This window comes from Populus trichocarpa, chromosome 7 (assembly GCF_000002775.5).
Source record: "Populus trichocarpa isolate Nisqually-1 chromosome 7, P.trichocarpa_v4.1, whole genome shotgun sequence".
NCBI lineage: Eukaryota > Viridiplantae > Streptophyta > Magnoliopsida > Malpighiales > Salicaceae > Populus > Populus trichocarpa.
The window spans coordinates 1671710-1732657 of NC_037291.2; the positions used below are offsets into that span (position 1 = coordinate 1671710).

The 60948-nt window shown below is 35.1% G+C and overlaps 9 protein-coding genes and 1 non-coding gene across 14 annotated transcripts; 4 read left to right on the forward strand and 6 right to left on the reverse strand.

Moving 5' to 3' along the window:
• Positions 1 to 1434: 1434 nt before the first annotated feature.
• LOC7495492 (lipid phosphate phosphatase epsilon 2, chloroplastic) lies at positions 1435 to 4263 on the forward strand. Its single transcript, XM_002310782.4, has 4 exons — positions 1435 to 1990; positions 2756 to 2981; positions 3509 to 3582; positions 3995 to 4263. Exons 1-4 carry the CDS (start codon positions 1676 to 1678, stop codon positions 4217 to 4219), a joined length of 840 nt encoding a protein of 279 aa, XP_002310818.3. The 5' UTR covers positions 1435 to 1675; the 3' UTR covers positions 4220 to 4263.
• A 1062-nt stretch (positions 4264 to 5325) lies between these two features.
• LOC7495491 (putative pentatricopeptide repeat-containing protein At3g47840) lies at positions 5326 to 8493 on the reverse strand. The gene has a single exon (XM_002310222.4). The coding sequence runs from the start codon at positions 8413 to 8415 to the stop codon at positions 6274 to 6276; it is 2142 nt and encodes a 713-aa protein (XP_002310258.4). The 5' UTR covers positions 8416 to 8493; the 3' UTR covers positions 5326 to 6273.
• Positions 8494 to 9089: 596 nt separating this feature from the next.
• LOC7480138 (DEAD-box ATP-dependent RNA helicase 16) lies at positions 9090 to 15943 on the reverse strand. The gene is made up of 14 exons (XM_006380707.3): positions 15611 to 15943; positions 15279 to 15530; positions 15069 to 15197; positions 14650 to 14750; positions 14329 to 14443; positions 13291 to 13422; positions 12426 to 12491; positions 12083 to 12262; positions 11039 to 11134; positions 10686 to 10823; positions 9987 to 10069; positions 9815 to 9852; positions 9505 to 9719; positions 9090 to 9401 (listed from the first exon to the last, which is right to left on the reverse strand). The coding sequence occupies exons 1-14, from the start codon at positions 15833 to 15835 to the stop codon at positions 9312 to 9314; spliced, it is 1860 nt and encodes a 619-aa protein (XP_006380769.1). The 5' UTR covers positions 15836 to 15943; the 3' UTR covers positions 9090 to 9311.
• A 770-nt stretch (positions 15944 to 16713) lies between these two features.
• On the forward strand, positions 16714 to 21036 carry LOC7480137 (GTPase ERA-like, chloroplastic). Its single transcript, XM_002310781.4, has 9 exons — positions 16714 to 17232; positions 17319 to 17464; positions 18192 to 18332; positions 18407 to 18520; positions 19071 to 19196; positions 19706 to 19804; positions 19915 to 20016; positions 20276 to 20356; positions 20679 to 21036. The coding sequence occupies exons 1-9, from the start codon at positions 16884 to 16886 to the stop codon at positions 20763 to 20765; spliced, it is 1245 nt and encodes a 414-aa protein (XP_002310817.1). The 5' UTR covers positions 16714 to 16883; the 3' UTR covers positions 20766 to 21036.
• Positions 21037 to 25312: 4276 nt separating this feature from the next.
• Positions 25313 to 28010, forward strand: LOC7495490 (mannan endo-1,4-beta-mannosidase 7). The gene is made up of 5 exons (XM_002310780.4): positions 25313 to 25987; positions 26084 to 26278; positions 26622 to 26744; positions 26885 to 27087; positions 27364 to 28010. The coding sequence occupies exons 1-5, from the start codon at positions 25664 to 25666 to the stop codon at positions 27824 to 27826; spliced, it is 1308 nt and encodes a 435-aa protein (XP_002310816.3). The 5' UTR covers positions 25313 to 25663; the 3' UTR covers positions 27827 to 28010.
• A 343-nt stretch (positions 28011 to 28353) lies between these two features.
• LOC7495489 (uncharacterized) lies at positions 28354 to 32138 on the reverse strand. Of its 2 annotated transcripts, none has more exons than XM_024605561.2 (4): positions 31837 to 32138; positions 30440 to 31275; positions 29480 to 29923; positions 28354 to 28742 (listed from the first exon to the last, which is right to left on the reverse strand). In XM_024605561.2, the coding sequence occupies exons 2-4, from the start codon at positions 31269 to 31271 to the stop codon at positions 28564 to 28566; spliced, it is 1455 nt and encodes a 484-aa protein (XP_024461329.2). In that variant the 5' UTR covers positions 31272 to 31275; positions 31837 to 32138; the 3' UTR covers positions 28354 to 28563. The 2 variants fall into 2 exon arrangements, with proteins under 2 accessions (XP_024461329.2, XP_024461330.2); XM_024605562.2 differs by having other exon boundaries at positions 30440 to 31280.
• Positions 32139 to 38110: 5972 nt separating this feature from the next.
• On the reverse strand, positions 38111 to 38506 carry LOC7495488 (uncharacterized). Its single transcript, XM_002310219.1, has one exon. It carries the CDS (start codon positions 38504 to 38506, stop codon positions 38111 to 38113), a length of 396 nt encoding a protein of 131 aa, XP_002310255.1.
• Positions 38507 to 42565: 4059 nt separating this feature from the next.
• On the reverse strand, positions 42566 to 60143 carry LOC7495483 (auxilin-like protein 1). 3 transcript variants are annotated; one of them, XM_024605559.2, is made up of 8 exons: positions 59619 to 60143; positions 57838 to 58879; positions 55296 to 57774; positions 55090 to 55187; positions 54940 to 55005; positions 54753 to 54842; positions 54224 to 54400; positions 53525 to 53763 (listed from the first exon to the last, which is right to left on the reverse strand). In XM_024605559.2, the coding sequence occupies exons 1-8, from the start codon at positions 60002 to 60004 to the stop codon at positions 53728 to 53730; spliced, it is 4374 nt and encodes a 1457-aa protein (XP_024461327.2). In that variant the 5' UTR covers positions 60005 to 60143; the 3' UTR covers positions 53525 to 53727. The 3 variants fall into 3 exon arrangements, with proteins under 3 accessions (XP_024461326.2, XP_024461327.2, XP_002310250.4); XM_024605558.2 differs by lacking the exon at positions 53525 to 53763 and adding an exon at positions 42566 to 42803 and having other exon boundaries at positions 55296 to 58879; XM_002310214.4 differs by having other exon boundaries at positions 55296 to 58879.
• LOC7495485 (pentatricopeptide repeat-containing protein At5g66500, mitochondrial) lies at positions 43342 to 51129 on the reverse strand. 2 transcript variants are annotated; one of them, XM_052454776.1, is made up of 3 exons: positions 48728 to 51129; positions 46275 to 47606; positions 43342 to 43621 (listed from the first exon to the last, which is right to left on the reverse strand). In XM_052454776.1, exon 1 carries the CDS (start codon positions 50826 to 50828, stop codon positions 49206 to 49208), a length of 1623 nt encoding a protein of 540 aa, XP_052310736.1. In that variant the 5' UTR covers positions 50829 to 51129; the 3' UTR covers positions 43342 to 43621; positions 46275 to 47606; positions 48728 to 49205. The 2 variants fall into 2 exon arrangements, with proteins under 2 accessions (XP_052310736.1, XP_002310252.3); XM_002310216.4 differs by lacking the exon at positions 43342 to 43621 and having other exon boundaries at positions 45995 to 47606.
• On the forward strand, positions 52637 to 52720 carry TRNAL-CAA (transfer RNA leucine (anticodon CAA)). Its single transcript has one exon. It is a non-coding gene; the product is annotated as a tRNA-Leu (tRNA).
• Positions 60144 to 60948: the final 805 nt, after the last annotated feature.

Here is a 60948-nt window from a genome sequence, read left to right on the forward strand (position 1 = left end):
TATAAATAAAGAACAACACAAATATTGTTTTAATAAAAAAAGTATTTGAGTTAATTTAGAAGTTGTTTGAAGTTGCGTTTCAAAAATAATTAAATTTTATTTTTTTAAAATTATTTTTTTATATTTTTTAATTATTTTAATGTGTTAATGATAAAAATTATTTTAAAAAATAACTGTAAATATACTTTTAAACACTCCTTTTAACAACCTCATAACCCATGTTTTTTAAACCATGTAAAATAATAGTGGCCCCCAGTCAAGATTATCACACGTTGTCAACCCCACCAACGTACATGATAACACAACATATACTGTATATTGTACACACGATATCTTTAGCATCATACACAATACTCTTTAATCTAAGGATAGATTATAAAAAAGAAAAAAAAAAGATATATATTTTAATTTATTATTTTTAAAAAGATAAAAAAAAATTAATTTATTATTTATTAAAAATAAAATAGTAGCCATCAAGATAAAAAAAAATTAAATATAAATTCAACAAAAATTAATTTGATTTGCATCTGCAATATATCTCATTTTTAACAAAGTTATATTTTTCATTTTTAACAACATTTATCAATTGTTATCTGCAACCATAGTTTTAAAATCCGACTCGGCCCGGTCTTGGGGCTGGAACTGGACCGGGTAAAAAAAAAATAGAAAAAGAAAAAAATCGGTGTGAGCCGGCGACTCGGTTGACCCAGTCAAAAACCCGATTGCAATCCATTGACTTTTGTTTTTTTTATTAAAACGACATCATTTTGATTTTTTGTAAAAAAAATGACCCGGTGTCTCGATCAAAACCCGGTGACTGTCAAAACCCGGAATCCAGATCTTGGACCGGACCGGGTCTAAAAACTATGATCATAACACATTGTTTTGATATTTTAAAATTGAAAAGGTCCAATAAAAAACATTAGTGTCTTAATTTTTTAAATAAAAAAGCCTTATTCTCATTATTTGTGAAGATATTTTTTAATAAAAAAGTCTTATTTTCATTTTCTATGAAGATGTTTTTCTATAAAAACATAGTTATTTTTCACATTTGATAACGATCTTAAATTCATTTAATACAAAATAATTGCATGGCTCTCTCATCATATATATATATATATATATATATATATATAAAATGGAATTCAATGGTAAAAGATCGTTTGAGAAGAGATTTAGCTTTAATTACTCCGTTAACTAATATGAAAATACATTTTAAATAAATAAAAAAATCCACATAATGTATTTATTTAAAAAAAAAATTTAAACTTATAAAAATATTGATTTGGTATTTATTTTTTAAAGTTTTTAAATGATTTTAATATAGTGATCTTAAAAATAAATAAAAAAGAAGAAAAATCACTAATTAATTTAATCTTCGCAAAAACACATACTAATTAGAGTAGTAAATTAAAAAAAAAAAAAAAGGCATTCCAATCCCTTGTTGGAAAATCCATGGCTACAAATCCTCTTTGGATGCAGAACCTGACAATTCATGGCCGAAAACAGATACCCAAACCAACAACTCTATGTATTAACAACCAGTAGATCTTAAATTCCACAGGTACACTACTTGCTTGGTCCTGCACTATAAAATTCCAAGAAATGGTCCTCTCTACTTCCACGACTGCGTTTGCTTCCAAACTCTGGTTCTCTGCCATTATCTCTCACAAAAATGATGTCAACTCCTGCTATTCTCCACAAACCCACTTTCAAATCCTTGCTTTTTAGTCCTTTTAAGCTTAATCAAGCGAAACCCATCTCGTTCCATCGGTTTCCTGCTTCAAAATCTGATTTTTTTAGTTCAAAGAATAAAGCTTTGTCAAAGAACATGACTGAATTGGTCAGAATGTCTGCCTTTAGAGGTGGTAATGGTAGTGACAGTGAAGAAAGTACAGGGTTGTTTCAGCAAGAAGCTGTTGTTGATGGGCTTAACGAGTTTCAAAGTGGGCTGTTGGCTGATGGACTTGAAGCCACTCTCAACCGCCTGGTTTGTGTTTTTCTCTTTGTTTTAGTTGCCTATTTTTAGTGCTTTTATTCTTTGTAATCTAAGTTGTGTTTTTTTCTTCTTCTTGATGTTACGGGTCTTTTTTATAATAACAATGATTTAACATGTCGACTAATTGGAAATGAAAGCATCAAATTTAGTTACTTTCAACAGCATTTGACGTAAGGCTATTACAATCAAAGATCAATCTGCTTGTCTTTCTAATTTCAGTTACTGTCTGTCTGCATTTCCTTCTTTATTGGTCAAGACTTGTGAAAATGGACACAAATTGCACTTCCTTTTTGTCTGGTTTGAAGTGAGACTTGTGCCCAAAACAGCTGAAATTGTGGAATTAATTGAGGTTGCAATTGAAAGATGAGACTAATTCAAGGAAGATTGGTTCCTATTCCTAATTCTCTACTGGAGCATTTGCACTGAGAACGCAATTTTTTGGCAATCATGGCATGAAGTTATTACAAAATCTTCTTGGCTGGATGGTGTTTAGCACTAGGAATCCTCTATAGCTGCTGTATACCAGATTTATGTTACTTCATATCTTTGTTATATTTTTATGAGGTTCAATTCAAGGAAGTGGCTATTTTTATAATGTCAAGCATCTAGCACCACATTTGACTACCACTACCACTGCCATTCCAATTTGTTTTGTTATTGTCATATTCTGCAATATTCCTCTGTCAGTATTTCAATTTTGGCATTCGAATGAAACAAATCCTCATAATGTTAGTCGTACATTTGTTGTTGGTACAGAGCAAATGGCTTGTAGCTGCTCTATTCGGTGCTGTCATTCTTTGGAGGCATGATGCAGAAGCCATGTGGGCTGTTTTGGGGTCAATTGTAAACTCAATCCTCTCTGTAATCCTTAAACGAATATTCAACCAAGAGAGACCCGATTCCACATTGAGGTCTGACCCTGGGATGCCATCTTCACATGGACAATCCATCTTCTTCACTGTGGTGTTTGCTATTCTGTCAGGTAAGGTCCCCTCTTTACTTGACATGTTTGCTATTTATCATGCAACTGACTAGCAATTGCAAAATCTAACTGAAGAAGCTTCATGATAACTCCATCAATGATGATGGCATGCAGTGTCGTATTTTTGTTCTCCTCAAATGCAAAGGATGATCTAGGTTAGTTCACCTCAGTTTTAGATAACACCAGGAAGCCATGTAGAATGCGCTTGTATAGATATTTGGATAATTAATGATTGATTGGTTAACAAGTCTTTTCTCTTAGGACATAGAATAGATCTATGTAGTTGTGACAAGGGAAGTAAATGAAATGATATCTTATCTCCCCATCAACGTGAGCCTAATCTCATCTCTTACAAAATGGAGCGACTTTCAGTAATCTGTATATTTTCTCTTCTTACGATGTGGCTACTTACTGTTACAGATGCTTTTTGCATGCCTGTTTTTGATCTTAATGAATGCTCCTTGGTGAATTGTCAATGTACTGACTTCATTGCTGACATGCATTGCTTGTTCTGTGTGCTGTTGCAGTTGTGGAATGGCTAGGAGTGAATGGATTTTCACTGATCCTCGGTGCACTTATCCTGGCATTTGGCACATATCTTGTAAGTATCATGTTACCCCCCTCATAATACAGTCAAATTCAGCATGTGACAAAAATTTGGTCTCACTTTCGAGTTTATAAAAAACAACCAACAATGTAGAAACCTAGTGGCTTGCAAATTAGGAAAATCACTGCTGATTATGTGAAGCCTGTGAACTAGTGCAAGGTACTTAGTATGCTTTCCAAAGCCATTCCAAGACCAAATAATAGAGTATTGAGGTTGGAGCTTATGACAATTGTAGATTTTTTTTAACTTTTTCCCTATGATTTGGTAAGAATTTATAAAATCTATGTGGTTATGACCCCCATTGGTTGAGCAAGTGAAATGCCTTGGTCAAAGAAGAGATGGAGCAAAGTAAATAAACCGAAATGGACAGGTTTCTAATTTTTATCTATCATCATCTGTTTTGTAGACATGGTTGCGGGTCTCACAAGGACTTCATACAATCAGCCAAGTTGCGGCGGGTGCTGCTGTAGGATTCATTTTCTCCATTTTTTGGTTCTGGTCATGGGATGCATTTGTGCTTAAGGCATTTATTTCCTCTCTTTCGGTTCGCATAATTGTTATTATGGCAGCTGCTGCATCCTGCATGGGGTTTCTTGTATATGTTATCCGTTATTGGTTCAGAGATGAATGATGAATTTTTAAATAGTTGAATATGATTACACAATTTACAAGCAATTCATTCGGAGCAAATCAGAATATCAAAACCTGAAATAGGGCTTTATGCAAGATATTTAGAGTCTTTTGATGCTGTTGTCCACTTCTAGTGAAGGAACCTTCACGAACCAACTTTGAAAGCAAAGAGGTTGCTTTATTCTTCAATTTTTTTTTCCTCAACTATTTTCAGTATATTAGATGTGTTTATATGCTAATGCACACTATACAAAACGTCCACTCACCATGATTTTGCACCTTCAACTTTTTATTAAGCTAGGTTTTGCAGAAAGATCCTTATGTGCATAACCACCATGTGCATAACCACCATGTTGTTTCAGCTTAGAGGGTATTTATTATTGTTTTTTAAAGTGTTTTTTGTGGAAATGTATTAAAATAATAATATTTTTTTTATTTTTTAAAATTATTTTTGATATCAGTACATAAAAATGATTTGAAAACACCAAAAAATAATTAATTTGAAGTAAAGAAAAAAATAAAAAAAATTTAATTTTTTTAAAATAAGAAACAAAGATGTTCTTGTTAAACAGTCTCAATACAAAAGGAGAGAGGAGGGTAAGAGAGAAGGAAGAATAGAGTTCCCATCTCGACGGGAAAAGGATAGATAGCAACTCAAAAGAGAGATGCTTGAATGAAAAGGAATTCAGGGATGAAACAAAGAAAACGGATTCATAGAGCTGACCTCATTTGTTTTGGAACTAGGGTTATGTTTAGTTGTTTACTTGTCTTGGCATCTCGGTGTTTGGCATTATCTAACCAACCACGAGGAAAAAGATTTTTTTTTTTTTTGTTAGACATAGTTGAACACGAACGAGTGCACTGTGCACATAATCAAGAACAGGTGCTTCAAACTATCTAAAGCAAAATCAATGACCATCCAAGAACTATTAAAAAAATGAATACTTTCCACATGATTTAGATGAAATGAAATCTGAATATGACTAGTGGAAAGAAAGCAAATTATAGCCTCCCATTTCATTAATCACTATAAGACTTTAAAGTGGACGAATAGTTTCCCTGACATTGCTCAGAAGAAATTTCACGCATAAAGATCTTACTCTACTGTAAATTTTAAAATGATCAGGAAACCCTGCCCAGCATTTATTCAACAACATCAATCTTCTTGTTTCACTTCAAAAGCTTGTTGGAGTACTGGAAGGACATTTCCTTTGAAAACTTGGGACATCTTGATATTAATGTTGTTAGACAAAAAGGGTCAAGGAAAAGACCATCGACAAATACTAGTTCCACAAGAAGGTAAGCATTTTGAACCTTCAATTCGCTGTTGTAACACTACCATCTTCCCTTTTAGGTAGGATAGGTTATCACCACAAGGTCCACAACAAATGAGAACATGGCCTTCAGAAACAGTTGGATTGAAACTGGAATGCTCTTGTCCAGAAATTTTCTCCAAAATGCATATAAACTCTTCACGCAAGATCATGGGCAGGAGATGGGATTTTGCTGAAATTGAAAGACTCCTTACCTTAAAGTGCAAGGTATATATGATAGAAGCATGCCCTCATATTCCTCTGACCCAATTTTTGGTGGATCAGCCTATGACTATTCTTCAGCTTGGCAGATTCATTTGTAAACTTTAAGCTGCTGCAAATGATAATGATGATATTGAAAATTAGGTCTCTCTGCTATGTGCCGAAACCAGGATCATTTCCAGGAGTTTCTGCATAAAATTCCACTTTATCAGTTGATCGACTTATGGCTTCTGTTCAGTTTTGCAGCAGAATCATTTGTAACTTTAAACTGCCATAAAATATAGCAATCCCAGGACATGCCACCCCATAACAAGATGCATCTGCTTTCTGCACTTCTACTTCAGTTCATCCTTCAATTGATTTACTTTTTGAAGACAAAATCAGATTCCATTTATTGTTTTTGATTTGTATCAACACTCTGCAACATCCTTGCCATTGTTTAGGATCTGCAGCTCCTAAAGAAGTGATTAAAATGATTTAACAGACCACTAAAATCTGCATTGTTATAATGAAGCATGGTTCACCTTTGAGATTCCTGAACTTCATTAAGAAGAAAATCCATTTCCTGCATATGCATTTCTGCTTGAGATGCTAGTAAATCCAACACATCATATATATATTCACCCTCTGGATGAGACCGATCACCAGACACAAATGCAGAAACTCGATCCTTAAACTTAATCCAAGACCATCCTGGTTCCTTAACTACCCCCTTTGATTTCATCATCTTCCTCACTTCTGCTGCTTCTTTCCACTTTCCTTTGGCAGCATACATGTTAGCCAGGGTAATGTGAGTCACTGCACAATTCGGATCTAATTGAAGAATTTTTTCCGCTGCACGTTTTCCACAATCCACATCACCATGGATTCTGCATGCTCTAAGAAGAGTAGACCAAACAACATCATCACGTTGAAATGGCATGCTTTGGATCATGCTCTCTGCATCATTTAATCGCCCAGCTCGGCATAGGAGATCAATCATGCATCCATAGTGATCTTTTGAAGGACAAATCTGGTGGACCTTACTCAAAGAATTGAAGTAGTGGAAACCAAGATCAACCAGTCCAGCATGACTGCAAGCAGCAAGAACCGCAATAAAGGTCACAGAATCTGGCCTCAATCCAACCTTGGGAAGCTTCTTGAACAAATCAATGGCTTCCTGGCTGTATCCATGTTCAGCATATCCATTAATCATGGCTGTCCATGATACAATATTATTATATTCTGCCTCATCAAAGATTTTTGAAGCTTCCTTTATGCTCCCACATTTTGAATACATATTGATTAGAGCACTTTGTACCATGGTGTTCTGTTCTAATCCAACGCACAAGACATGAGCATGGAGTTGCTTCCCTTGCTCAAGAATTGCCATATTTCCACAAACACTCAGCACACTTGCAAAAGCAAACTCATTCGGTCTTGGCCCTTCCCTTCTCATCCATGATAGATAATCAAATGCTTCTTCTCCACAGCCCCCTTGAGCATACCCTGAAATCATAGTACTCCACGAAATAATATCTCTTCTGGACAACCCTTGAAACACAGTTGAAGCCAAATCTAGCTGCCAGCATTTCGAATACATGGCCATAATTGAATTGGCCACAGACAAAGAATCCACTAGACCTAGACGTATAACATGTGCATGCAATTGTTCACCCCATTCAATTCTTCCAAGAGTAGCACAACCAGAAATGACAGCTGCAAAAGTGAACTCATTAGGACGTACATCTGTTTCTCGCATTCTTCTAAATGCTTTAACAGCATTTTCCTCCTGACCTATCTGCACATTCGACATTATAATCGTCGTCCACGAAACCACATCCCTTTGTGTCATGCTTTCAAACAACCGCAAACCATAATCCAATTTCCCACACTTATTATACATTGTAGCAAGAGTGTTAGCCACAAAAGACACTGCAATAAAACCTTTCTTCAATGTTTGACAATGAATCTCCCTCCCATAATTCAAAGCACCAGAATCAGCACATGCCTTTAACGCACTAGAAAACGTGTAGGTATCACACCCTACCTTTTGTATCCACATATCAGAGAAATAAGCCAAAGCCTCCTTATTATAACCGGCACGAACAAGCCCAGCTATTATAGCAGTCCAAGATACTACATTCCTCAAAGGCATCTCTTTAAACACAATACAACCTTCTTCAACTCTACCAATTTTCATGTACATATCCACAAGTGCACTCCCTACAAAAACTGAGTTAACAAAATCAGTTTTAACCGAATACCCATGTAATGACTCACCAAAGCTCACACTCATATTAAGCCCACAAGCTTTGAGTGCAAGACTAAGAATAAAGGGATCCATGTGGAGACCCGGCTCAACCCACATTTTAGAAAACAAAGACAAGGCTTCTGTCGTGTTCATACCATTGACATAACCAGAAATTATAGTAGTCCATGAAATTTCGTCTCTTTGAAGCATTTTATCAAACAGTTGACGTGCATTGTTTAAATGACCTGTTTTCACTAGATTCTTCAAAACTAAGTTGATTTCTTGCATGTTTAAGTGATTTTCGATCTGGGTTTTCGGGTGTGAGGCTTCTGGTTTTGGACAAGAGACGACGAGGTATCTGTAATCTGTGCAAACCATGGTTGATACTGCACATAGTCTTCTAACATGAGACCGGACTGAGAGAAGCATGTTTCTGTAGGAAAAGAAGTAGCCGTGCCAAGCACTAGACTAGCCCGCGGTTAATTACTAGTAGTTAACATTTAACGTTAGATATTATAGTATTAATTACTTGTGTTTTTTTTTAATATTAAAATAATAATTTTTATTTTTTCAAATTTATTTTTAATATCAATGTATTAAAACAATTTTAAAATATAAAAAAATAAAATATAAAAAACAAATAAAATTTTTGACAGCCGATTTGAGCCGTATTCTGACTCCTTTAATTCCGAGAGTCAACCTGCACTCCCGGGCACAAATTAACTTATATTCAGACTTGATAGGCCCACTGGGCCCTGGAGATAATTTGTGAGCGAAAATACAGGGGATTATTACCATCTTCTGTAGTGGTTTTGCACAGAGATGATCATAACCACCCTGTATGTATGGGATAAATCACTGCTTTCATCTCATCACAGCTACTAAAAACTACACCTGTGTTATTACCTCTTCCTGATTTTGATTTTGATTTAAAAAAAAATAACCTGGTCGATCAAATTTTAATTTTTTTTGTTTATCATTAATTTATTTATATTTTCAAAAAATTTTGATATACTAATATAAAAAATAATTTTAAAAATTAAAAAAAAAATATATTTCAAAAAACAAACAGCCACTAATATACTTTCAAACACCCCTTAAAATTGGAAAGCATTGATGATGATGTTGATGGATTCAAATCAGGTGTTAAGCACGCCTCAAGCTTGTTTATGGCAACAAATAGCACAACAGACGGCGAAAAAAGAATAAACATAGCCACCTGAATATAGATTTAGGGCATTCGGAAATTGAAAGAAACAAAATTTCTTGTATAACTAGTCATTCATACAAAATTGCATGGTCAAGGCCTGAGAGACGGGGTTTTTTTAGAGATTTTTTTTCTTCTTGTGTTTATGAGTATCATCCCCGTCTTTTCCTTCTCTCTTCATTCCACCTTTGCGACCTCTCCTCGGCCCCTGAAACCAAAATAAAGCATTATAAGCTTAGCATTTCCAACCACTATTTAATTTGACTTTGAAATGAACCAAGGATTCATGGTTGAAGATGAACGTATATTACCTCAGCAGAGAAAGACTTGAGGGGGTCTTTGCTTTTTCTGAAGTTTCTCTTTGGTCCTTGGCGGCGACCAGAGTTGTTGTTTCCCATTGCAGCTCTCGCAAGCTTAACCATCTTGCTTGCTTCCTTGGTTGTTGCATCCAATAAGTAGTCAGGCACATCAGAAAGATGTGGAGCAGGGGGCTTCTTGCTCAGAACTTTGTCATGTTTTAGAAGATCTGTTCCAATACAAATTCAAAGCTAAGAACTTGGACAAGTAGTGAGGTGAGGGAAGCAGGACAGTCAAAATAGACAAAATTAGTAAGTGCATCACCTAAATCCCTTGGATTGACTTCAAAATGAGCCTTCAACCTACACAAGAAAACATAAATTGAAAACAAAAGGTCAATGCTCGCATACAAGTTCAACAGATGTTTCATAACAACTAAAAATCTCGGAAAGATGAAAATGAGTAAGAAATTGGACAGAGGAAAGCATATACTCACTTTTCAGAGTTAAGAATTTCATTTCTCAAATCCTGAGCTCGTGCTTCTCTGACAGCAATTTTTGTCACACTCTTTGCTGTGTCCTGCAAAATTAATCTCTACCCATTAATTATGACCTTTGCTTCTTTTGGATGTAATGTGTCCAAATTTGCCCCGATACAACAAAATCATATCCAAAATTTAAGGTAAGGACAACAACCGAAAGTTGGACAGGAACACCAGTTTAAAAAGGAGACCAAATCACAGGAAGCAACCATGATCACCAAGACTTCACCTAGATTTCACATGCACCATTCATTGAAGAATCTAGGAAGATCACAGGAAGAGAAAAAAAAAAAAAAAAAGCATACCCTTCTAATGGTATGCTTTGTAAGGAGGAAAAAAAATGAGGAAAAAGCTATTCTGAAAGATAAGAGTGAAACATCCAAGAGAACTAAAACACACATGCGCTTCTTTTTTTTGGGCTACAAGGGAGATGCTGGAACCTGAGACCACTTAGGGGGAGGGGAATAGATGCCAGTCATTGGCCTCAAATGGACTTCAGCATACACCTACCACAGCTTGACAAAAAAAAAAAAACACTCCAACACACCATCCTCTTCTTAGCGGACATCACATCAACAACGAAAACTCAGTCTTGTATCTTTTATGATCCAGAATAAAAGTAACGTGATTAAGTGAGGGAATCAAAACAATCACCTCGGCCCTGTACCGTAAAGACTCCACTGCATTCTTTGTGAGCAAAGGATATGGAGAAATAACATTCGATTCATTGTTTTCGTCATCCCCTAAAAAGGATTTTATTTCTTCGAGAATTTCCATCTCATCTGGAGAAACCTATCAACAGATCAAGAATCAGAATGGCTAAGTATTGGAAAAGCCATATATATATATATATTCATAGTTTCATATCAACAAACAGAGGAGAGAATAAGAAAATAAAAACATAACTTATTCATCTATACAAAACAATTACTATATCTTATGCATGGACAGGTCTAAAGTCATTCTGCTCGGATCTCAATAAATCTTAATCCTCTGCGTCAACTCACCAGAGAAACAGAAGAACCAGTACTGTAAGCTCTTCCAGTACGTCCAATTCGATGTACATATCCGGTGGCACTTAGAGGCATATCATAATTTATAACCTGAAATGAGAGAAGGGGGTGGGGGCAAGAAAAGGCCCCCACATATTAATAAAAGCACACCCAGAAATATAAAAAGGAAAGGAATGTTGGTTGAACACAATATTTAGCTATAATAATTAAACCATCTACAATGAAAATAATGCAGATCACCCCTATACATAACTAAACCAGCAAAAAACTAGCATAAGAAACATAGAAGACAAAAATGATCTTTATGGGTGATATAATAATAGTCAATAGTTTCTAGCATAACCTAAATCATACACTCCTGTGATGCCACAATGGGCTAAATATTAGAAAAGTAGTTTGTAGAAATTGGCCATCATGTCAACTAACTATTAAATTCAAAATTTGGCATTTTAGGACATTGAGTATATGATTGGGAGTCCAATCCAATAAGCATGAGTAGATGACCTCATTAGTTTAATGCAAATTATAGGCCCCAGATTCTCTTCCTCCCATTCTTTCAAGTGATTTGATTAAAAGAAAACCCGATCTGAAAATATGTTATTGCTAAAAAAATGTGTGGTAATTTAAATCAAGACTAACACAAAAATGATGAAGGGAGAATAGAAACCATCAAAACTTTTAATTTAAACTAAAAATCATTTTATACATCAGGTGAAAGCAACCAAAAGATGGTTAATCTGTTTGCTAACTTGATAGGAATGTTCATTCAAACCCCCTGTGACATGAAGTTATTTGCAAAGATGAAAACATACAAACATTGTAGCCCAAGTCATCAGATTTCCATAGCATCTCAGACACAAAAAAGTAAAAATTTCAAACATGAGAATCTATGAATGAACCTCTTAAGTCTATTTTCTAAACAGATCATCATCCAAAATAGATGAAACAGCACAGATACAACAGTCCAATAGAATATAATACTACAGCCTGCAGAACTGCAGCAACAAAACCTATCCAAAAAAAAAATCATTAGCTTACCGTGTGTACATTTTTGAAGTCAATTCCCCTCACCACTCCAAATTCTGAGTCCAACTTTTGCTTGGCATGCTTTTTTGATTTTCTTGTCTCAGCAAGACTTCCCTCGTTGGCTTTTTCCTTTTCTTTTGTTTCTCTGTCATCCGTTGCAATCAAATAATCAAAAAGCCCAGCATTGAATTCCTGAAAACAAGCAGCATAGGAGGCAAAATGAGCTACTTTTAAAAACAATAACCAAAATTTTGGTCATAAAACCCATACTTGGAACCTTCAAACCTCAAACCATCATTCGACCTTGGCTTACTATTTGTGTTTTAAATTTTCAGAAATTGTGAACCTAACATACCTCTAGGATATGGAGACGAGAATTCTGCGGCAACTCAGCATTTAAAACAGCAGACTTTATTCCAAACTGTGGAAAAATAACCAAGGACATCAATATGGGATGAAGATACTAAACCAAGAGCATTACAAGAAATAACACAACTACATTAGAGCAGCATGTGGAGATTAATAGTTCCACCCAATGAGAATAGTAGTGAAAATAAAAACAAGTAATAAACAAAATTCGATGCCTAGCCTTCATTAGTCTGTCTACAACATAAGGCAAATCAGCACTTTTCCGTCACAGCGATCTTGAAACCCCCCCCCCCCCCCCCCGGGAACATAAATACGAATTTCAATTAATTTTGATGTAGAGCTTCCAATCACCGATGCATGTCATATTGAGACACAGATCCATTATTGGTAAAGATAAAGATTGCAGAGGATTGGTTATATAATATTGCAAAAATGGTAACAGAGATGCAATTAAGACTACACAATCAATGATAAATGAGATTGCATTTCATCCTACTAAATTAGCCAAAATCAACAGCAAATTACATCTCGATTATTTTTTATGTAGAGCTTCCAATTACTGATGCACTTCTAATATTGAGACACAGATCCAAAATTGATAAAGATAAAGATTGTACAGGGTTGGTAATATAATATTGCAAAAAAAAGGTAGACTATATCCCAGGTCAAAGCTTTTTGACTACACAAAGTCCAACATTTCACATCATTGGTGCAACACCTCACCCATACAATATCCAATATCTCAACAAAGAGACAAGTTCCTATGTATCAGCAGCAATTATTTTAAAAATGAATGATGAATTAAAATAATTCAATGGATGCCCAGTAAAGTAGTCAGAGACTGAGAATACCTTCTCTAAAAACAATTTCAATCTGAAACTCATATCAATGGCATTAGTAAATATCAAAACTTTTTTCTGAACCAGATCCAGCTTCAAAAGAGCAAGAATATGAACTAACTTGTCACGATCACCACATGAAACCTGAAAAAGATATGAAAGAGTTGTAAAGCTCATTGATACCCTTGTTCAACCATATATTACGAGGCTCAGATGATTGATATAGATAAGAAACGCTAAAAGTCCATACGACAAACCATAGGAATCATAACCAGAAGTTTTGCTTTGACAGATTCTGATAACTACAAGATGACAGTGTTGTCAATGCGATACCTGACAAGACACGTGTGACTACATGTGCTCCACCATTACCCAGGTTTTGGACCTAAACTGACAAGTTTGGTGGCAAATGTGATTTATATTAAGAGAGGAAACGCAGCAGGTTTCTGCACCAGAGGCTGAATGCTGAGAACTAAGGGTCGTTTAATAGGTGGAGACAGCATTTAATATACGGGGAATTTTGGGGTTTATGCTGATGACAAGATGATTAAGGGCTGATTATAACGAGAGCTGGAGGGAACTTGTTTGAATCTTAAAAAGCCCCCTCTTCCCCTCCCCCCTTCATCAATAAAACCTTGTGCGATGGTAGAATTCCATACTTGAATGGGGAGCGGTAGTTTATGCTTTGCTTTCAAATCATTACTAGAGGCAAGCCAGTGGTAGTGTATATATTTTTTATTCTCTTTATATTCCAATCTTCTTTTAGCTGGTTCCCAAGGATTACAGAGGGATTTCAGTTTAAGGCCAATTATGTTATTGTCAGTCTCAAAGCCAAATATAACCAAAGTTCCATCTGGAGCTGCCTAACAAGGAACAAAAATTCCATCTGAAAGTTGTTTTTATCTTATAGGTGCTTTAGTCTCCCAAAAATAAAATAAATAAGGATGCAAAATAATTCACAAAAAATATACATGGGTCACATCAGAAAAAAAAACTCAAATGGAGCAATCACTTCTCATATCCTCCAGAAAAGGCTATAGAATTCCTTACCCAAAATTGCTGAACATTTTTGGGGATAACTTCATCCTTGACACCTTCAACTTCTGGCAAGGTCAAAACATATGGATTATGCAGAACGAGCTTCTTCAGTTTGTCGACATCAGCACTGAAACAACAAATGCCAAAATAGCATGCATGAAATCTCTCAATCGAAGAGTGACGAGCATAAAGACTTCATTTTATCAATATGAACTTCGATTGGGTAAAAAAAGATGAAAGGAAGAAAGTTTCAAGACTTGCTAAAGTATAAATTGAAGGTACCAAACAAAACATAAGTAAAAGGAGGGAGGGAGAGTGCCATAATCAACACACCTTGACGTTGCAGACATAAGAAGGCATTGACAACGTCTTGGGACAAGAGCAGTAAGAGCTTTGAGATCTTCTTCATAGCCAAATGACAACAAGAGATCTGCCTGAAAATAAATAGATATTAATGAATCATTCAAGGAAACATACAGCAGATGTCTTTTTTAAGAAATTGATAACTTAGTATCTGAAGTTCCATCCATAAGAAGGTAGAAGAAACCGTAGAAATCTAAATTGCACACACATAGCACATGTACTCGATCAATATCAATAGACATAACACTGTCATTTTCATCAAAATCCCATTATTTTAACAAATGCAATCTAGTTGAATTCAGACAATCTATTATCATCAGAAATCCCAACTTCCATCTATCATGAATGAATTACAAGGATAAGCATCATCACAAACACCAAGTTCTCACCTCATCAAGAACAAGAATTTCAAGTGAGTCATTAATAGATTCCGATTTTAGTACTCCAACTGACAAGGACTTGGCTACACAAGAAGGAGTAGACACCAAAATATCGGGCGGCCCAGCCAACGCGTTCCGCTGCAAGCAAGCAAGCTAGCAGTCAACCAATTATGCTGAATATCACTAAAAATTAAACATGTAACTTTTTAATTAACCAACCAAATCAGAAGCAGGCATGTTGCTAGTCAGCTGAACAACTTTCAATTGAGCTTTACAGGAATCAATCAGCGACGAAACCTCCTTATAAACCTGTTGACATAACTCTCCACTTGGCACCAGAATAAATGCTGAAGGTGAAAGCTTTTTTCGATTCGAATCAGCCGTACTGAGAAGCTTCTGAAGCAAAGGAAGCAAGTAAGCTAATGTCTTCCCTGACCCTGTTTTCGCTCGTGCAACCACGTCTTTCCCTTGCTAATGATATTCAAAACAATTAATTACAAAAATGAATGAATAAATAAATAAATAAAAGTTAAAAAGAAAAAGAAACTGACAAGTATTAGAGGAATAGCGGCTCGCTGAATTGGAGTGGGCTCTGCAATGCTAATTTCTTTCTTGTTTAGGGCACGAATTAGCCTAGGGTCTAACCCTAACTCTTCAAAGCTCTGTGCTTCGTCGTCTTCTTCTTCTACTACATCCGGTTCCTCGTTTAATTGTATTTCTTGTTTGTGTTCGCTCTCTTTTTCCTTTTTCTCTTTAGTTTTATCGGCCTTCACCATTTTTAGGTTTACGCAGAAAGATGGAGGGAGGGAATATTAGGGTTTTTGAGGAGGAAGAAGAGGAGAAGGGTTTTAAACTTGTGGGTCGGGTTTTATTTAATTGAACTAAGACCCGTTTTAATAAACATCAAAACTGACCCTTTTTTAAGGGTCCAATTTCATTCCAATATAGTTTGTTTGTTTTTTCGGTTTGACTTGTTATTTAAATTATGTTTTTTTTAAATTAAATTATTTTTTATGTGATTTTTTGTGATGATTTTGGTGTTTTGATTTTAAAAATAAAAATAAAATTATTTTAATATATTTTCAATTAAAAATAATATTGTAAAGATATAATGTATTTAATTACTAAATATAAATATATATGAAACAAGTCGTATTTATTTTAAAAAAACAAATATAGTTATTACTTGAGGTTTATTTGGGGTAAGTCCAATCATAGTTTGAGTAGGGTAAATTGAGTTAGTATTATATTTTTTAAAAAATAAAATCAAAACAATATTATTTAAAAAAAATTTAAAAAAAATATTAGGTTTTTACTGTATTTAACCTGAGTTGTGAATTAACATAAGTTTTTAAACATATTATATTATATCAAATATATTTTTTATTATTTTTTAAACCCGGACCAAGCATAACCATAAAATGACTGTTCCTAAATCAATTTATTTGGCTGGTTTAATAACTAAGTATAAGTTGCAAGAGTATACAAACCTGCAGTCAAAGATTTTTATTAAAAAAAAAAACCCCGACATTCTAACCGGGTAGGGATTGTAACGATGGGCCCACATCCAATCTAAACTGTCCTTCTGGGAGGCCCAGCCCACATATTTTCTTTTTCATTCTTATAGTGAAACGACATAGCACGAGAAACAATTAGAAACGATGGAAGCGCGCAATACAAAACGACGACGGATGGTTGTTATCCAGTAGTAGCAGTAGCAGTAGCAGTAGCAGTTGAAAGAGAAGGTGGAAGAAGAAGAGGAGGAGGAGGAGGAGGAGGAGGAGAGGAAACATTGAAAGAAGAAAGCTCGGCTTCAAAAAAAGAATGGAGCTAGTAGCTTTAAACCTCTCTACAAAAATTCCAAGACAGAAACCAACCTTCCTCTCTACAACAACAAAGACTCTTCTCTTTCGCAATTATCATTACCAGTTACGAAGAAGAGCAAGTAATCATTTTCGATTTCAAGCCAGGAATAAACAGCAGCAACAACTCTTGATTAGTCAAATAGATTCGGAAAGTGAGCTGGAATTCGACAGCGATGAAGATGAAGACGAGATGTCGTCTGGTTTGTTATCATTAAGCGTGAAACCAGACAGGAACACGGCTTTGCTTGATGATTACGAGATTGAAGAACTTGCCTTTCATGATTCCTCCAATTCTAATCATCGTAGCGGTCAGTCAGTTACTGAATTTCTTTTTTATTATTATTAAAATAAAACAAAATTTGGGTAAAAGGATGGAAGGATTGTGGTGATGTAGGGTACGTGGCAGTGGTAGGGAAACCGAATGTAGGAAAGAGCACGCTTTCGAATCAAATGATAGGACAAAAGTTGTCGATTGTTACTGATAAACCTCAGACTACTAGACATCGCATTCTTGGTATTTGTTCCGCTCCAGATTACCAGGTTTCCTATTTTTCTTTTTCTTTTTCTTTTTTTGAGTGTCTGTGTTTTGTATCGTGTTATTTGGTTGTGTAATGTTGAATAATTGCGGAACCATTGTCAGAAAATTGAAACCCAGAATTCCCAAAGCTGTTTAAGTTAATTTCCTTTTACAGAGGGGGACATTAGAGTAGAAAGTTGTGATTTTTAGATTGTAAATATGATTTTATTCTTCGCTGTGTCTTACTTTGCTCTACAATTATTGCCTATTGGATTTGTTTGTTTGTTGTGTTTAACACGATATAATGACAATTTTGCCAGCAGGATAAGTAAAATCATCTTTCATGAATTGATGTTGAGTGTTGAGCAATTTTTCCTAGGGTAATCTAGTTATTGTAGAGTGTTGCGTTGGTTAATGCCTTTTAGCTTGTGCATGTTGTAATGAGAAGCTTGCGTTCCTCCTTGTTGGAAGACGTGGTGAATGGTCTTTAGATATGTAGGAAAACGATTTGTAAGAAAACCAGAACCATTGAAAGAAAATTTGAAATCTCTAGGCTAAGCAATTGAATGACTGAGTTATTTTAGATATGAGCTAATCATATTTTTCTTATAAATTGTAAGAAATATTGTAATGATGCTTTTTTCACTGTTTACGTTACCGCTTTAGACATAAAGAAAAATTGATGATACTTAAATACATGATTGCTTAGTTGCTCAATGCGGATCACCTGACTGAAAGGTTTGCTTGTAGATGATACTTTATGATACACCAGGTGTTATCGAGAAGAAAATGCACAAGTTGGATTCTATGATGATGAAGAATGTTAGGAGTGCTGCCATCAATGCTGACTGCGTGCTAGTTATTGTTGATGCTTGCAGAGCACCTGAAAAGGTATGCTAATTGTTTGTGCAATTATTTGCAGTTCTTTCTTTCAACTTTTCTTCTAAATTCCATTTCTTGATTAGATTGATGAAATGCTGGAAGAAGGTGTGGGAAACCTCAAAGACAATGTGCCCACTTTACTTGTATTGAACAAGAAAGACTTGATCAAACCTGGTGAAATTGCAAAGAAACTTGAGGTTAGATCTTTTTGATTGATACTTATTTTGGCATGATAAGTTGTCTTCATTATTTATGTTTGATAATTGTCTTTTCTTTCTTTCCTTTTGGTTTATGTCTTTTGATCATTATTACCCCAATAATAAGATGATTTGCCAAGTAATGTAATTAAGAGATAACGGGTAGATCAAACTTGTCCTCGAGGTGTCACCTCTTCTTCTACATCTGTGATTGCACTTACCTACATTTAGGTTCTTCTGACATTGATAAAATATCCTGTCCATTAACACAAGAAAATCAGAAGTTAAATGTATGGTCAGTCGGTGCATTGGCTGTAAATATGAATCAAAAGTTAAATCTTACATGTATTTTGGTGGTTGATTTCATATGATTGTAATGATTTGTGCTAAATGCAATAGTGGTTATGATAGCAAATTGTCAGTGTCATGTTGGATGTTCTATGGTCTTGTCTTGCCAGAGAATATCTACTGTCCTAAAAAGTGGTATTTTATGTTTTCTATGCTTCTTTAAATAACTGATCCGATCCCTAAAGATTTCACTTTTTTGCAGTGGTATGAGAAATTTACAGGTGTTGATGAGGTCATACCTGTGAGTGCCAAATTTGGTCAAGGAGTGGAAGATATCAAGGAATGGATACTTTCAAAACTTCCCATGGGGCCAGCTTATTATCCAAAGGTACACTGAATTGAACTACATGTTTCTTTTTTTCCCCTTTTTTCTCCGAGAAAATGTTTTTTTCTGAGTAAACGTATACGTAGTCTCTGGAGGTAGTTAGTGGTCTACTGTGGGTACTCCACCTTAAGTTAATCATTTGAACTTAACGACATGAGCGAAACAGTATATTATCTGGAGCGCCTGGTCCACTAGTGGTTAATTAATTATAAAATATGAGAAAGAGAACCACGAAACTTAACTTCCATTTTTGCTATGCATTACACCTTAAAGAAGCCAGCAGTAAGGAACTCCGTCGAACTTCCATTATTTGAGTCTTCTCTTCCATCATTTGAGTCTTCTCACTGGTGCCACTGACATGGTAAGACATTGCCTTGTTTATTCTTGTCTTATCTGTTTGTGATCGCAAATGATATAAGCAATAGTGCCATCTGTGGTTGGCTTTGGATCCTTTTCCTTATTTTCCTATTATGTTTTCACACATTAGGCTGTTTGTGCTTTGACATTCTCAGGACATTGTTAGTGAGCACCCAGAAAGATTCTTTGTAGCTGAAATTGTTAGAGAAAAGATCTTTATGCAATTCCGCAATGAGGTTCCTTATGCATGTCAGGTAAACAATGGTGTCCCAAGGTTGGCTTATAGCTTCTGCTCCTCAACCCACCAAAACCAGCTTTAGTTGATGAATAACAACGAAGGTTGGTTTCTCTGTGTACCCTGTAGGTCAATGTGGTCGGCTATAAAGCTAGGCCAACAGCCAAAGATTTTATTCAAGTGGAGATTGTTGTGGAGAAGAACACACAGAAGATCATTATCATTGGAAAAGTAAGTTGGCCTTTTAGTTATGGAATGGATCATGAAATGGCAAGCTGTTCAAGTGCATGTATGACTTGGTATATTAATGAGATCTCAAGAAGCTATTGCTTGACTGATTTAAACCTTGATGACTGTTTTAGATTGTACTGGATATCAGAGATGCAATCCAAAGATTAAGTGTGTGTGCCTGTAAACACGCATGTGCATAACATTTTGTGTAGTTCTTTTTTTTTTTTTGGTCTCAATTCAAGTGCACTAACCACTGCAGGAAGGGAAGGCTTTGAAATTACTTGCCACAGCTGCTCGGCTGGACATTGAGGATTTCCTTCAGAAGAAAGTATATCTTGAGGTAAAGAGTTACTCAGTAACAACTTCATAATCATCAGTCATACATCGTTACTTGGCCACTCTGTTTTGTTGATTGTTTAGTTTACCTTGACATGTTTCTGAATCAGACATGTTGTAAAAATAAACATTGACACTGTTCCCTTCCCTCCAAATATGAGGGTAAATACAGAAAAACCAAATACTAATTTCCAATGTGAGTACATACCTGAAAGCTAACACTGTGTATCCACGTAAATGTTCTTATTCCATATTGCATTTTCAAACTTTAGTTTTAAGATTTTTATCTTATAATTTACCTAATGCATGACTCATTTTTTAAACAGATAGAAGTGAAAGTAAAAGAGAATTGGCGGCAAGATGAAGGGCTTTTGAAGTACTATGGCTATGGAGGGCAAATTAGCGCATTATAGCATGAAGTTTTTATCAATTTGTCTGCATTCAACCGGTGCAAGTGAAGCTGCCACACCACTGTAAAATTGTTACATAGAGTTCATTTCAATTTTCCATTTGCTTTGATCTTTTCCAGTTAATAGAAGCCTTGTCGATCCTCTCTGTAGTTAGGACAGCTATTGTTGTAACTTGTAACCTTCGCTGGAAAATTTTGTCCGTCCATGGGCGTTGCTCTGCCCCATTCTCTCTGCGTGAGCGAAAAACACCAGCCATATCTTCTTGTTGTTGCTAGTCAAGTTTGAGACAGTGGCTTAAAAGTGGGCATGGCTATAGATCTTGGGCCAAATGGTTTGACCTCATGGGCGACTCCCTTTAGAATTGAAGCATCCAATCTACGAAAAAGGGTGTAGGTCTTTCCCCTCTAGGGTTAGAAAATACTAGGTTTTTTAGGTTGAATCATTTTTTAAACTATAAAAAGTCAAAGTCAAAATTTGATGCATACCACCCGAAATATTTAAATGATAATAAATTGGTTGATGTATTTTTTTTTAAAAAAATTGAGAATAGATTGAATTAATTTACGTCAATTATGGTTAATTTATAAAATCTGTAATTCAGGGTATAAGATTATAATGAAACCCTTAGACCTAAATTAAATGTTGTTTTGCTTTTAAGAATATTTTAGTTAAATAATTTAATTGTGTAACAAAGTTATAAGAAGAAGGTAATAGTCATGATTAATTCAAAAATATCTAATCCACAGTAATTAAAGAGGAGGGTGAGTGTGAGATTTTTTGAAGGATAAAATAGTAAATTTATTGTTTCAATCCATAACAATTGACATAGACGAATCTTTTAAACATAGATTTTTAAATTCACAACTTTCAACTAACAACTTTTTTTAGTTATTATTGATATTAATTAAAATACCAAATTTTCCCTTAAGACAAAATGTTTATAACGAGAAAATAATAATAATATGAGATTATCAAAGCCCTTAAAGTCAAGCTTTAAAACTTTTTTTTTTATTTTAAGGGCAATAAAATAATTGCATTGTTTTTTGGAAAGTGAAATTTTTTTTTAAAAAAAAAAAGCTAGACTTAAATTAAGTGTTGTTTTGCTTTTAAAGATATTTTAGTAATTTACTTATGCAACAAAGTTATAAAAAGATAGTAGTAACCTCAATCAATTAAAAAATGTCTAATTCACAATAATTGAAGGAGGGTATATGTGAAATTTTTTAAATGACAAAACAGTAAATTTATTGTTTCAATCCAAAGTAATTGGCCTAGACGAAACTTCTAAACATGAATTAATCTTTTAAATTCACAATCCGTGAAATCATAAATTTGGGTTCAATTAAGAAGCTCAATTATCAATCAATTTAATGTTATAAGATGAAATAAAAAAAAAGTTTCAATTTAAAAAATTTAAAAATAGAAATAAAAAAAATGAGTATCAAATATGAAAGGAAAAAAAAACGAAGGATGGTGAAATTGAAAAAAAAACAAATTAAAAAACTATCTCAAATAAAAAAAAACAACAATAAAAGGAATATACATCAAATTTGATAGACAAAAAAAATTAAAAGAGGATCAAATTGAGAAAAAAAGTCTCATTTTGAAAAATTAGTTAAAAAAAAAAAATAGGAGTAAAAAAAAAAAACAGACCAATTCCAAAGAAAACAAACTTAAAAGGTTAATTTGCAAATCTGGAAGGTCAGACGTGGATTTCTAAGAGAAGAAAAAAATAAAAGAAAAAAAAGTTGTCAACGCTGAACCGAATGTCTGTTGATTATATGCGCTAACTAAAAAGGAAGAGGACGTTGAGATGAATCGAATGACACGGGAAAACAATAGTTTTGACCACCAAAGTCAGTTAGACGTGCTACCCAAAAACAATTGAGCAACTGCCCGATGCAATACACACATTAGTAGCTTTTTTTATTTTTTTATTTATCAAAATACCACATGATCTGAAACCAAATAATAATTAAGAAAAACCATTAGAAAATCACAAATAAGCTCATGCAGGAAAATCTTGATTCAAAGGGCAATAAAATCATTGCATTGAGCTTGAAAAGTGATACATAAAAAAGAACCCCTGGATCATTGTTAAGTGTTTTTTTTTTTAAGATCAATCAAGTAATTTAATCATGAAAATACCACCCGGATGCCCCTGATTAATGACTAATAAACCCAGAAAAAAGGCTCATTCACTCAGTAAACTAGTAAAGCTAGTTAATTGATTTTCCTGGTTAAGAACAAAGATATAACTTGACTGTTTCAATAATCAAGAGTGAATTATATAGTAGGTTTAGGTTCTGTTAATGCCACCAAGTGATCAAGGACTAAATGTCCTTCTAGATGCTTCACATACTGCTGGTAAATCCCAGAGCTGTAGTTTTCAGTGCACGGCCAGACTTCACATGCCACATGTCTTCAGACAGGTTAGATCTCTCGAAGCCCTAATTAACCTGTCGGCTCCTAAGTGACGAAATTCCACACCACAAAAAAGGGTGGTGATGGCCATGCACCTGTCACTTAGCAGAATCTGATGATGACACCATCTATCGTCTTCCCAGCTCTTATTTTGTCTTAGATTTGGTGTGATTGGGTTTGTCCCACCATTGATGATCCATGTTCCTTCGCACAAGCTTGGATTGTGCTTGGATCATATAAAAAGTTGATATCTTGACAGGGGCCACAAGGAAGAGTGGTAAAATTATGAATTCTATTTTTTACCTCTCCCCTCTCTCCCCTCTCTCTCTCTCTCAACAAAACACCCTAATTTGGGTTGGGTTGAGTTGATGTCGGCTACTTAAAGCCAATTCCATTCTTTCTTTGAATTTTTCTTTTTTTTATTCCTATATATGAGAGATTTTTCTCCCTCTTTTGTTTATTTTTACTATCAAAACTTGGTATTTTTTTTTAAAAAAAAAGATATGATTACCCTTTTAAATTGGAGTTCTATATATCCTGTTATTCTAAAGGAATTGACATTTATTGGCAATGCTAGGAGGAGGCCAAAATTTACCATCCATGAGGCCTAGTAGTGCATCTCCTTCCTCGGTTGTCTCTAAGAGCAAGATATTTGTCTACATGTATAATTTGAAAGAAAAATCATACTTTATGAAAGTTCAAATATCCTTATTTTTTATCCATCATGAATTGGCAGATGTTGCTTAAAGGATCATAACTCACCAAAATTGTGAAGATTTTTAACATATTTCTTTAACATATATTAAAAAAATAATATACTTTCTATCCATTTGATATTATCATATATTAAAAAAAATAAAAATAAATGGTGGGACCATGAAGGGGAAGGGCACTATAACTCACATGGGTTCAACAATGAAATCCATGAACTTGTGACGCGTTGGTGGGTAAGATGGAGACGTTAAGAGCATCAAATTTCTGAAGGTGACCTTTCTCTATCAAGATTTAAAGGTATTTACTGCTGATTTAAAAATTTACTTGATTAATTATTTTAGAATCAAAGTGATATTTTATAATTAGAATATTTTTATAAATCCTGTCGAGTTAATTTTAAAAATTAAAAAGAAAAAAAAACTATTTTCTTTTAAAGTAAAATTTTCATTTGTTAAAAGGTTAGGTTCAATATATATATATATATATATATATATATATATATATATATGAACCTAACCAATAACCAACAACCAACAGATTAGACCTTAACCAATAACCAACAGTGTCTTTGTACTAGCTAAAGCTACATGAACACATACATGCATGTGTTTCTGTATTTGTTCTATTCAATGAGCATGGTGAATGATTGGCCTGCCATGCCATGCCCTTCATGAAAAGCTCTCTCTCAGAGACCATCATGGCTAATGAAGTATTGATCAAAAGGCTACTGGGTTCATCTTTGTTGCTTGTTGAAATTGAATGGCTGCTATATCGCCAGCTCTTATAGAAGATGGCAAAGGGTTATCTAGTACTTGGTCTGGTTTTGCTAAGGTTACCAGATGTGTACGGACATGGACCATGGTTGTTGGGTGGGTTCTGGACATTGAACCACCCATGATACGAGCAAACCCGTCGTAGTTACAGCAAAGAGGTGGCAACTTAAGAGAAATGCAAATAGGCAACGGGGTTAAAGAAGTAACCAGCTATTATACTTAAAGAAAGATGCCAAATGCTTTATTAAAGGAAAGAAAGACAAATGCAACACTAGAATTTTCAGCAAGGAATTTCAAATAGTAAGAAATTTGGGACGTCTTTTTTTTTGTGTGTAAACAATGCATCAAACGGTTGTGATAAGACTAGAATCAACGTAGCTTCTTCTTGATATTTCATATTTGCTATAGGCATATTAAACCTAGCCCGGTTTGACGAGGCCATTTAGAATTTGATGTAAGCTAGTTTTATTAAAAAAAAGAACTGATTTGTTATTTGGTAAAAATTTATTGTTTTTTTTATAAATTATAATAATATTATTCTAAATTTTTTAAATAAATACTTTTATCTGATTCAAACTCGAGTTCATTCGTCATACTGAAATTAAATATCAATCTAACAATTTAGGTGATTGCTATGCTTTATGCCATGAAAATGGCCGTGATTTATGGAGACTATGACAATGTGTTTGTGATGTATGGAAAAAGAGATGGTAGTGGGGACGCCAAAGGGATAAAAGAATTTTACCTTGGAGGCTTAGAGGAAAGATATTGGATTGGTGGCCTTTTCAAGGTTCTGTTTTACATGGCAGAAAGAAAAAGAAAAAGAAGCTTTGTCTGTTTCTCTATCGACAGTTGCTTGTAGCGTTTTGATAATCTTGCAGTTTGTAAAGGACAAAACTTCTCTCAGCTTTAAACAGCAACCCCACCTCCCCATTAGCCTTAAGATTCCTTCTGATAGAGTCAGTGTGTGTGTGAGAGAGGGAGAGAGAGATGAGGCATTTGACTTTGGTTCTTTTGCTAACCATTTTGATCCATCAAGGATGTCTTCATTTCCATGTTGAAGCAGGAGATGGTTTCATTAGAGCTAGAGGAGTGCAGTTCTTGTTGAATGGTAGCCCTTACTATGCAAATGGCTTCAATGCTTACTGGTTGATGTATACAGCTTCTGATCCATCTCAGAGATCAAAAGTTTCAGCTGCATTTCGTGAAGCAGCAAGCCATGGTCTCACTGTGGCCAGAACCTGGGCTTTTAGTGATGGTGGTTACAGTCCTCTACAGTACTCCCCTGGTTCCTACAATGAACAAATGTTTAAGGTCCTTGAATCTTTGTTCTTTTTAGCTTTGCCTGTTCTTTAAATCTTCAAAACTCACAAACTTGCTAATCTATTTTTCTTTTGACAATCTGTAAAGGGGTTGGATTTTGTTATAGCTGAGGCTAGAAGATATGGGATCAAGCTCATTCTAAGCTTGGCTAACAACTATGATAGCTTTGGAGGGAAGAAACAGTATGTGAACTGGGCTAGAAGTCGAGGGCAGTATCTGACATCTGATGATGATTTCTTTAGACACCCTGTTGTCAAGGGTTACTACAAGAACCATATCAAGGCAAGAGTCTTTTCTCCCTGGTATAATATCTATATGCATACGAATTCCTCTTTCTTTTTTGTCTCTTTTCCCCCTGGTAGGCATACATGGCATGGATTTCTTCAAAATTGTATAGCAGACTAAAGAATCAGAAACTGTGAGCTGTAGAACATGCAACTTGCCCTGTGTTCTCGTCATGATTTATCTCTGATATCTTCTTTCAATATTTCACTCCAGTTTGTATAGTGTTCTATGACAGAATTAACTTAGTCATAAAGAAGCATTTCTGGACTTTTCCTGTTTGAGACATGATGCATACATATGAAGTCAATATTAACTTATCTATGACCTTTTGTTTTTGCAGACCGTTCTTTATAGATATAACAGCTTTACTGGAATTCATTACAAAGATGATCCAACAATCATGGCATGGGAGCTTATGAATGAGCCTAGATGCACATCTGATCCTTCTGGAAGGACTATTCAGGTTTATTTACCTCCCCTCTTCTTGTTGTCTTTCTTTATTTCTTTCCTATCCCTGGATGGATTTAACCTCAATTACCTTGTAGTTGCGCACTTCAACCACTCTTCTTAACTGTTGTTGGCTTTGGTGCTTGTTTGATATAGGCCTGGATAACAGAAATGGCTTCCTTTGTGAAGTCAATTGACAGGAATCACTTACTGGAAGCTGGTTTAGAAGGATTTTATGGACCTTCAACGCCACAGAGGAACAGACTCAATCCTGGTTTGAAGATAGGAACAGACTTCATAGCAAATAACCGCATCCCCGGAATTGATTTTGCAACAGCCCATGCATATCCTGATCAATGGTAACTTGCAATCTAATAAAAACTTCAGAATCTGCTATACTCAAGAGAACCAATTAGCATTACAACAGAGATCTGTCCTTCTAGATTGAATCCTTGTGTAGCCAATACTTGTTAAAAGTTGAATAGCCGCTACTAAATGGATAAATGCCACTGGGTTGATCAGATTTGTAGCTATCCACAGAAATCCATGTTGACCGAGCTATTGAATTACTGTAACAGAACCATGCCTCAATTACCTTGTTGATTGTTTCTTACATGCTCTTGATGCTTGAACAGGTTATCCAGCTCTAGTGATCAATCCCAACTTTCTTTTTTGAACAACTGGCTCGACACTCACATACAAGATGCGCAAAACATTCTTCGAAAACCAATACTCATTGCAGAATTTGGAAAATCTTGGAAAGACCCTGGTTTCAGCACATACCAGAGAGACCTAGTGTTCAATACCGTGTACTACAAGATATATTCATCAGCTAAAAGAGGAGGAGCAGCTGCAGGAGGCCTGTTTTGGCAACTTCTAACTGAAGGAATGGGCAATTTTCGCGACGGGTATGAAATAGTCCTGGGGCAACCTTCCTCAACTGCAAATGTTATAGCTCAACAGGCACACAAGCTTAATCAAATTCGAAAGATATTTCTGAGAATGAGAAATGTGGAGAGGTGGAAGAGAGCAAGGGCCGCCAGGGCTAGGAGGGGTCGTTGGCAGGGTGGAAAAAAAGGCAAGCGTATTGGAAACTGAAAGCATTATGATTTTAATACGTGAAAGCTAGTGTTGTGAAAAATGATGTCCCATAGTAGAAGCTGTTGTGTTTTGAGTGTAATGCGTGAGATTCTGGGGAAATGGTGTCTCTCTTAGAGATGAATGGTGTTCGTCCAAGAGTGTAGCCAAGTCAAATATATTATACGAGATCAACTTCTCAGTATCTGTACTTGAGTTTGAGACCTACTTTTCGTAGAAGTAAATTCAAGGGAGTTTCCATAGCACTAGCTTGACCTAGGTTGCGACAATTTCTGGCAGGGATCATCATGTTTCAACGCATCAATTCCCTTGACCTTAGTTTCATTGCTGCGGAAGCTTGCAGAGGGATACAAGAACTTGAATACAGAACAAAGTAAAATCAACGATGCTATTGGCCCCTCCCTAGATAGAAAGCTCTCTTTCTAACATTTTGGAAATGTTAAGACTATACTGTATGGTGTTCGTGCATGTATCGGCACTGCCTTAGGTTCACAAAAAAAGGCTAGAAATATGATTCCAGATGATCATTGACCCAAACAAAATTTAATCACCTCCCAGATTGCCAGTAAGGCAGTAATGAATTATTATGATGGTAATGGTAACCCAGCAATCTCAGCAGGCAGGAAAATTGCTAGGAACAAAAGCAAGAGGTTGGTATTCAAAAGACGGCATATACAACATTTTATTCTCCTCTTCTGTGACATGACATCGGCGTCTACTGATTGGTCAGATGCTCATCAATTAGCTGTATCATCATGCTCTGGAGCATGAGAATCACTGGAAGAAGATGATCCACTCATTGCTGGGAGATATGACCATGCCAAGGTTGTCATGCCAAGGGTGATTGCAGCAGCAATCGAGCCCCAAACCCACTTCTGCCTCCTTTTCCTTATCTGCCTGTTTCGGCGCGCCGTTTCTGCAAATTTAGAAGCCAAAAAATTAGAACAAGAATCTAGTAATACATATAATGGGGCTCGAATTAGGGCTGGTAACTGGAACCTTAACTAAGGCTGTGAATTGAGCATGCTTACAACAGGAGATCTCAACAATTCTCTTAATTCACACCTGTTCAAAAGTTTTCCACTCAACGCATTTAGAAAGAATGCAAACTGATGTTTTCAAACCAACCCAAACTTGCCAATTAAATTGAACTACTGAAAACCAGTAAGGTCACTGGGTCTACATGCAAATAATGGTATAACCACTAACCATACATGCAAACTTGCCAATCAAATTGAACTACTGAAAACCAGTTAGGCCACTGGGTCTGGTCAACCATACATGCAAATAATGGTACAACCACTAACCACTAGGTCGGGGTGCTTAAATGTTAGCAGTACTGTTTTAAGCTTTCTAGTTGACTAGATCAACAAATTGTGCAGGAAATTTCATAACTAGTTTTATAAATTCCTAACCCAGCTATAAGCCTATCACCACCAAGCCAGTACCATCCTTCTAGGAGGACACCAGATTTCTCAACTTTATTTTTTTGGGTCCAATAACTTGAATGGGTTTAGAGCATCAGCATGAAGCAGCATACATTAAAAATTAGAAATGCAGCTAAGTTTTTTTTTTATTCCACAAGCAACACCAGTTAAAAATAAATGAGCAAGCTGACTAGCAAAACCTTTGAACATTTAACAAAAATCTCACCTATAACTTCTTGGTTCCACTGAGACAGTTCTCGATTCACTGCCTCGTAATAATGAAGTCGGTCCAACAATCGAGCAATTTCAAAGTTCTTTGCTTCAACCTGAGCTTCCATCTCTATCTCAGCCTCAGCTTTTGCAATACCCCTTCCTATAGATTCTGATACAAACCGAGCAAGATAGATCTGCTGGCAAATCTCCTCTACAGGATTCACATCTGATGGCTGATCACTCTCTGGCACATCAACAGGACAAGCAGGGAGGGAAAGCCCTACCAGAGCTAATTCTTGTCTGATCCTCTGCCACTGGCTTTGCATATTATCCATAGCCTCCTCTGCTTGCTTCCGCTTCTCTATCTCCATCAACAAACTCAATCTCATTTCACGCAATTCAGCTCCATTGTGGTGAGGAGAAGGAGAAGGCTGTTGCCCACTCTCAGAGGATAGCTCTAGTGATAGTAAAAACACAAGAGTAAGCTTCTGCATTCTTTTATGACTCTATTACTTACAATTTGTCACACTACTACTTTTGCTAAGAGAATCCAGAAATAGTCTTGGGAAACAATAATGCTTGAAATCATCATTTTAAACAGCTGCTTATTTTGTATCCATATGGGTCAATGAACAACGAATGAGAAACTCACCATTCAGAAGCAAAATATGTGGTAAAATGATGCCAGACTAAAGACGAGATGACAAACAATATAATGTATGCAAATAACAAAAGAAAGGACACAGCACACCATATGGAAAATGTAACAGGAGCAATGACTCCCCAGCATCATAGCTGCAACAAGCTATGAGATACTTCTTAAATGTGGCAGATTAAAAGCAAGATGCCAAACTATATGATGCAAGCAGATAAAAAAAAAAGATGAACAAGCAACTATAACTTTTCTAACAACCACATGATCTACTAAAGTAAAACAAACACAGAATAATGCAAGATATGAACACCCAAGTACCTTCCCAAGCATCATAAAACTCTCCTACTGGCAAAGCTGCAGTAAGCTTCATAGAACTCTCAACTGCAGTGGTGTCCTCAACATCAGTGTTACTAGTATAACTCATGGAGTCTTGTGGATCAAAGAAATCATCACTGTCCCCATTTCTTTCCACATTCTGCTCAATCGGCTTCAACATATCCTTTTCCAAGGACAAGTCCTTCCTCGTATCACCAGTCCCAAGTTGCACACTACTGCTCCCTCTTTCACCACCATGGCTTCCATTAACACGGCCCACTTCGATAGGACAATCACGGACACCATTCACAACATCCTCTTTACCAGGACACCCGTTTACATCATTCACGAGCTCACCTTCAACAGAACTAGGGATGAAAAAAGTAACTGAATGCCCATTACTCGAATCAACAACCTTATTTTCCCCATTATTCACATTCCCGTTCACCTCAAGTTTCTCCAATTTCTTCTTCCTAGAAGCTACATCATCGTCCGAAAAGCTCTTCGAAAGGCGTGGCCCGCGTCTCTTGTGATTAATAATATAAGGCGAAGGAGGAAACGAAGTTGGTGAATCAGGAAGTGGGGTCGATTCAGGAGTCGCATACAGTCCAGGCGATATTTGAGGACGATTACCTTTCCTCTCTATCACCGATGTACTATTCCTCCTCTCCAGGTTTGAATTGGGTAAAGGTGGCTTCAATTCTGGTGGAGGAGGCTTCGGCTTCGGCTTCGGAACTGGGTACTTGTTGTTTGAACTAGGAACTGGCATGTCGACGGATTTCGATGCTCCAGGTTCTAACAACCTATCCAAAGCTAATGCAGTAAAATGTGGCATCCTTCTACACTACCACAACAACAGTCATCAAATGAAGAATTAAATTCAGTAACTAGAAATTTAGAGATTAAACAACTTAGTTAACAACAAATCAATTCCAAATAAAATCCATAATAGAAACTAAATAGCTAATAATAAAAGTTAAATTTGGTAATTACGGGGAAATTAGTGGAAATTAAACAAAATTAGCTTAGATTGATTATAAAATCACAAAAATAAACTACAAATTCAACAAAAACTCAAGCTTTCGACACAATTACTTAGCTAAACTATACAATCAAATCAAGAAACACCCCCCCCCCAAAAAAAATAATAAATAGAACCTAATGCTCCATTTCTAGCTTAGATAAGATTTCTAGATGGCAAAAACTTAAAAAAGAAAAAATATTTTCCACCCAGCTTTTAAGCTAAGCTACACAATCAAAGCACGTGAAGCCCGATTTTGATATCAAATAGAAAACCAAAACGATACTGTTTGGTAGCTGAAAAACGGCTGACGCAAATCTTAACATCAACTTTTGCACACGGATAGAGAAAGAGAAAAGAAATACAGCTAAAAAATTACCTTGATAGCGAAGGAGCTGAAGGAGAGGAGACGCCTAAATATAAATAAATAAATAAAAATGAGCTGATAATATTAACAGAGAAATGAAGGATCAGGGGAAGAGTGGATGAAGATTATTTGGTATAGAAGAGCGAGAGAGAGGGGGGGGGGCGAGAGAGAGAGGGAGCAAAACGACATGATTTTGGAAGGAGTAGCACTATATGGTGGTGTCGTGTCGTAGATTGAAATTCACGACTCTTCCCTCCCTGTCATCCGTCAACAAGGGCAAAATAAAGAAGCCGCTTGTTGTCCAAGTTTTTTGGGTTTTTTTTCTTACAAAAAAAATTGAAGTGGCCTTTTCGGGTATAAATTATCTCTATCGATCTCCCTAGGGCACACGTAATTGCCCACGTTTTGTGAAGGGTTTTTTTTCAACTTTGCAAAGTTCAGATTAGTCCCCAAATTATAACCTATTTTTCTATTTCGTTGTTTTAATATATTTTCTCTCAATTAGATCCTATGTTTTTTCCCTCTTGCATCCTATGAGGAATAAGGCCTTGCCTATTTTGAATTGGGTACTATTGATCACTACTAATATTTTTTAAGAATGGCTTTGACTTTGTAATCTTTGAAATATTGTTTTTCAAATATCCAATGCTTAAAGAATATTATAATTTTAGATTTAATGATATGAATGTATAAATATCAAAATAGTATTATTATTTAATTTAAATAGTAAAGTAAGAAGTTAAGTGATTATTAATTAAGGGTTTAAAAAACTCCCATGACAAAATTGGGTTTACTGCATAAATTATAAAATCATAAAGCGAATCACCATCTTAATTAAACCATAATTAATTTTAATGGGGTCTTTTTATTTAAATTTTCACTAATATTTAGTGAAAAAACCCTAGCTTCTTATGAAATTGCGTTGTCTTTTAAGCATAATAAACCCATTGTAGATGAGGATGGAAGAATCAACCGATAAGTGTGAACTCTTAGGGATTTAATTGGGATTAAAAATAATCTGAAGGATCAATTGAAATTTATCATATTGTAGGAGGACTAGTTTGGAGAGAGCTTTTTGTTGCGTTGTTGACTTGTTATTGATAGAATAAAAATTCAAAGTCCTTTTTTTGGGTACTGACTGCTGGTAGAAACGGTCAAATTTAGAGTGTTTGACTTGACAGCGGAGACAATGTTTGGTGTCTGAGATAAATGTTCGACCAGCTGGTCTGACTCCTGAGTGTTTGGAGATGTCGTATTAGGGTTATGATTCGAGAAGTTGATGTCGTTTTTGGATCATGGATAGCTTAAATTTCGCTTTGTTTGTTTTACTACAGAGTTCCCACCACGCAGGAGTTCCTTTTGTTTTGTTAAAATTAATTGGAGGGGATTGGAAAAGATAAGGGGCATGTAACAAAGTTATAACACTAGACTTGTAATTATAGGATCAAATATAGTTTGAGGATTAGGCGAGTTAATCTCAATGAAACTAAAATTTAATTTTAAAAAAAAATCATAAAATAATATTTTTAAAAAAAAAAACATATATTTCTATTTAAGAAGCATCAGATTCATGAGTCATTTAATTTACTAGCCAAGTTGGATTTTATAACAGAAAGTATACACTTAACTTTTAAAAAAATTAATTTATTTTTTAAAATTTATTTTTGATATTAACATATTAAAACAATTTAAAAATACAAGATTAAACGCGATCCCAAATACTTTTTAAAAATTTAATTTTTAAGCTAGAGCTAGAGTGATAAAAATAAAACTATTCTAACTCTTTTAATATGAATCTTGAAGATAAAATTGATCTACATACACGAAATCTAATCCAAAAAAATGTTAACAAAAAAAAATATTCAATCATCACTACTTACCCCCTTTTTGTCTCTTTTTAATAAATAAAAAATATGCAAATGAGACTTTAATTAATGTGGGATAAATAAAATTTTTAACATACTTGAGTTTTGCTTAAAATATAATAACTCATGAGTCATGAATATCAATGTTCGTAAAAAAAAATTAATAATAACATATTGCACTTAAAATACTAAATATTATTTTTAAAAATAATCTAAAAAATTGACAAGCCAAGCATTTTTTTCACAAATTAAATTGCAAAGAATCTCATTCCAAGAGAAACACAATCCAACTTCCAAATTGGTGAAATATATAATAGTGTGCAACTATGCATGTAAATATTTTAGTCATGGATGTATATTTTACTTGAGTGAAGCCTTTTTCATTAAATAATAATAATAATATATCGTATTGACTATGTTTAATTTGGGATTATCTTGTTAAATACAATGTCTTCTTTATCTCTTCTCAACAATCTTTCTATTTTATATATCTTTTTATTTTTTAAAACAATAAAAAAATTGAAAATGTAAACATCGGCAATTTGTATGGATGGTAATAACTTGGGAGCTCTCTCATCTGGTTGCCTTTGCTTTTGGGCCACAGCTATATCAATCACGTAGTGTTTCTCCATGTCAGCATGTCCGAACACCAAAGGAATGGCTATGGAAGATTACTGGTCCACATCATGGGAACAAAAGCCAACTACGAAGATTCCGAATCTAAGGTAAGGAAATTGCCATGCCTCCTAAACACTATATAATTTTAAATTTCCAGAAGCACACGTTTTGGATTGGGATTTCATGCCCTCTGTCCTTTCCTTTCTGGTGAATTTTCCTTTTCTCTATGTTCATAAAGATTAGTGGTTGATACCCACCAGTCTTGATTCTTGTCGTCGTTATTCTTTATGGTTAGACGAAGTTTCTATCAGCTGGAGATGACAAAATGTTACTGGTGGTGTTGTAATTGAAGCTTTGATGTGTTTTTAATATATTCTAGATAAAAATAAAAATAAAATAAAAAATCACATAATAAAAAACAATATAAAATTATAAAAAAAAATAAAAAGATTGTTATCATGACACGAATGAAAACAATATAAGAAAAACAATAAGCACACAATTCTTTTTGTTTTAATTAACATGAGTGTCGGGGCCAACTTGCGTGCACCTTGATTAATTTCACAAGCCCTGAAGTTAACGATTATGTAAGTTTTCAGTGGTCCTGAGGTTTGTGGGACTCGAACTAGTGATCTTCAGGGAATAAATTTAGAATCTGACTAGTTGAACTACACCTTTTATGATTGAATTTAGTCAAATTTGAATGAGAATTAGGTGGGTTAATTACAATAAATTTTTTGTAAATAAAATAAAATAATATTACTTTAAATAAAATAATTAACCCAGTAAATGTAACCCGTTAAAACTTAGCTCGGTTGTAATACAATTTATATATAGGTTTAATTTGTTACTTTCTAGCAATTACATGATTTCAGTTCTATTTTCGAAGATAAGAAATTGTGTAAAATGTTTATAACTTAAGTCTTTTTGTTAATTTCTCATGTAAATTTAATTCAAGTTCTTTGAATATCCTTCATTTTTAGCCTATTTTTTTCAACATTACGTACTAAAGGAAATAAAAAAAATGCATTTAAAAGAGAAATTAAAAAAAAAAACAGTCAATTCCTAACATATGATCCTCGTGACAGGCCCTCCAATATCATATAAAACGCAGGGGCTAAAATTATCCAAAAAAATAATTCCACTAGCAATATTACTTTACCCAAGACACATATTACTATTTATTATAATACTATAATTATTACTTTACTCCTCGGTCATTTTATCTTTATTTTTTATTTTGAAGCTAAGGTGGTCTTTCACCATCACATAAATATATTTTAAGGATTGTGAAGGGTTATTTAGGTAAATATATTTTATAATGCATAATAAAATTACTATTATAATGTTTTAATAAAATAATGTAATGTCTATTACACAAGGATATTTTTTTATTTTTATGTTTTATAGAACAATTAAATTACTGCATTACTCTTACCATTTGAATTTTTTAGCCTTGACTTTAGAGGTCTGGTTGTAATTTTACTTAAAGTTTGTTTGTTAGTATTATTTAGTCCTAAAGACATTTTTCAGTTTTTGCATAAAAAAATGAAAAAGCTGTTGGCGCATGTCTTGCATGCATCAGCTGTATTCTGGCAGCTATTGCAACTCACTTTGACGGTTGTAGTTGTGATTCTGTCGTATCATTTGATTCGTCTTGGCGTCCTCTTCATTTTCAGGTAGCGCGTGTATGGTGATCCGACATGGTTTGCCCCGAAATGACTTTTCTTTTCTTTCTTTCTTTCTTTTCCTTCTCTTTCTTTCTTGGATTGCGTTAAAAATTCATATCAACCCTTCAATTTATTTTTTCTTTTGATTTCATCCCTCTTCTCTTATCTACAATTGTTTTATTTACATTGATTGTTTCTAATTGGATTTTATTTTTGTTTTCATCCCTAGTCATTTGATTTTTTAAATTTGTTTTCAAATTTTATCCTCATTTTCTTGATTGATTTGTGTTTTTTTTTTCAATTCCACCCCTAGGCCTTTATTTTAATTGCTATTTTTTAATCATTTTTTTAACAGATTTGTTTCTTACAATTTCATCCCTAAACATTTAATTTCACTTGATTTTTCCCAAAACATTTAATTTCATTTAATTTTTATGTTGAATTTAGTCCTAATTCTTTTAATTATTTTTTTTGTTTTTCATTTAATTTTTAATTTCATCCCTAAACATATTTTTTTATGTTTGACTCTATTTTTTTTCCAGAAGAAATTCTTCGGTGAGGTTAACATTTGTTTGATAATTCAAATAGGCTTGGGTGTGGTTTTTCTTTTTCTTTTTTTGTTGTGTTTTTATCGGTTTATTTACTGTTTTCAGTTTTTTTTGTAAATATTTAAATTGTCAATTTAATCAATAACTTGAGGCTTGAATTCTTTTTAACCTATCACTTCTTTTACATTTAAAAATTGTTCGACCCTCAGTAACACACAAACAACATATCTTATTTACTATAAAAGATTTCAGTTTTTATTCTGGAAGTGATTTGCCAAACCAAACTCATTGGCCATTTGAAACATATAGTATCATGAAAGTGAAAGCACTGTCAAAAACTTATTCACCAAAAATCTTTGAATGGAGACTAGTTAATTAATTTTCTCATTTAAGCCAACATACTAGTGGATGTATTTAAACATTGTTTATTTTCGTGTTTGAGTGTGTTTTAAAAATATATTTGGTTTGAAAAAATATCAAATTAATATTTTTTTAATGTTTTTTAATAATTTTAATGTGCTGATGTAAAATATAAAAAAATATTTAAATATATTTCAAATGAAAATTTTTTACTTAGTCCAGGCATTATCTTGCCGATTATTTTTATAGAATCAATTTAATATAAAAACATAAACCGTTACATAAGATACGTCAGATTGAATGAAATGAATTATATTATTGATTTATCTCAGCTATAGAGACAGAAATTAACGGTTACAAAGTTGACATGCATACAAGTTAATTTTTAATTATATTGCTGGCTCCTATCAATAATCATATGAGCATCCAATCCCTTTCAATTGAAGTCGACATACAAAGATTCTGCTTTGCATCCATGTTATGCTCTGCTCATATCTCGTCAAATTTTTTCCACCACCCTTTAAAAGTTCTATAGCATTAATTAATCTGCAAATTCTTGCCCTTTATTGATCATTCATCACCATCAATTTAGTAATCAAGACTTTTAATCTTCAAGAAATTAATCTTAAGATGATAAGAGAATTAGGGAAGAACTGGGAATCTGATTCCAAGGAATAAACTTGTTTGACATTTTTCCTGGGTTTGTTTTTGAATCAAACAGAGCCAAAAGCCTAAAACAAGAGTAAGAAAACTGAAGAGTATATTATAAAGTAATCCCTCTAGTCTTGAGAAATGAATTAATCGGTCGCCCTTATTTCAAAAACTAGTTATTTTAATTACCGTTTAATTTAATACTACTTTATTCTAAAAATTATCTTCTTTTCTCATCAATCTTTCAATGATATCTATTTATTTTTTCCTTTTTATATTTTTTAAAGCAAAAAAAAAATGGAATAGGATGAACCGGAAATGAACATAAACTGAACAAGAAGATTAAGTAATTAGTTTTAAAATAAAAGGACTAATTAATTTCTTTATTAGAAACTAAAAAGGGACTAGTTTATAATTCACTTAAAACTAAAAGGGACACAATTAACAATTATACAAGCAGGCAAAGTAAGTGCAACATCTCCAAAAAATCCATTGAAATATGAAAAATATACTCCATAATACATTTTTATTTTGCATTAATTTGTAACATACCATATATATAGGGTTATATGATTCATACCCATACCCCTCCTTCCTTCACATACTGTAAGTACCTAGCAAATTCTGGCCTCGCCGTAGGTTTCTTCTTTCTTCCTGCACCGTCAGAGAGACTGAACAATGGGTGGCTCTTATTATCCTTTCTTCTGCTGGGCTTCACCGAAGAAACATCCTGAGGGGCCAACTCTGGTCCTAGCGTGCTTAACTTCGGTGAACCAAAAACTTCTTGAGACGGCAAGCTTTCAGATGTCTCCAACTCTCCGGCCAACAGACTTGTGGTATCAGGCTCCTTGTCTAGCCTTCCATACCTGTTTGGATTTCTTTGTTTATTTAATGCCCTAAGCATGGCTTGAGGATGATGGTGGAAGTAATCTGACCTGCAGGATTTCAAGGAGATGTATATGGAAAACATGGCCACTTGTTATTACGTACCCAAGCTTGTTGGTTTTTCCAATCTTTTCTTTGTTTATTATCGCAAAGACCTCGTCACTCGCCTCTCTTTTTTGGACACGGCAAGTTTTAATTTTTTAATTAGTTGTTAATTACTTGTAAGTATTTCTTACAAATCAAGCTCTCCTTCATCGGTTATTTATTTATTTATTCCTAAACGATATGAAATGAAGTCTTTGATTTCTCTAAATAAATTATGGGTTTTACTTGGGAATATTTTCAAGAAGCTTCTTTTCATAAGATTTTAATTTAAAATATAACGTGAGAAGTAAACTTACTTATTTTCTTGAAACTATGCTTAAAATACTGCAAGGTCCAATATTTGACCAAGACAGTGGGATATATATTGCAGTGTTTGGCTTTTTGGATAGAGGAAGTGTTTTTTTTTCCTTCTTTTTGGTAATAATAATATAGGAAGTGAATTGTCTTAATCATATGTTGGCGTGGCTCCATAGTGTTTCTCAAGAACAAAGGAGAGAGTGGAATGGGTCTTTCGATGGGTAGTTGAATCTTGATGTTAATGATGCTACGTGACGTGTGATGTGACGAGAAAAAGTTAGAGCCTGTCAATGAGCAACTTTGCAAAAACTGGATTAAAAAAAAAAATTTAATAAATTAATAATGTTACTATTAAATTTAATTTGTTAGTTGAAATTTGAGCTTTTAACGTGTTATTAAGCTTTTTTTTTTCCAGAGTTGCTTAGATCATTACATTAAGAAATTTAGTTCTTGATTTAATTCGATTTTCTCTCTTACCTTGGAAAAAAAGTGGAACCCAGTTTACAATAAAATATAATTATAATTTTATTAAATTAGCAACAGTGATTTCTTTTTCGCATGCACTAAAAAGAAGATTGACCATGGATTCCTGTTTTTTAAGGACATCTAGCACCATGATTCACTGTCGGTAAGGATAGTGGCATAATTATAAGAATTAGTTTAAGATTTGCATTTTGAATTAGCTAGAGTTCAATTATTTTTTATTTATTAAAATGATATTGTTTTGTTTTTTTAGTGAATATTATCAGTTTTGTTTTTTAAAATCAAAAAAATATTATTTTAATAAAAAACAATATATAGTTTAAAATAAAACTTGATTTTATTCAAGCTTTGAATTAATTTATTACTGAGTTGGCTCATCAAGTTGAATATTTATTGTAATTGATCAGAGATTTTATGCAAAGGATTCTTCGATTTAGTTTGAAAGAGAAAAGGAGAATTATGAAAGAATAACAAGTGTTTTACTTATATATATATAGGCTTAAGATACTCTTTTATATATATATAAAAAAAAACCTTAAACATTAGCCTTATTATATTAAAAAACATTAGAAAACTTTAAAAGAACTTTAGTAAAAAAAAAAAAAAAACACAGCAACAAAAAAAACGAATACAACATTACTTGTTGAGCATTCCAAACCTCTTTTTAATTATACTTGTAAACATAAAAATAAAACAAAAAAAATAAAAAAACACTTTAAGCAGATAATAAGGATCTACTTTTAGATAAGAAAATATACATAGAACAACTATTTTCTCTGTTTTTTTTTTTTTTCATTTGAAAAGTTTTACCTCTCACTAACTTACTATCATTTCAAACCTTGAGAAATCTTTGTATTAGACCCTTGAACCTTTAAACTTAAATTTATTATTAATATTTTCCTACTTTTTTTCTCCCATCTCCCCTTTTAATTTATTCTGATATTTTTTTTGTTTACGTGGGACTTCAAAAATAGATAACAATATATAGGGGAAGGGACTTCATTCTTAGTAGTTGAAAAAAATAGAAAAGAGAGAAATAAATAGAAAATCCACACTCTCTCTCCATTTAAATTTAAGTTTTGTTGTTATAAAAAGAGAATTTGAGTAGGTTTTCTAGTTCACAGGCCTTACTTTACAGTGTTGTTGGGAAAATATATTTAAAATATAGTTAGTTATAAGTATATTTAAGGTTAAATTAAATGTGGAATTCACTTATTTTTTTGAGGTAAAATGACATTAAAATTTTATCTTTATTATAAACTTTTTAACATACAATATTAACATTATTGAAATAAATTATGAATGAAAAATTAATCTTAAAGAATCGATATATTTTAATTCTTATAATTATTCAGAAAATATATTATATGACTAGATGCATGTGCAGACTTTAATTTTTATATCAACTATAAGTTTAATATGTTTAGTATGCATGTTATATCTATAAATTAATATATATAGTCTTAATTTTGACATGATAACAAACCGTGATCTAATTAATTGCATGATTATAACCTAAACAGTGGATGACTCTTGGAGCTTTTCTGCTGCTAGGCTTCGCAGGAGAAATATTTAAAAGGGCCAATTCTTTTCACAACTTTCATGACTTTGATGAACCAAAAACACTAGCCTCGCAAGCCTTTAGCCCTCTTCAACCTCCCATCCAATATATAGACTTATGTTAACAGGCTCATCAAGTAACCTTCCATATATAATCGCTATGGTTTCTGCATCTGCTCAATGCTCTCAGCATGGCTTGATGCTGATAGAAGTAATATGCTCAACGCCCAGAAAGATAACATGAACTTGGAGTGTACATATGGAAGAAGGATGAAAATGAACCAAGTCAGAAGCAATCAGCTACTAATTAAAGTTATTTGGCAACGTGTTTAATTTGTTGCTTGATTAGCGACAAATGCTATGAACAATTGCTGATAAAGTTGATGTGGGTACGTTACGTAGATCATGTCCGTCCATATGGTGAGGTTTACATGAAATGAATGGATAAGATTTGCCAATGCATGCACGAGCGACTGTGCATGGCATTTTTAGTAAACTAGGTGGTCTTTTGTAAGTTTCGTGTATGAAAGGTTATTGCAGATCGATCTGGCTTGTGAAGAAACGGCTCTCTGTCTTTCTAGGATTTTTTTAAGTGCAAGTCGTCTTCTTTCTAACCACCACCATGAAGAAAACTTCAAAGTTCAGAGGTGAGGATGGTGACCTCGTGCATACAAAATAATCAATTGTTCTTTATAAGCAAAAGATTGTGTGGTTGGAGGTTTTGGAAATGTTGTTTTCCCAAATTAACTAGCGAAAAATTATTTTAGAGAGATAGTACAGGTTGAAAAAGGAATACTGTCTTGTTTTTTTATATTTAAAATAAAATTATTTAAAAATAAATTCTATTAACTTTATTAAATTAGGTAGTTGATTTTCTAACGGATTCTAGACTGTTCCACTAGGTCAAACATTGATACAATAGAAAATAGCATGTTTGAGAGGGTATTAGATATTATTTTTTAAAATATTTTTTATTTGAAAATATATTAAAATAATATTTTTTTATTTTTAATATTAACACATTAAAATAATTTAAAAAATAATTTAAAACTAAAAAAATTTCAAAAAAACACAGCATGAATAAACACTAAGTACCAAAGTAAAAGGACATATAAGCAACAAGTCTGGATGGGCGAGTGGTCTGAGGCGCCAGGCTCGAGTTCTGGTCTTGAGAGAGGGCGTGGATTTAAATCCCATTCTGACATTTTTGTATTACTCACATGACTACAAGCAGCTTTTCAGTGGTGAGAAATCGTATACTACTACACCCTTGCTGATCAAATAGTTTTCCTCGAGATCCTCTTTTGCCATGCATGCCCCTGCTATCATCATGTTTCCCATCAAACTTGACATGCGTACTCTCTTTTCAGTCATCAAACTATGCTCTTATGTTCCTTTTCTCAACTTTTATCCAATAATTAAGGTGATTGCAGGAAATTAAATTCATTGAGAGTGATTGAGATGAACATCTTGAAGCCTTTTTTCCTAAACATTTTAATCAGAGAAGATTATAAGAGATTGTAATTAGGTTCCGAACAGCTACTTGATCTGGCCAGAAAACAACAATGATAAACCTCTCCCTCTGCTAATTTGTTCACCTCTGTGACTGTGGACATGTTACTATTAAATGGGGCCAAGCCTTCAAGGCTGTCTCCCTCGTATGCAATCTTGTTACATCGAAACTTGATTGGATTGTAGATTTGAAATACAAATTGGCCGCTTTGCATTGAATAATATTTGTTTCTTACCTATTTCCCTTTGAGCATAAATTACATTCTCAAACTGCAAATAGATAATGAAGTATCTGATGGACTCAACGATATTTACCTACAAGACGAATGTATTTACAGAATGAGTGGTCAACTGTGAATAAGTAATGGCACAGATATGATAAGCTCAGGCTACCGCTCTTCTGAGTTGAACTTGTTCCAAGCCTCCTGAAAATAAACCAACAACAAAATGATAAGAATACAGATATTAGCAAGAATCTCCATGGTCAAAGACCTAGCTGCCTCAGCCTGATGGCAGAACGAAACTATGGTTTGGATGGAATGCATACTGTATATTTGACTCGTGAAAAATAGAAAAGCTATCTACAGGTTTTTAAGCACTACAGGATACTGAACACTGATGAATATTTAGTGAGAGAGTTGAATGCAGCCTCAACAGATGGGGATGAGTGAAGCAGAGTAATTCTAACCTAACGAGGAGTAAGAGTCTAGGCGTAGAAAGCCTACACATGGGTTCACATGAGAGATCTTTCTAGAAAAAGTTAAAAGTCAAAAGCTGCTTATCACTAAATGGTTTAAAAAACTCATTTTCTCTTGGGGCTTTATATACTAGTCAGTGAATTTCCGGAGAATTGTTGAAAAAGAAGATTTTAACATCGTATTTATATATTATATTTACCATTTATGGTAAATATGCCAGAGAAGAGAACGATTGGACAGCTAAAACAATATAGTAAATTCAATATTGAACACAAAGCAAGAACTTTCATTTCAATTCTAATTCTGTGAAATCAAATGGATCGTACAAAAAGTGAAAAGATTTGTCAAATTTGGCATTGCCAAATCTCAGGTTGTCAAAAGCATTGTTTGCTTAGAATAATACACCCTTCTTTGAGCTAAATAAAAGAAAGCTGATCGAACAGCACTGCCTTTTCTTGCTTCAATGTTGATGAATCTATGGCCATGCATATATATATTTGACAGATCAGAGCCATATCCCTCCTTCCTTCACATACTGCAAGTACCTAGCAAATTCTGGCCTAGCCGTAGGTTTCTTCTTTCTACGATTATTGAAGAGACTAAACAGTGGATGACTCCTGCTAACCTTTCTGCTGCTAGGCTTCGCCGGAAAAATATTTTGAAGGGCAAGTTCTGGTCCCAACTTTCGTGACTTTGATGAGCCAAAAACACTAGCTGGTACGCTTTTAGCCCTCTTCAACTTCCCATCCAATAGACTTATGTTAACAGGCTCGTCAACTAACCTTTCATAACCCCCATGGTTCCTGCATGTGCTCAATGCTCTCAACATGGCTTGATCCTAATAGAAGTAATATGCTCAATGCCCTGGAAGATAACATGAACTTGGACTGTGTGTGTATATATATATGGAAGAATCCGTGTGGTTGGTGAGCACTGCTTTGTGGACGAAAATGAACAAGTCAAAAGCAATGACCTACTGATTAATTTAAGATATTTGGCCACGTGTTTGTTGCTTGATTAGTGAGAAATGCTATGAACAATTGCTGATAAAGCTGATGTGGGAGGATCCTCTCCGTCCATATGGTGAGGTTTACATGAAATGAATAGACAGGATTTGCTAATGCATGCATGAGCGACTGTGCGTAGCATTTTTTGAAACCAGTTGGTCTTTGTTTGGTGAGCTCTTTGTTCTTTTTTATGTTTTTAGTGAAAGGTTATCGCAGCTCTGACTTGTCAAGAAATGGTCATCCTCATATATATATATAAAGCACACATTTCGGCAGTGAGTTTGATCTCTTCTCATTCCTAATTTTCTCGAAGAAATTGTCACTTGTTGGCCAGTGGTTGTTGCTGTAATTCCTTGTATTTGTTGTTCTGAGGAATTAGTCAAGTTTTTATTAGCAGGAGATTACATTATAAAACTACACCGCCCTCAGGTTTAATTTAACCTATTCGGAAAACAAGCTTCACCTGCCAAGAAGTTCAGAAAGACTTTCGTGACTGTTTCTTGGGCACAATCGGTTGATTTTTTCCTTTCAGGTGATCCCAATTCCTCGATTAAAAGTTGAATATACATTTCATTTTTTTTATTTCGAATTGATTTGCCAAACCCTCGAGCTGTTTTGCTTAGTGTGATGGATTCGAGCCTGTGGAGCTGCAGAAAAGAAATTTGTTGTGACTGTTCAATTCCTGTTGGGAGTGGCATGCATTCCTAAGACCTGGCAAGAAGTACTTGGTGAGTCTCGATGTAAAAAAGCATTTAGTGGTTTGCCGGCTGAAAGGAATTGACCATCAGAAAAGGCCACCTCTAATCACCGTACAAGGCTGATTTGTCCATTGTTTAATGGAATTGTTCCGCCTTGAGGCTGCAGCATCTTCCTTTTCTCTCGAATTTCTTTTAGAGGATGGAAAAAGCCTTAATGCAAATGGAAAACAAAACACAAGAAGACTTTAAAGAAAGACAAAATGTTGCCGAAAAGGGTTATTACCTCTAATTCGTATTTTGTATTTGAATGTCTTTTTTTCACGAAGCTTACAACTCTTTAAATAAATTAAAAATCAACTTTTATGGGATAGAAAAATAACACTAAGTCAAATAGAAAAGATTATATAAAATCCAAAATTAAATAAAAAATTTAAAACTAAAAAGAAAAATTAATGAAATTGAACCAGACTAATTTCTTTCAAACCTAATTCAAGGGCCTTCCAGACCTCGGTTGATTATAGTCAACGGATTCTTTTATAGAAAACTATGTCTATAAAATCATCCAATAAAATCAAGTTTAATTCCATGATTATATCTAAAGTTATGTGGGCTCTTCTTATCAGATTATTTGTGTTGGAGCATGCCTTCTTTTGCATGATTTGTTAGTGAGAAATCTACAATTGACTTTTCTACATGATCTGCCGGTGGCGGATTCATAACTGATTGTTCAGAACTATCAATTCTTCCAACACGCATACTACAAGCCTCCCATCTATTCTTGATTCCATGATTAGAATTTATCTCCCTCACTAGTTATGCATGGCTTATCAGTTGTCACAAGACCGATGATCCCGAGCTGTTTTGATGGTTACATTTACAGTAGTATACATTCACAAATTATGCACAGCTAGCACTGCAGCTAGATTTTTTCAATATCTCCAGATTAACGGATAAGACAACTGAGCATCAAATCCTTCTTCCATTGAAATCCTAGCCCCATAGATTCTTCTTTGATTTGAAGTTTGTTAGTCTAGATGTACTGTTTATCGTGAAGGAATAAGAAGAACAAAAATACAAGGCCCTAGCACAATAACATAATTCATATAGCAGGTTGTAGTCGATAGTTTGAAGCTATACTCATAATTGATTCTCAACTCGCTTGCCAGAGACGAGAACGATTGGACAGCTAAAACAATATATATAGTAGATTCAATGAACACAAAGCAAGAACTTTCAATATTTCAATTCTAATTCTGTGAAATCAAATGGATCGTACAAAAAGTGAAAAGATTTGTCATATTTGGCATTGCCGAATTTCAGTTTGTCAAAAGCATTGTTTGCTTAGAATAATACACTTCTTTGAGCTAAATAAAAGAAAGCTGATCGAACAGCACTGCCTTTTCTTGTTTCAATGTTGATGAATCTATGGCCATGCATATATATATTTGACAGATCAGAGCCATATCCCTCCTTCCTTCACATACTGCAAGTACCTAGCAAATTCTGGCCTAGCCGTAGGTTTCTTCTTTCTACGATTATTGAAGAGACTAAACAGTGGATGACTCTTGCTAACCTTTCTGCTGCTAGGCTTCGCCGGAAAAATATTTTGAAGGGCCAGTTCTGGTCCCAACTTTCGTGACTTTGATGAGCCAAAAACACTAGCTGGTACGCTTTTAGCCCTCTTCAACTTCCCATCCAATAGACTTATGTTAACAGGCTCGTCAACTAACCTTTCATAACCCCCATGGTTCCTGCATGTGCTCAATGCTCTCAACATGGCTTGATCCTAATAGAAGTAATATGCTCAATGCTCTGGAAGATAACATGAACTTGGACTGTGTGTGTATATATGGAAGAATCGGTGTGGTTGGTGAGCACTTCTTTGTGGACGAAAATGAACAAGTCAAAAGCAATGACCTACTGATTAATTTAAGATATTTGGCCACGTGTTTGTTGCTTGATTAGTGAGAAATGCTATGAACAGATGCTGATAAAGTTGTGGGAGGATCCTGTCCGTCCATATGGTGAGGTTTACACGAAATGAATAGACAGGATTTGCTGATGCATGCATGAGCGACCGTGCGTAGCATTTTTTAAACCAGTTGGTCTTTGTTTGGTGAGCTCTTTGTTCTTTTGTATGTTTTTGGTGTGTGAAAGGTTATCTCGCAGCTCTGACTTTTCAAGAAACGGCTGCTTGGCTCTGTCTTTCTGGACTTTTTCAAGTGCAACTCTCCATTCCAACCACAAGCGAGAAGAAAATTTCAAAGCTCACAGGTGAGATAGTGACCTCGTGCATCAAAAAATTCAACCCTTCTTTATGAGCAATAGATTATGTGGGTGGCGGATTTGGAAACGTTGTCAGTGATATTGGTTTTTTAGCTCCAACATGCATGTAAGATGTGCGGTGTGTTCCAAGAAGGTGTGATATTGGTGTTTTTAGCTCCAACATGCATGTAAGATGTGCGGTGTGTTCCAGGAAGGTTCATAGAAAGCTCTCTAACAAGGAGGCGTCGAGGCCAATTGCAAGAAAAACCTTGTAAAAGAGCGTCGATGGAAGTCTTTTTCTTCTTCTTTTTTTTTTGGGTGTTAAGTGATGACTTGATCAACAAAGCAACCCAGACAGGGACAATGCAGAGTTTAAAAGGACAGCGGCAAGCTGCGGAAACTGGAAACAAAAGACAGAAATGATGAGCTAAACTAATTAAACAGATCCCAAATCTGACAAAACAGTAGTATACTCAGAATCTTCTGAAGCATCTTTGAACCCTTGCGTCTTCTCTGCAAATCCTGAATGAAATTCTTCAAAAGAGAATCCATTTCTCCTCCTGCGGAGTTACAGGCATTATTCAGTGACACAAAACAATATTCCTTTTTTCTTGTTAGTTTTCTTTTCTTTTTCTGGTTTTTCATCTCCTATAGAAAATATTAGAAAACATGTTCATTTCTTCAAATCTCAGAAAATCTTTCTAACATAATGTATTCATGTCATATTGTTTTCCATTTGGAGAAAAATGGCGAAATAGAAATCGTGTTTAAATTAAACATTTTTTCTATGATATTCTTTACATTTTGATATTTTTTTTATCATTATTTTTAGAGGAGAGATATAAGATAAATATAATAAATGAATTTTTTTTTCAGATTTTTTTTAATTTTTTGACATTAACAAATCAAAATTATAAAAAAATACTATAAAAATCAATTCACTACTTTTTCAAGTCAAACACTTTTAAAATGCAATTTTAAACATAAAAACAGTCTCCAGGGTGAATTTTTTTGGAAAACAGAGGTTTTCCAACTTCAGGCATTATAGTGGAAGAACCGAAATTTTTTTTCCTTTTTCTAACTTGTAAAAATATATCATTTGAACACAAATTTCTTTTTCCATATTTCGTTTTCTATTTTTCTTGAAAATATGGAGTATTACTCCATTACTGAACACACCGATAAATTCTGTCACTCACGGCTTTCTGAACTAAGTACACAAATGAGTACCAAGCAATACACATAACCCTGGATTTTTTTTTCCCAGCAGAAACTCTTTACCCAATAGAACTTATCACCTTAGCTACCACCTTGCTTGTTTATGCCACGCAGCTTTATTGCAGAACATGTAAAGAATAGATCACCTCTGACCTCATTTTAGATTTCACATCATACAAGAAGTCTTAAACTCCCTGCCCATCTTAACTTGCTTGCATTATTCTCCTCATTTCATATCCAAATTATAATTATTTCTTACATCATTTCAACCAGACACCAAGACAATTAGGATTTTGAAATATTTGACGGAAAAGTCAAGTATTTCCTCTCAAGGCCAAATTTTTATCATTTTGCCGAACACTTATTAACAAACTTGGTACCCGGTCTCGTTAAAAGTTGTTAACACCTTCTCCTTTCATATAGTCAAATTAGAACAGTATCAGTAAGAGCAAAAACAACCAACCTCGTTGCCAGGAATCTCTGTTTATGGAAAATGGATGACGAATGAGATCTGTGATATATTTGCCTTCAGAATGGTTCACAAGAAGCAAGTATTTGATAGGCACCAATAAACTGTAATTAGCCCTGAGAGGAATTCGGCTCTACTTTGTGGATTCTAGTTAGCCAGGTGCTGAATAAGTCTGGAGACTACTTGTTTCAAAAATACTGTTTTGGAAATGAGAAACTAAATTTCCGAACCTGCACCGTTATCTCAAAACTCCAAAAACGAGACCAGTCAAGTAATTAACCAGATGCATCTGATCACTTCTATGAATTGCTTTAATGGAAATCTTCCACGTGGAAATAGAATAATGGAAAAGCCAGACCTGAGAGTGGTGCACTTTCTGAGTCTTCTTGATGAATAACAGTCTGCTCTTTGATCAAAATCAAGAAGTTCAAACCACCCCTTTTCTGCTCTAATTTGTAGTTAAGTGGCAATTTCATGCAACATCTAACCAGCTACTACCTAATACTTTAGTCAGTCCTTTCTTCCTCATATTGTTTCTCAAGCTCTCCACAACATCCCACCTATCAATGGATGCATAGAACTTTGAAACCAGCACATGAATGCCATCATTATTTGGTTCTAATTCCAAGAGATGCTTTGCAGCAAACTCACCCCTAGATACATCCAGGTTAAGACAACAAGCATTCACTAGTGCTGCCCACACTGCAGCTGTAGGCCCTATACCCTTTTTAACCATATCATGAAAAAGGCACCATGCATCTTCTATTTGGCCAGCACGGCCTAAGATATCTATGACGCAGGAATAATGCTCCTGACTTGGATCCAGACCATATTTCTCCCTTGCAGAATTAAAAAGTTCTTGGCCTTCTTTGACTAGTCCTGAATGCCCACATGCTGATAGAACAGCAAGAAGTGTCAAAGAATTTGGCAAGACTCTACTTCCTTCTTGCCCCATCTCTTTAAACAGCTTGAGTGCTTCATCCCCATGACCATGCCTTCCATATGCATCTATCATGCTAGTCCAAGAAACAACAGTTTTATGACAGATCCCGTCAAATATTGATCTGGATTTCAAAATTCTCCCACATTTTGCATACATATCTAATAACACATTGCACACTTGAGTATTTGCAATAAATCCAAATCGCAGTGCCACGCAATGAATCTGCATCCCAATCCACAAATCTGAATTATCAGAGCAAGCAGCAAGAGCAGTAGTAAGTGCAACCGCATTTGGTCTCATAGTACTCATCACTAAAAACGCCTCCTCGTATCTCCTATGCTTGACACACCCAGCAATCAAAGAATTGCGCAAAACCTCATCTTTCCTGCAACTCAAACAAGAAAAAACTTTCATAGCTTCGCTAATATACCCCACATTAGAGTAAAAATCAATAAGAGCAGTGCCTAAAACCACCAAATCTCGACCCATCACAATGACCAAGCCATGAACTTGCTTACCTTGTCGAAAAGCCTTAATAAAGGCACAAGCCTTAAGCACAGAACACAGTGTGAACTCAGTTATCTCCACACTCTCCCTCCTCATTGCTCTAAAAACACCAAGCGCTTCCTTAGCAAGACCATGCCTAAGAAAACTCGAAACCAAAGCATTCCAAGTCACAACGTCCCGGAATTCCATTTCTTCAAAGACCTTAACTGACTCACCCAAGCACCCATATTTTGAATACATATCCATTACTGCAGTTTTTGTTATAGTTCCCAAATCCGTGCCTGTCTTAATCATTAAAGCATGGACTTGTCTGCCACACTTCGTGTCAGGCAAAGCCGAGCATGCACGGAGAACCGGCGTAAAGGTGTAAGCATCAAGGTCAAGAAATGCAGAATGAATGCGAGAGAAGAGATCCCATGTGGCAAGAAAGTTTCCATCGCGAGAATAGGAGGCGAGTTGAGAGTTGAGGGAGTAGAGGTCTCTGTGAGGCAATTCATCGAACAGGTTGCCGGTATGAACATAACGGTTCTGAAGGTAGATGGTTGCGTTTGCTTCCGAATAACCGTTAATGGGTGTTCTGGCGGAGAAGTTAGGGTAACAAAAGAAACGGTAACAAATGGACAGCGACCGGGGTTTAGGAGGCATCAAATATGAAGAGGGAGTGATTATTTCTTTATTAACAAATGAGGGGAAGAAATGGCTTGTGAAAGTGGACGGCGCCTATTAAATCAAAATTGTTTTGGAAAAAAAAAGAAAAAAAAGGGGTTAACTGGGTAAAATTCGATCAATTTCACACTAATTTAAGCTAAATTTAATAACTATAATCATGGTTGATAAGATTAACCAACTCTAAAACTAAAATTCACATGAACCAGCACTAAAATCTAAAATTGTGAGGATGAATGGATGATAAGGATTTGAACATGGGATGCCTCCAAGTTAATAAGTTGAATAATAAATAATAGTTATGGAATAAATATCCATGTAGATAACTGAAAAATGATGAATAAAATATGAATATATAATTTTTTAAATTAATAGGGGTAATATATATATATATATATATATATATATATATAAACTGATATATTCTCATCCCTGAATTAAGTTTTAATTGGATTGTGAAGGGCTGGAGGCTAATTATCAAAGTGAAAATACTCGGTAATGGTGTTAAAATCATGAATGAACTTGTAAAATCTAATAGTTTTATGAGTTAATATAAATTTATCGTATAAAATCGATTTCAAAAATCAAAAACGGAGACAAAATCCGACTAAAATCATCTTGACTCGTTAAAATAGAGTAAAATCATGATTTGAAGACTGATTTTACAAGTTCACTCGATATGTATATATACTGCACCCTAGCAGCCCTCTCCTTCTTTTTTTCCATCATCGTTGACGTCCTCTCCACCAGCCACCGTGAGATCCAAACAACTTCAGCCCTCTACTGTAGACATGGGTACTAATTAACTGTTCTAGATAGAAGCTAGGAGGATTTTCCCCCTCTGTTTTGGGGTCAGTGGGGAGTTTGAGGAAGGAACAAGTATGTCAATATAAGCATCTGCACCTGGCCTTCCTTGGATCCATAAGCAGCTACTGAGACCGAGAAAGTTCTATTATCATCCCTGTCAAAGATAGAGTCTGTTTGCTTGCTTAAAGGGAGTGGCTGGTTCTTGTTAGGTGGAAATCAATCGTCAAGTTTTACTATTTCTTATTGTGTTCTGTAAATTAGCTCCCTTTTGATTCTTCCTCAATCCAAGAACAAGACTTGAAGTGCCACAGATACTGTATTGACAAAAAGAAAATGTGCTTGTTCTTGTCTTTCTCACACACTTTCTTTATGGGGTGTGGGGAGGGAAAATGAAGGAATTTACTTGTGCCATCTTTTATTTGCACTGTTATGCCATACATCCATGAATTTGACTCCCAGTTTATTGCTAATTGCTTTGGTTCAGCTGATGCCTTTTACTTTAATTCCTTTATTCCAGGACATGATTCTTAATGGCTTGTATTGGCAGCAGTCATTTGCTGCTGCAAGATTTTATTGATCAAGATTAATTTTGCTTCTGTTTTGTCAGTAAAGTACCGTTGAATATCAACATAAGGCCAACTTGATAATTTTGTTTCTGTTTGATAGAATATCAACATAAGGCCAACTCAAATTCTCCATTTTTGTTCTGCAGATGCTTGTAACATCAAGTAATTTAGAGCAGACAATGATTCAATAAAGAATTCTCAAAAAGCAATTATGTAATCTAAGGTACTTGAACCATATATAAGAAAACATTTCTTATAATTTTACGATCTGTTTTTACTCTCCAGGTTTGCATTACATTTTCTGCGTTTTTGACAACTTCACTCCCAGGTTCTTAACGCGGGATATGCAGGTGCGATGATGAAAATAAAGTCTAATTAATACAATAACTAAATAGAAGGACAGAGAAGCATCACGTCAGGATGGCCGAGTGGTCTAAGGCGCCAGACTCAAGTTCTGGTCTTCGAGAGAGGGCGTGGGTTCAAATCCCACTTCTGACATTTTTCTACTTTCATATTATTATTCAGTAGTGAGAAATTGTATGAGCTCAGCTCAGTGATCACCGATCTAGGATTTATCCTGTGCTGAGTTTTATGTCAACTGACTAAAAATTTATCTAATTAATCAAATACTCGGTAAAAACTAACTAGGACTTGTTTTTTTTTTACAAAAAAAAAACATAATTTTAATCTTTTTTACAAAAATAAAAAATACATACTTTTTATATGAATTCTTTCAACAACAAAAAAAATCATTACATCTCCAAACCGAAGATAGCTGAAAAAGCAGAAATGCAGTTAGTGTTATGATGCGATTTTACCAACTCTTGTTAGAGGCCCGATTCATTAATAATTACATGGAAGCAACCTTGATCACTACTACACGTTTGCTGATCACTGAAATTGTTTTCCTCAAGATCCTCAGTTGCCATGCATGCCACTATCATCATGTTTTCCATCAAACATAACATGCTTACTCTCTTTTTAGTCATCGACGCCTGATCTTATGTTCCTTCTCTCAACATTTATCCAATTATTAAGGTGGTTGCAGGAAATTAAATTCATTTAGAGCGATCGAGATGAACATCTTGAAGCCTTTTTTCGTAAACATTTTAATCAGAGAAGATTATAAGAGATTGTAATTAGGTTCCGACGTCTGGCCAGAAAATAACAACGATAAACCTCTCCCTCTGCTAATTTGTTCACTTCTGTGACTGGACATGTTAATATTAAATAGGGCCAAGCCTTCAAGGCTGTCTCCTTCGTATGCAATCTTGTTACATGGAAACTTGATTGGATTGCAGGTTTGAAATACAAATTGGCCGCTTTGCATTGAATAATATTTGTTTCTTACCTATTTCCCTTTGAGCATAAATTACATTCTCAAACTGCAAATAGATAATGAAGTATCTGATGGACTCAACGATATTTACCTACAAGACGAATGTATTTACAGAATGAGTTGTCAATTGCGAATAAGTAAATGGCACAGATATGATGAGCTCAGGCTACCGCTCTTCTGAGTTGAACTTGCTCCAAGCCTCCTGAAAATAAACCAGCAATAAAATGATAAGAATACAGATATTAGCAAGAATCTCCATGGTCAGACTTTGCTGCCTCAGCCTGATGGCAGAACAAAACTATGGTTTGGAATTTGGATGGAATACATACTGTATCTTTGACTCGTGAAAAATAGAAAAGCTATCGACAGGTTTTTAAGCACTACAGGATACTGAACACTGATGACCATTTAGTGAGAGAGCTGAATGCAGCCTCAACAGATGGGGATGGGTGAAGCAGAGTAATTCTAACCTAATGAGAAGAGTCTAGGCATAGAACTAGAGATCTTTCTGTGAAGGCTTTTCCATAGGTGTACCAAAGGCTATTTTCCAACAATAAAAATACAAGAGATGTTGTCTTAAAAATGATTTTGTGATCTTGTCAAGCATATTTTCTAGTTTCAATAATCACTGAAGTTGTTGGAAGTAACGTGCAAAACAGTACCTTCAGAAGATCAAAGACCTTCTCACATATGTACTTCTGCTGAATACTTGCACCCCGTTGTTGTAACTTGTCAGGATGAACACAAAGCGTGGCTTTCCTGTAAGCTTTCTTTACAGCTGCTGAAGTTATTACTTCAGTCAATGGAATTGGCTGCCAGCCGCTGTCAGACCCAAGGATCTGCCACAAAAAAATATTTCAAGTAACATTGTACAGGCCAGATTGAATGAAAACTGACGAAAGGAGGCCAGAAATCTAAACATCTAGAAAACCTAAAAAAGGAAATGAAGTGAACTAGCTGGTGGAGAGTATTAAACAAGAGAAACTCAACCCAGACACCTTAACAACACAAAAGAGATACACCTTCTCGTAGTAATTTGGCTATATAAAATATTCATTCAAGTTTTATCTTTATATATTATCCAAAAAAGGGTGTAGCAGCAAAAACTTCAATTAATTACATTTTATAAGCATTAAAGGAAACCAGAAGACTTCAACATTCCTAAAATGATGCAAGGAGAATACAACATACATATTGTAAAGTTGACAGCAATGCACGCAAGTTTCCTTCTTTCCCGCTGGACCACCTCTTGACATCAGCATCCAGAGTTTCTGCTAATCTCTGCAAGAAAAATTAGATTGGAATTATATGTGAGATATGCGTGAGATATGCAGAGCAAGTTCGAAAGTTCAAAAAATTCTTCGTGAAAAATCATTACATTTCTCTCTGCTTGTTCTCTCTGAGCAAGAAGATCTCGCATATTTTTCTCTGCTAGAGCTTTTGCCTGCCATAAAGCCAAAACATTACAGACGAACTCCTTTGATGTAAGCAATTGATTGCTATTTACTCTGTAGGAAGAAAATCATACCGCACGTTCAGCTGTTCGCCTATGCCTTTCTAACCTTGCTTTACACCTTTGAGGTGACTCACCTTCCACCCCTTCAGATCTCTCCATATAGTAGGAACCTTTTTGTACAGGGATACATGGTTCAGAAGCAATAAAGGATAAAACAAATATGTGCAAAGGTGTGTAAGAAGTTTTGTATAAAATTCCAGTTTAAACAGTGTACATACCATTATATACTGAGGGTGAAGAACTAGGTCCCATTCCACCATTCCTGGAAGAAGCAGAGAATTTATCTGGGACAGATCTTTCTACTCGTTCTCTTGCCTCAAAAGCAGTCCTTTCAGACATTACTTTTCCAAAAGCACGCTCGCGTGCCTCTGCAGCAGCTCTCTCTACTGCAGCACGTTCCCTGAGCCTGGCCTCTAAAGATCTGTTATCAGTTAATGACTTCTCCCTAGCCTCTGCACAGGCCTTCTCTAGCCTTTCACGGGCCTCAGTTATTGCTCTTTCCACAGCAGCCCGTTCTGCCCTATCACGAGCTTCGAAATGTACCCTTTCACGAGCATCAAGCGCTGCTCTGTCAACAGCCATTCTGTCCTTTTCTCTTTCTTTTTCCCTCTCCCTCTCTTCTTCTAGCTTTCTGAGACGTTCCATTTCCAGCTCCTTTTCTCTTCTCATCCTCTCAACTTCTTTTTCCTCTGATGATAGGGTCTTATTGAGATTCTTTACTTTTCTTTCACTTGTATTAAGCTGCTGAGTTGATCCCGGGGTACTTCCTTTTGCTTCTAAATTAGCTGGCTGAGCAGCTTCTATTTTCCTTCCAGTCTCAACCGATTTTTTCACTGCTCCAGTTGACATGAAATTTTCCTTTCTGTCTTCATGATTCATAGCAACTGCCTGGGGGATATTCTTTCTTCTGTCACTCCTGTCCTGAGCAAATTCCTTCCCTTGATTTGCGATATCAGATTCTACTTGGGAGGCTTTCTTAGTTTTCTCTATGCTCTTTCGTCCAGTGCCATTTCCAGCTTCCCCTGCTTTCCTCGTCCTTTCATCACCATAAACTGACACAGCATCATCTTCCACTACATTATTTTCATGTTCTAAGTTGCCTTGAGCCAAACCAGACACTTTTGTTTTTCCACCAGCCTGTGTGCTCACTGTTTCAACTGCTTCTTCCTTGTCACTGATTTTCAGCTCTGGAGGTACCTTGCCAATTTCTTCATGAGCAATCTCCTCGGTCACTACTTGTTTTCCATTCCTCCCCTCATGTTTGCCAGCTAATCTAGTTGATCCAAGGTTCGTATTGACTTCCGTCTTACATGCCTGCTTCACTACCCTGCAGTTCTCACCCATCTCATTTAGTATCCCTGGTTTATCATTCTCAGAGCCATCCTTCAGCTTCACCTCAGTGTTTTCCAAGTTGCAGGTCTCTTTGGATGCATCCCCCATTTCTTCTGATGTGCATGTTCCTGGTTCACTTACTTCTCCCTCTGGAGTCTCTCTTAACTTGCCACTTTCATCTTGCTCATTTGTCTCTTCTAGTTGCTTTTCAGTTGTTTCCTGTTCTAGAGTGTCTCCAATCCCTTCATTTTCAAAAACCTCTTTACATTTCTTCTCATTTCCTTCTTTTTCATTAGCCTCTCTCTGTTTTTTCTTATTTTCATGCTCAATAGCTTCTTTTAATCTTTTCTCATTCTCTTCTCTTTGACGAGCTTCTTTTAATCTTTTCTCTTTCTCTTCTCTTTGATGAGCTTCTCTCAACCTCCCCTCATTCTCTCGTATTCTCCTCTCATTCTCTTCCTTCTCAAGAGCTTTGTTTAATCTCTTCTCATTTTCTTCTCTTTCACGAATCCTTCTTTGTCTCCTCTCATTCTCCTCTCTATCAGCAGCCTCTCTTAGTCTCCTCTCATACTCTTCCTTCTCATGAATCTCTTTCAGTCTCCTCTCATACTCCTCCTTCACCAAAGCCTCTTTCAGTCTCCTCTCATTTTCTTCCTGCTCAAGAGCTGCTCTTAATCTCTTCTCCTCTTCGTGTGTTTCATAAGCCTCTCCCTGCTTCTTCTCAGTTTCTTCCCTCACACGAGCCTCCTTTATCCTCTTCTCCTTTTCTTTCTGCTCCAATGCCTTCTTCAGCCTTCTCTCATTTTCCAATTGTTCAAGAGCTGCTTTAAGCTTCTTTTCATTTTCTTCCTTCTCAAAAGTGCTCCTTTGTCTCCTTTCACCACCTTCCTTTTTATGAATGAATAGTTTCTCATTCTCCGCATTTCTAACAGCCTCTTTCAGCCAAGGCTCTTTCTCCTTGTCCTCTGCAGTCTGCTTAGCTTCATGTTTACTTTGTGCTCGTGGAACCTCTCCCATGAGCTCATGTTTTTGTGACCCGTCAGCTCTAGTTCGTCTCTTATCAGTTTCCAAAGACTGCTTGTCCATTCCAAGTTTGTCCTCATCCTCCACTCTAAGAACCTCTTGAGCTACTTGTACCTTCTTCTCAAGCCCTTTCTCTCTGTGTGCCACTTTAGCAGCTTCTGATCTCCCATTGCTTCCCCCAAGGTCACGAGCTGGTTTTGATACTTTAGTGTTCTTGGCATATTCCTCCAGTTCATGATCTGCTGTAACTGCTTGTACTTTCTTGCCATTTTCTAGCTGCTGCTGCGATGCTTCCATGGCTACCTTTTTCACCTTCTGCCCTTGTTCATGGATATTTGTGTTCTGCGGAAAAATGTTATCATTATTTGACAAGTCAATGACTTTTCTGGGTACATTTGTTCTCACCAGTTCAAAAAATTGAGTAGCTTCTTTCCATTCACTAGCTTCATCAATTTTATCGGATCCTTGAGATGACAAGGATTCCCTTCCAAGCTTCTCATCAGAAGACATTTTTGCTGCGTTTTGATGCCTTTTCCCTTCTAAAGAATCTGCAATTTTAACCTTTTGCCTGTCATCCATTCCGTTCTCTTCACTTTCACAAGTGCCTTGCACCCCTTCATATTTTGTACTACCAGACACATCAACAATCTTAACCACCCTACCTTCTCTATCCTTTCTGTCATTTTTTGAACCCAATTTTGTATGGTTTTGAAAACCACCCCTCTTCCTGTCCATCAATTCTTTTGCACTTTTCAGCTTGACTTGAGCTTTCTCCATAGCTTCTTTTATAGCAGCAGCAGAGGCAGCAGCAGAGGAACTTGCATCTACCTCTACATCAAAGTAAGGTGGAGAACTGTCACCAGCACTCCCTGAGGAAGCAGCGCTTTGACAGTTTGGGGTTGATTTACAAGAATCTCTCTTTTTGACGTCTAATGCAGGCGGTGGTCTAGAAGGTGGTGGCAATTGAGAGGGGTGAGTTTTAAGGCTGACATGAGAAATAGTTACAAACGTCTCATTAGGAAGAGAGCCATTTCGGACATATTCCTTATGAGGTCTAACTTCATTTCCAAAAACTAGATCATCAGCGCTACCATTAGCCGGATGTGACATGGTCTTCCTAAGCTTCTTTGCCCCCAACATTTCCCCAGTGAAATCAATATTGAGATGGCCATCATCACTCACCTGCAGAGGTGGGTGCTCGTCATCTGACTTTGGCAAAGACATGGTTCTATCAACCATAAAAGCATATCCAGGAACATCAAGTGGCTGAGTCACATATGTAATTCCATTTGGCATATCTTTGTTGCTGCTTTGAGTAGCTTTATGGTATGATATGTTAAATTCCATGATCCCATCAATGGACTCGTGAGAGTCACCATTCGACAAGCATTGGTTCTTTGTATAATTATCTGAGTCTTCTGATAGATATTCAGGGTCTTCTGGTGTCCTATGAATGAGTAAACAGAAAAACCAAATTCTACTATCAGATTTTATCTTGCTGGGGGATATACCAAATAAGATGCCATCACTTTTTACTCGATGGAAACAAACATACAGAACCCACAAAACAATTCAAGAAATCAAATAAAATAAACAGCCAGCAACCACATCAGCTTGCAACCAAAGCATCAAGATTTTCATGACTAACTAATCATTTTCAAAATAAACACAACTCCTAATTTTTCAAAGGGCACAATCTCCTTGAAGAAGCTTCTAGCTATGCTTGCATACACTAAAAGTAATGCTCAATTCCATGGAAAAAAGAAACCTCGTATTTTTCAGAAAATAACACAAATTTCTCCTCAGAGCATCTGATCATCCAGCCTTGAACTTCACAAAGCACCAACATATGCGTGATCACACCACGATCTATGATCACTGAAGCTAAAATTTCAAAATTAAACCTCATATAGTTTACCTCATGCTAACTTCCCGTATACCGTAATCTCCAATATTACACTTTAAATCGACACGCGCACGCGCACGCGCACGCGCAATATATATTTATCAACTTAGCTTTGAAAAGGCTGAAAAATACTAAAAGAAAACAGAATTTACACTAGGAATAAGACACTTAAAAACAAAGAAAAACAATGACTGCACACATTTTTTTTACATTGTAGATGAAAACAAAAACCCCAGAAAAACTTAAAAAAGCTAACTTTAAGAGCACAAAATAACCATACCAAGCTTCATCAGAGGAAAAGTCGCGGCCGTCAGATTGCTTCATCATCAACTCCTCGAAGGAAACAGCAAAGTCAGAGCCATTAAACCCACCAAAAACCTCATTATAATCAAACCCAGAACAGCTTCTAACATCAAAGAAAACATCTTCGGCTGCTTCATTATCCACCAATGGGAGATCAAGCACTGGAATCGAAGAGGAAGCTCCACGTGGCGCGTGAAATCCACCGAATATCTCGCTGTAGTCTTCCACTCGAGGAGACAGGGTAGGGGCTACTCCAAAACGAGGAGGGCCACCAAATACGTCGTCGTAGACAGTTTTGCTGGGGTTCGTGAAGAGTTTCTTCGAGAGCATGTTTGGGTGCTGAGAATGTGGGAGGTTTTCCATGAAAGTGAAGGGAGGAGAGAGATTGTTTTAGGGTTTTTGAAGAGTGTTTATGGGGTTTGCTTTTTATTGTTTTTTTTTTTTTTTTTTTGTTCTGTTGCAGTTTCTTGCTCTTTTCTCTGCATAGCATGCTGTCAGAGCAGCAAAGCTGACAGAGGAAAGTGAAATCAAAATGAAAAATAACATCGAGAATAGAAAAGCTAGTTTTGAAATTACCAAATTGGACACCGAACATTATTCTGTAATAAAGTTAAGGAAGGATAGGGTATTAGTATCTTCTTGCTCCTATCGTTATCATGCCTAGTTTAAGGCCTGACCTGTGATTCTTTCTATGATACGTGTCATGAGCTTATTGGGTAAAATCCTAAATTATTAACTTTGACCTAATAAGATTTTAAATTTTTAGAAAATATCATTCTAAATTAATTACCAAAATGTTCTAAACACTTGGTACGCATGAATATCAGCTATTGAAATCATTAAACCTACTAAGGTAAAGTTTTGGGTTATATGGATTTAAATTAATCCAAATCCATAAAACAAATGTTTTATTAATAAAAAAAATAACTAAAACAATGTTAATTTATATTTTAAAATAAATTAAATCAGATTTTAATTAATCATAACTAAGTTGCTAGTTAAATCTTTATATAATTCGAGTTTAATCATATTAATTCTTATATAATATTTTTAAAACTCAACTCGAGAGAAATATGTTAAAATCTAGCTAACCAATCCAGGTTTAAAAGCATGGTGAAATAATACTATATTGGTTATATATATGACAAATAGATAGTTGGTGGTAAACTATGAATCAATAAAAATCTATTTAAGAAAAATATATATATTTAGTTTGTTTTATGTTTTAAAAGTATTTTTTAAAAAAATATTTTTATGTTTTTTTTATTTTAATGTGTTGATATAAAAAATAATTAAAAAATATATAT

Bases quoted from the DNA above. Each gene is read 5' to 3' on its own strand.
- LOC7495492 (XM_002310782.4), top strand. From the start codon at position 1,676: ATGATGTCAACTCCTGCTATTCTCCACAAACCCACTTTCAAATCCTTG. The intron at 1,991-2,755 runs GTTTGTGTTTTT...TTGTTGGTACAG, and splicing joins AAGCCACTCTCAACCGCCTG to AGCAAATGGCTTGTAGCTGC. The intron at 3,583-3,994 runs GTAAGTATCATG...TCTGTTTTGTAG, and splicing joins TGGCATTTGGCACATATCTT to ACATGGTTGCGGGTCTCACA.
- LOC7495491 (XM_002310222.4), bottom strand. From the start codon at position 8,415: ATGCTTCTCTCAGTCCGGTCTCATGTTAGAAGACTATGTGCAGTATCA.
- LOC7480138 (XM_006380707.3), bottom strand. From the start codon at position 15,835: ATGGTGAAGGCCGATAAAACTAAAGAGAAAAAGGAAAAAGAGAGCGAA. The intron at 15,531-15,610 runs GTCAGTTTCTTT...GAATATCATTAG, and splicing joins CCGCTATTCCTCTAATACTT to CAAGGGAAAGACGTGGTTGC. The intron at 12,492-13,290 runs GTATTCTCAGTC...ATTTTTCCACAG, and splicing joins TGAAATTGTTTTTAGAGAAG to TTTGGAATAAAGTCTGCTGT.
- LOC7480137 (XM_002310781.4), top strand. From the start codon at position 16,884: ATGGAGCTAGTAGCTTTAAACCTCTCTACAAAAATTCCAAGACAGAAA. The intron at 17,465-18,191 runs GTTTCCTATTTT...GTTTGCTTGTAG, and splicing joins GTTCCGCTCCAGATTACCAG to ATGATACTTTATGATACACC. The intron at 20,357-20,678 runs GTAAAGAGTTAC...TTTTTTAAACAG, and splicing joins AGAAGAAAGTATATCTTGAG to ATAGAAGTGAAAGTAAAAGA.
- LOC7495490 (XM_002310780.4), top strand. From the start codon at position 25,664: ATGAGGCATTTGACTTTGGTTCTTTTGCTAACCATTTTGATCCATCAA. The intron at 25,988-26,083 runs GTCCTTGAATCT...CAATCTGTAAAG, and splicing joins ACAATGAACAAATGTTTAAG to GGGTTGGATTTTGTTATAGC. The intron at 26,279-26,621 runs GCAAGAGTCTTT...TTGTTTTTGCAG, and splicing joins ACTACAAGAACCATATCAAG to ACCGTTCTTTATAGATATAA.
- LOC7495489 (XM_024605561.2), bottom strand. From the start codon at position 31,271: ATGCCACATTTTACTGCATTAGCTTTGGATAGGTTGTTAGAACCTGGA. The intron at 29,924-30,439 runs GTACTTGGGTGT...TACTATCACTAG, and splicing joins GTTTTATGATGCTTGGGAAG to AGCTATCCTCTGAGAGTGGG. The intron at 28,743-29,479 runs GTGAGATTTTTG...CTAAATTTGCAG, and splicing joins GTGGAACCAAGAAGTTATAG to AAACGGCGCGCCGAAACAGG.
- LOC7495488 (XM_002310219.1), bottom strand. From the start codon at position 38,506: ATGTTTTCCATATACATCTCCTTGAAATCCTGCAGGTCAGATTACTTC.
- LOC7495485 (XM_052454776.1), bottom strand. From the start codon at position 50,828: ATGCCTCCTAAACCCCGGTCGCTGTCCATTTGTTACCGTTTCTTTTGT.
- LOC7495483 (XM_024605558.2), bottom strand. From the start codon at position 60,004: ATGGAAAACCTCCCACATTCTCAGCACCCAAACATGCTCTCGAAGAAA. The intron at 58,880-59,618 runs GTATGGTTATTT...ACTCATTCATAG, and splicing joins TTTTCCTCTGATGAAGCTTG to GACACCAGAAGACCCTGAAT. The intron at 54,843-54,939 runs GTAATGATTTTT...TTTTTCTTGCAG, and splicing joins GAGAACAAGCAGAGAGAAAT to AGATTAGCAGAAACTCTGGA.